Source organism: Zingiber officinale, chromosome 8B (genome assembly GCF_018446385.1).
Source record: "Zingiber officinale cultivar Zhangliang chromosome 8B, Zo_v1.1, whole genome shotgun sequence".
Taxonomy (NCBI): Eukaryota; Viridiplantae; Streptophyta; class Magnoliopsida; order Zingiberales; family Zingiberaceae; genus Zingiber; species Zingiber officinale.
The window spans coordinates 34,999,141-35,071,229 of record NC_056001.1 but is presented as its reverse complement, the minus strand read 5'-3'; the positions used below and the strand labels follow the sequence as shown (position 1 = coordinate 35,071,229).

The 72,089-nt window shown below is 35.7% G+C and overlaps 2 protein-coding genes across 3 annotated transcripts in view; both read left to right on the top strand.

Moving 5' to 3' along the window:
* The window catches only part of LOC122014577 (conserved oligomeric Golgi complex subunit 2-like), a 43,808-nt gene extending 34,774 nt beyond the window's left edge, over positions 1–9,034 (top strand). For both annotated transcript variants that reach the window (XM_042570854.1, XM_042570853.1), the window contains one exon: positions 8,600–9,034. In XM_042570854.1, the coding sequence (XP_042426788.1) occupies positions 8,600–8,713 (114 nt within the window). In that variant the 3' untranslated portion in view covers positions 8,714–9,034. The remainder of the gene's footprint in view (positions 1–8,599) is intronic.
* Positions 9,035–25,742: 16,708 nt separating this feature from the next.
* LOC122015814 (uridine kinase-like protein 2, chloroplastic) lies at positions 25,743–67,240 on the top strand. The gene is made up of 14 exons (XM_042572869.1): positions 25,743–26,043; positions 26,166–26,257; positions 27,651–27,720; positions 27,877–27,995; positions 28,612–28,708; positions 30,387–30,466; positions 51,410–51,604; positions 51,729–51,812; positions 51,922–51,982; positions 57,307–57,367; positions 57,885–57,978; positions 58,151–58,223; positions 66,729–66,811; positions 66,912–67,240. The coding sequence occupies exons 1-14, from the start codon at positions 25,836–25,838 to the stop codon at positions 67,056–67,058; spliced, it is 1,464 nt and encodes a 487-aa protein (XP_042428803.1). The 5' UTR covers positions 25,743–25,835; the 3' UTR covers positions 67,059–67,240.
* Positions 67,241–72,089: the final 4,849 nt, after the last annotated feature.

Genomic DNA, 72,089 nt, shown 5'->3' with positions numbered 1-72,089 from the left:
ACATGCACCACGGTACTGTGTCTTTAATCGTCTGCAAACAATATACACAACGGTACTGTGTCTTTAATGTGTGCAGTGAGTTCGTCCATAATTAGTGTAAAAAGATAGAGACTTAGAGTTGATCCTTGATGTAACCTTATCTTTATTGAAAATGCTTCAATTATTTCACCTGAAGTATTTACTCTGGTCGTTACATCCTTGTACATATCATTAATTAGTTCAATGTATGTTACGTTAACAATTATCTTTTCTAGAATTCTCAATCTAATTTCTCTATCATAAGTTTTTTCTAAATCAATGAATACTAGATCTTGTTTTTACTCTCGATATTTTTCAATTAATTGTCTAAGAAGATGTATAGCTTATATTGTTGACTTTCCAGGCATGAACCCCAATTGATTTTCAGTCATCGAGGTCTCCTTAATCTTTTTTGTAATACTTTTTTCCAAAGTTTCATGGTATGACTCATTAGTTTAATACCCCTATAGTTTAGGTTGGTATAATTTGCACTAACGGTCTAATTCAGGTTTTGATGAATGACAATTGATTTAAGTTAGGTGTTATTGTGATCTAATGCATTTACCGAGTGTGCAAGATTAACAGGTCTAGGGACCTAACACTAGGATGAAATTCAACTAGGTTTGAGGACTCGATAGTTGGTGTGAAGCCCAGATAGGTCAAACGACCGATCTGATATCTGGTAGGATGTCCGGCTGGGTTCGCGGGCTTGACAGCTGGCGAAGTCTAGTTGGGTCTGCGGACCTGACATCTGGTGGGAAGACTTGTTGGGTTGAGAGGCTAGTCGATAGACTACAAGCTGGTAAGTGAAGGTAAGCCACTGGAGGAGAGTGACTTAGTGAGGACGCGTCTCGGTTAAGGGGACAGTAGGCGTTGGTCTGATTTAGGTCCATTTCGGAAACCTAAATTGAGATTCTGACTAGATCCTGGTCTAGAGGACAGGGTCTAAGTCATAAATTAATCATATTATTATTGTGCTAATCTTGTTTTGCAAGTTAAATATTTTTGTGTTGGAATAACACTTTTTGCAAGGCAAAAGGAGCACAAACAGCCTCGGGTGAATAGTAATCGAGGCACCTTCTAGATTATGGAAGGTGTCTTGAGCACTGTTCATGGAAGTTGCCTTCGAAGGCTTGGAAGGCGCCTTCCATCGGATAAAATTATACTTCATCAACGATAAGGAGTGTATGTCGGGATAGACTTTTGCCAATGGAAGGCACCTTCCATGCTCAATAAAAGAGCATCTTGACCAAGGCTTCTATCACATCATTTTTTCAAGCTTCTACGCTTCCTTTTGGCATTCCGACTACTCTGGCTTCTTGATGCTGCCCTGCTATGACCTTGCTACGTCCGACTGCCACTGAGAAACTGTCCAACCCCGAACACGATTTGATCATCTTCAAAAGTGTTGGGTAACAAAGTTTAATTTTGTATTTAAATTTTGCTAAAGAAAAAGTGTTGCATGTTACACTTTCCTACTCTTTTTCTACTCGATCCCCTATTCCGGCAGTTCCAGAAGAAGTCATTAGTGAATTATCCGTCAATAGATCCGCAGGACTTGGGTATTGAAGTAGGAGTCGCCAAAGGCTCCAAACCAGGTAAAACTACTTGTGTTCTTGTGAATTCTCGTTTCTTTCTTTTCCATTGCGCATACTTTGTTTTTAAAGAAGTAAAAAATAAGTTTTTGAAAACCACGTGATTCATCCCCCCTCATGTGCGTCTTGATCCAACAGTTTGCACAATTTTGTACGTCTCCATTGTTCTTGTATGAGGGAATTAGAGTATTTATCCTCCATTGATCATGTTTTTTTTTGTTTTGAATATCATGTTAAATAATTTTGTAAATCATTTAATACCTTGTTTCCTTAGGCACTTCCATACCTCTATCGGAATATCATTTGGTTCAACGACTTTTCCATTGTGCATCTTATTTAAAGTTTGTTTTACTTCTAAAGTTTGAATTTTACGATAAAAATTTAAATTTCTATGCTCATTTGACCAACTGAAATTACCCAAGTTAAGTTGGTCACCTAAACTTTCATTAAAAAGTTGATGAAAATACCTCTTCCATCACTTTTTATTTCTCCATCATTTATTAGTACCATATTACATTCATCTTTAATACATTTTACTTGGATAAGATCTCTTGTCTTTCTTTCTCTTACTTTAGCTATTCTATAAATGACTCTTTTCCCTTCTTTTGTATCCAATTTTTGATATAATCGTTCAAAAGTTTTATTCTTTGCTTCATTACTACTTTCTTAGCCTCTTTCTTGACTATTGTATACTTTTTTAAATTTTCCTCATTCTTATAAATATATAATTTCTTATAAGTTATTCATTTTTCTTTCACTCTCTTGTACTTTCTCATTCCACCACCAAAATTTCTTACTTAGTGGTGCATATTCCTTTGACTCACTGAGTACACTCTTAGCTACTATTTTTAACTTTGATACCATCTTATCTCATGTCATATTAGAATCATCGTATATTTCACCTAATCTTGTACTCTTACATTCTCCTTAAATATATTTTGCTTCCCATCCTTTAACTTCCACTACTTAATTTTAGAAGTCATATATATATATATATACAGAATTGCTATGCTGCGGACAAAGCCGTGCGGACCGCTGCGGACATGCTTACTGATCGGTCACCAGTCCGATCAGGGAACCTCCTGATCGGTCTCTGGACCGATCAGGGACTCTTGATCATTTTCTGATTGGTCTACAGACCGATCAAGGTTCCCTGATCGGTCCAAAGACCGATCAGGAGTCCCTGATCGGTCCAGAGATCTGTATATATATATATATACATATATATACAGTTGATATCCTGCGCGCCCGCACAGTGCGCGACTGTGCGCGCGCGTAGGATTCAACTAGTTTTAGTTTTTTTTTTATTTGTGTTTTAATTTTTTTTAATTAATTTTTTTAATTTAAAATATTAAAATAATTAATTGTTTGTTTTTTTAATTATTTGTTTTTAATTTTTGAATTAAAAAAATAATTAAAATATTTTTTTTAAAATTTTATTTTTAGGGTTCAGGCTTTGGTTTATAGTATCGAAGCTATTTTTTTTTTATTTTACCTCTAGGGTTCAGGTTTTGGGTTATAGTATCAAAGCTATTTAGGGTTCAGGCTTTGGGTAATAGTATTAAAGTCATTTTTTTTTAGATTTTACCTCTAGGGTTCAGGCTTTGGGTTATAGTATCAAAGCAATTTTGTTTTTTAGATTTTACCTCTGGGGTTCAGATTTTTCAATTAAATTATAGTGTTTGGTTTTAAAAAAAATTTAAAATAAAATTAATTTAAGTATTTATTGAGTATTGTAATATGTTATGGGGATATATTAATGTATTAGAAATTTATATAAAGAAATGTTAATTTTTTTAATTGATTTTTTTAAATTTAAAATATTAAAAAATAAAAAAATTTAAAAAACAAAGCTTGATCTCCTGCGCGACGCGCATAGTCGCGCACTGTGCACGTCGCGCAGGAGATCAAGATTCTATATATATATATATATATATTTATTGATACTATGTTTGAAGCGTATATCCAACACTACTAACCTATGTTGGGTAGTTAGGTGGCGTTTGGTTTATGGGTTTGGGAATGAGGGAATGGATTCATTCCCAAACCTTGTGTTTGGTTAATGGGAATGGAATCAAGATTTTGGAATGAAACCCAAAAATTTGGGTATGGATGAAACCCACCCCCTCCCTTGGGTTTTGATGGAATAGGATTGTGAATTAAATTTTAGACAAAAATACCCTTAGTATATTTGTTCAATTTTTTTTTAATTTCACACACTCTCTCTCATCATATTTTCTCTCTCAAGATACTTTCTCTCTCCTCATTCTCTCTCTATATTCTATCCCATCATATACTCTCTCTCCTTATTTTCTCTCTCTTCATTCTCTTCTATCACACTTTCTCTCCCATTACACACTTTCGATTTACTTTTTCATCATACTTTCTCTCTCATCAATCTCTCTCAGCATACTCTCTCTCCTCATTTTCTCTCATCACATTTTCTCTCTCTTTATTCTCTCTCATCACACACTCTTTCTTTATTTTCTCTAATCACACTTTTTCTCTAAGCACACTTTCTCTCTCATCATATTTTCTCTCTCCTAGTCTCGCATTTTCTCTCATCACACTTTCTCTCTCTTCATTTTTTCCCATCATTCTTTCTCTCTCAACCCACTTTCTCTCTCATCATACTTTCTCTCTCTTCACTTTTTCATTTTCTCTCATAATACTTTCTCTCTCTTCATTTTTTCCATCACTCTTTCTCTCTCAGCATATTTTCTCTCTCCTCAGTCTCTCATTTTCTCTAATCATACTTTTTCTCTCTTCATTTTTTCCATCACTCTTTCTCTCTCAACCCACTTTCTCTCTCATCATACTTTCTCTCTCCTCACTCTTTCATTTTCTCTCATAATACTTTCTCTCTCTTCATTTTTTCCCATCACTCTTTCTCTCTCATCATACTCTCTCTCATCATACCTTTTCTCTTCTCAATCTCTCCTATCATGCACTCTCTCCTCATTTTCTCTGATCATACTCTCTTTCTCTTCATTTTTTCCTAACACACTTTCTCTCTCATCATTTTCTCTCATCATATGTTTCTCTCACATTCAACTTTCTCTCCCATCTAATTTTTTCTCTTATTTTCCTTTAAGGGTAAAAAAGGAAATTTAGGTTCATTCTGATTGAAAATATTTAACTAACCAAACATCATTTTTAAGAATGATACCCAAGCTCATACCCATTTCCATTCCATAATACTATGATACCCATTCCCATTCCGATTCCTAGGAGAGAACCAAACGCCCCCTTAAACTTTCTCTTTCTCCGGGGATGACCTTACAATCTTTACAAATCTTTCTATCATTCTTTCTAACTATAAGAAAGTCAATTTGTGATTTATTATTTCCACGTTTGAACGTGACTAAATATTTCTCTTTTCTTAAAAAATGTATTAGCTAATATAAGGTTATATAAAAAAGGCAGCCCGGTGCACGAAGCTCCCGTCATGTGGGGCCCCGGGGAAGGATCCATTGTACGCAGCATTATCTTGCTTTTTTGCAAGAGGTCGTTTCCAGGATTCGAACCCGTGACCTTTTGGTCACATGACAACAACTTTACCGTTGCGCCAAGACTCCCCTTCTAATATAAGGTTATATGCTATCGCAAAATCTAATATAGCTTCCATGCCTCATTTCTCGTTCCAAACTGATAACCCTCGTGTACCCTCTCATATTTATTATTTTTTACTTCGACATGCCCATTTAGATTATCTCCTAATAAAATTATTTCATTTGGCGGAATGTTTGTAATATTTCATCTAAGTTGTCCTAAAACCATGATTTGGTAGCTTCATCTACTCCTACTTGTGGTGCATATATACTAATTATGTTTATAGTTTCTTTCGCCACTTTTATCTTAAGGGTTATAATCGCTATAATTCTATCCTTTTTTCTAACTGCTCAACAACTTCATTCTTTAACGAACTATCTACAACAATACCTGTTCCATTTCTTGTTTTACTCTTTCTTGTGTACCATAACTTAAAACCTGAGTTCTCTATCATATTTGCCTTCTTGCCTACTCATTTTATCTCTTGTACACATAAAATACTAATTCTGGTAATCATTGTATTTACTACCTCCATTGATTTACTAGTTCTATGTTTCAAATATTAGATTATTAGTTTTTCTATCATATTTGTTCTTATCCAACCTATGATGTGAGAACTTTTGTTTATTTAACATTACACCCAAGTTCTTCTAGAGATGTAGCGGTCCTTGCCGATACGTTACAGTCGGATTTTGCAACACGAACTTTTACATATTTAGCACTACATCCAAGTTCTGGAGATGTAGCGGTCATTGTCGAGACGTTATAGTTGGACCCTGCAATGCGTTCCTTCCGGGCAACAATCTAGCATTAGCACAATAATTTAATAGATCCATTCATTGAATCAAGGTTGATGCTAAAGAATCAAGGTTAGGGTTTTATCGTAGGTAGCTTCATCTCTCATCATTAGAGATGAGAAGGGGGTGTTATGCGACTTCAATCTAATGAGGTGGGAGGCAATAAATAGAGTCATTGGCAATGTTGGGGATCAACATTGGTGGAGAATCAATGGGGCATGTGAACATCGCTGTTTGGTCAATAATGATTATAGAAAGGAGGTAGCCTCCTCTTGCAACGGGGGAAGAGGTTGGGGGTTCTCTAAAGCTGCGTATGCAATAAGAACTTCTTGTTTATTGGGCAAAAGGCGATTACGCTCGCCCCCAACACCCTTGTCAGTAAATCACGATGACTGAGAGGTAAGATGGATGGGAGGGTGAGTTGTGTCGGGGTGTAGGGATTTACGACCCGCCAGTCTCAGGATTCGACCCTTCGCGCATTGGGTAAATATACTATCCAGTTACCATCTTAGCTAAGCCCGTGGGGGCAAGAGCTTGTTTATGGACTTACAATAGGTGGATGCGAAAGATGCTTTAGCTAGTGGGAGCAAAGTGGTGGAATATGACAATAGCAAAGGAAATCAAGGGTGGATGGATCAACAATGTCTAGGGCGTGGAGATGGTGAATAGTGATGCATGATGAGGAATTAGAGGAGATGATGATAATGCGTATCATATATGAAATAAAAATTTTTGCTAGATACCAATTGATACAACATGAAAATTGAACTCATGAATCACATAGAAATTTGGGACTAAATTGATGAAGCAAAAAAAATAATTATTTTAGATAAAGGTAAAATTTAACATAGAGAATTGAAAGATAATTTGACACAAGTTGGTTAACCTAAAATTACTAATTACTCAAGCTCCAATAATTCTCTAATCCATTAATTTGTCTTAATAAAAGTGAGGTACATAACACCTTCCTTTGAATGTGATTTTGCTATAGGAAACATGGCCTTAGGCACCCTTCATTCTAAGGAATGAGTGAACATTGGTAGATGCATGAATTTTGTTTAAGCCATCCTTCCATTTGTTTGCTCTTAAGGATACCAAAAACATAAAGGGATGAATGACCTATTCATTTTCCCTAATTGGTCCATCTAACCCACTCAGCTTGATTAGCCAATTAGGCCCACTTAGATGGATTAGTACACTTTGGCTAACCAAACTGGACAGTCATGTTTAGCCTGCTTGACCTATTAGGCCGTTCACCTCATCTGATTAGACAAGTTCACTCGCCCATCCAAACCCGTCACCTCGGCCATCCTAATTACCTAGCCCTATTTGTCCATGTTGACCAAGCCTACTCACCTATCTAACTAGCCTAGGTTAATCGACCTAGACCAACCCTATCTTAATATCTAGCTTACCTAGAGTGTTTGGACCATCTGGTTCTATTTCACCACTTGAATTGTCCAACCCTTTGAATGGCCCGGACCGACTGGATTGATTGGGTTGCCCATTTGATTCCTTTGTTTTCCTGACCTAAGCAACCTGATTGGCCTGCTTGGGCTGATCAACCTATCGAACCCTTTTGGTTTCACAAGTTCAATGCTCATGAGATCAATGTTGGTGTTTGAGGATGAGGTTTAGTGTTTTCTTGTTCTGTGCTCATAGGAGGCTAGAGCTTTGGTTAGTGTGTATTGATTCACAAATGAGTTATATATGTATTGATTTGCAAAAAATCATGGGTGCCTTCTTGGCAAGGAATACTTTTATTTTCACTTGATCTCATCAATTAATTATTTTTTCTCTCTCAGATATCTATTTGTCTAAACTGTACGAAGAATGGAAAATTTTGCAAATCCATCCCCTCTGTTATTCATCTTTCAATTTTTTTTTTTTATCCAATTAACCATGCCCTAGAAGGAAAGCAGGATTTTGGTCAAAATATCTAAATGTTTACTAGATCCATAATGATAAAGTATTAATGATATCATATCAATGGCAGTTGCAGGAGGATGATTAACATAACTCTGTATTTGAGTTTCTTAGACCAAAATTGAATTTTTACCAAGAAAGATTAATTTAAGATGGCAACAAGAAGCCATGTCTCATCCATTTGGTATCAACCTTTCATCTCCTTTTATGAGGACTACATTGTTGGTAATATCCAACTTGGTCAGAAATCATTTTTTTTAGGACATTTTTTTTTCCTATGATTTTATCTTGTACAGATTTAACACTTGTCTATCTAGCATAGTTTCTTTTGTTTAACATTTATTGAAGCTGGTGGATGCTATATTAGGCTATGGATCTTGTATTATCTTCTCTCTCTCACACACACACACTTTAAGTAGTCTTGTTTTCAACAAATTGATCTATGCGTTCTGCAACTCGAATATAGTTACTAGATAATGCAATCTTTAAAGTTACTAGATTAAAAAAAACAACCTTCCATAAGACATTGAACCAGTCACAACTAAAGCTTCCATAACTCTGTATTGTTACAAACCTGAACTGAAGTACAGACAATTCACATCATCACGTTATAATTGTATCACACCCTTTTCTCTTCACAGAACTTGTTTAAGGTTCAGAGCAGTTGTTTATCCCCCCACTCTGAAGTGCTCACTACATCTCTTTTTTCAGGAGTATGGTCGCAACCTTTCTGCTATGGGAGTCGAAGCAACCGAGATATCAGCATTCCGTTCCTTGTGGCAGTGTGTTGCTCCTGAAGACCGGCAATCGCAAATCACATTTTGAAGAGTTCCATTCCCGCAATAAAGGGTCCATTCGATTGCATCAGGAGATAAAGTAGAATCTGTGCCTGTAATATTATACACTTCACAACTTTTAAAAGCTAAATTTACTATTGCTTAGAAGTTTTGTGAGATGGCCCGATTGAACAGAACTTGAGCTGTTGTGATATGCTTTTAGAGAGCTCATGGAAACATTCTTTTATTTTCTAAAGATAGGGAACAAAAACTGTCGACACGAGGCCATGAAAAAGGAATTCTCTCTACAAACCGTATAGTTCGTTGCATTTTATATTATATGAAATATCATTTTGATTCCTTCATTCAACCTCATAGCTGAGATTCACAATCTGTTGTCCGTATATGATAGTGATCTCTCTTTACAAGTATAACATTTTTATTTACTAAAGCAACTTAAATCTGACGTTTGGAAGGTTCAATCTGCGAGACCGGCTGTGTTTTAGTTTCTCATATGGCGTGTGCACTTTTTTCTTTCTGCAAGTGCCCACACATTAAGTAATGTAACCAAATATTTAAAAAGGCCCTAAAATTAATCTTTATCTTGCCAAAGCTCTTTCATTTAATGCCTTATTCCATTTCTCTTTTTAAAAATAATGTCAATTCTTGCAAAAAAAAAAAAACTTAAAAAAATAATGTTTTTTTTTAAACAAAAAATGCTCTTTTGATTATTAAAAGCTCCTAGTACTACTTTTATTATGATAAGAACGTTAAGAAAAAAAATTAAAAAATGATTCCCAAATTCATACTAGGAGATATAAATAGATACATTGCAAATTGAAAAAGTAATATAAAAAAAAATTGACCAATTTTTATCATTAAAAATATAATTTAGATGTTTTCTATTAGCACATGTAATACGGTAAATTAGAGAAAAATCTCTAAATAAAATTTCAACTTTACATGTAGTCTCCATTTAAAAAAAAAAATATTTTCACTCCTTGCATGTAAAGTTTTGTTTGTTTCAATTTCTTTATACAAACATTGTTACTTAATTGTCCCTCATATTCTTTAGTATAAAATGTTCAAAAATGAATATAATTTCTCTAAAATTTAGTACTTTAAATTAGAATCAAGTATATTTTCTATCAAATTGAGTATGATTTTTTTCCCCGCTTAATATAATTCCTTCTAAATTTAGTATCTAAAGATAATCTAGTATATTTTTCATCCAATTAAATACTATTTATAAAAAATCTAGTATAATTTTTATAGAATTGAGGTAGAAAAAGAGTCGTGCTCAATTTGATAAAAAATATGTTATATTCTAATTTAATGGGCTGAATTTAAGAGAAAGTATACTCATTTTGCACTTTCTATACTAAAAAAATGAGAGGTAATTAGGTAAATTGATATCCATTATGTTTAATTAGGGAGTGAAAAACTGTGTATAATTTTTTTCTCGCTTAATATAATTTCTTTTAAATTTAACATCATTTAAAGAGAATTTAGTATATTTTCCATCCAATTGAGTACTATTTAAAGAGAATCTGATATATTTTTTATCCAATTGAGGTGGAAAAAGAGTCATACTCAATTTGATAGAAAATATTCTAGATTCTAATTTAATGTGTTGAATTTAAGAGGAATTATACTAATTTTTGGAAACACATTAAGAGGAATTATACTCATTTTTGGACTTTTAGATCTAAAAAATATAAAGGGTAATTCGGTAGATTAATATCCATTATGTTTGATTAGGGAGTGGAAAGAAAATTTTTTGACAATGGGGACTGCATGTAAAATTTTATTTATGATTAGGGACTGCAAGTAAATTTTCCTATATAATAATGTTTCAGAAAAATTATTAGTTACCATGGCTAACTCCATTGAAGAACTCTGCCATGGGTTGCATTAGGTTGCTATTGCCTCTGTGGGATAACCGAGTTAGTATTGGGGTATAGCTTGTCATTAGTGAAGTATGATTCAATTTTTAACAGGTGTAAATATTATTTCAGATCATTTTGTGCTTCTTGTTTAGAAAGGTCGCTTGACTAAGACTGAATAAATTCCTATGATTTATCCTATTCTAGAATATGAGATCGTCCTAGAGGAATGTTAAAGTGGCAATTTCACATTTTGCCATCAACGTTAAGTTGTTATTCAATATAAAATATAGATAAATATTATGTATAAATTTGTCAAATTATCATATTAATGTTAGATTGTTCTACTAAAGGAATACATTGTAAAGTCCGATTATAATGTATGGAGAACGAATGTTATATCTCTATAAAAAATTAGATGAAGTGTTAAATTGTATCTCTATAAAAAATTTAGATATAGTGTTAAATTGAATTCCTGCTTTATTATACCTAACATCATGTTTAAAAATTTAATACCACTAGTGAATTTTTTCAAAGCAACTTTTATGATCATTAACTAAATTTTTATAATAGAGTTTTCATTAACTAATTTATCATATTTGTTGGAAATACCATAGTAAATTTTATTTGTATGGAATTGATTTATTTCTACCCTAATTTCCTTCCATTTTTTTTAGAAAGAACCTTATTCCTATATCTCTCTTAGTTTTTTTTGATAATTCAAGTATGCAAGTCTTATAATCCAATTAATTCTGAAGATGACCGGTCTAGTCCGATAAAAATTTTTTACTGACTACTAGGATAAATTCAGAAGCGCAAACGATAGTTCACACAATACCCCAGTGGTCTTAGTAGTTTAAACGAGGGAGACTAATTTCTTATGCTCCCTGGGTTTTGAATCGTGAGTGCATGGGGAGCTCCAAAGTGTGCTTACCACTGCACCATAGCATGAGGGGCACCTTATTCGTATCTTTTTTTTTTTTTTTTTTTTTTGATAATCTAGGTATCCAGTTCTTCAAATCGACTAATTCTAAAGGTGATCAACCCGGCTCTAAGATAAATTTGGGATGCATCAAGTGGCCCTACAATTATAGACGGACTTTTTGAAATTAATCACGCTAATGCCTTGTTGGGAATTGCCCCCAGATGCTCCTGTTGGTACCACTATTACCTTGCCACTCATTATGCCCCGAGGGCCATCTTATTCCTATCTCTCTTTTTTTTTAAAAGTTGACACAGGTACCTAGTTCTTCCTATTGACTAATCCTAGGGGCAATCGGTTTGACCTCATGAAAATTTTCTACCATCCATTAAGATAAATCGGGAGACGATCGTGGTGGTCTATCCAGACAACCCACTTTCTCAAGTCCGCTTCCCATTGGAGGAAAAATCTCTTGTTGTTTGTCATAGTTGAGTCTTGACCCTGAAATTACTAGGATCCGCACTTAAAGGTCTAACAACTGCATCATATCCCCGGTGGGACACCTTATTTCTATCGTTAGACTTAAGCAAGAGTAGAATTTGCCTCATTATTATTGCTTAATGATTCTTTATTGGATGATGCTGAAGGATTAAGTCTACAAAGGTAGACTCAATCCGATTAAGTCCACATGAGTGGACTTAATCTCTATAAGATGAGCTTATACTTGATTAACACATACCTAACTAATTACCATCAAGGAACTAAATCCTAATTAAATGATCTAATGCTTGTAGTAGAAAGGTTTGGATTATTAGATGTGGATTCAATGTGTAGATCCGTTAATCTGGTTCATTAACATTAATGGAGCTATTAATGATGTATGAGCTTTATTTGGATGGTCCTTATAGGATGATAACTTGATATATAAGGGAAGAAACTTCCCCAATTAGGGCATCTTCTTGAATCAAGCAGGTTTGAGCTTCTTCTCTCCCTTGAACTCTTCTCCATTGAGACCAAGATAAGGTTGCCATTCATTCCTATAGAAGTTCATTCTGCGCTCGCAGGAATTCCAGTGACAAGTAAGATCAATGGCTAATGCGATGGATTCAAGTTAGACCATTCATTTGCCATTATTTCAGTTTCTATCCAATGCAGCCTTATGGATGATGATAACTAGATCTTTAGATGCATTGTTTAGATTATTTTATTTGATATATCTACATTGCTTACAATTGATATCAGAGCTAAGGATTAACTTATCATCTTCTTTTAAGGCGTAAGGAGTATTTTCGACGATTTGGTATGTATGCATCGATTTTACATTTGATTCCTTTTGGATAAGCAAATCGATGCATATACATCAAATATAACATTGGAAAAAGTAGGATTATAACATAGAAATTGAGTTTTTCATATTATCCATGAAGAACGCAATTGACGACATTGTTTTAGATTTTTTCCATGTTGAAAAAATCGCATACAGAAATGCAAATTTCAATAATCAGTCAACTGTTCAGTGTTAGAAATACATATTTTAAACATCAATCGACTGGTGTGGATTACTAGTTGACTTATCAGTGTCAAAAATGTAGATTTCAGTAATCAATTGACTAGTGTGGATTACCAGTTGACTTATCAGTGTCAAAAATGTAGATTTCAGTAATCAATTGACTAGTGTGGATTACCAGTTGACTTATCAGTGTCAGAAATGTAGATTTTAGTAATCAATCAACTGGTGTGGATCACCAGCCGACTGATCAGTATGAATTTGGGCACATAAGCGTATCTAACTCGATTGAAGCATTCGACTAATTCCATTAGTCGATTGATATGGACAAATTAGCGAACAGAAGCATATCAGACTTGATTGGAGCATTCAACGGATTCCATCAATCGACTACTATAGGATCCCAGTTGACTGATGGTCATAAGGTTATGAACAAAATCGGGTCAAACTCGACTAGGGCATTCGACTAATTACCATCAGTTGATTGTCATAATGTACCAGTCGACTGAACGTCGATAAATTGAGCACAAAAGTTTATTTGATTCGACTATGAGACTCAACTACTGTAGTTAGTCGACTGCGATATCTATCAATCGACTAGTGTGATCGGAAATGGGCATATACAGAGTGCCAGTTGATTGATGAATGTAGGAACTCGACTGTTGACATTATCAGTCGATTGATATCTGATATAGTCGGCTGACAACTATTTAGCTCAGTTTTCAATAGTTTTTTCTTATATTCTTCCTCGCTCTTGCTACTTAGTCAAACCTATACTACCACCAAAGCATGAAATATTGGGGAGGCTAGGAGTATTAGTGTACAGGGATGTATATCTATGCTAAAGGTGATTGACCCAAAAGAAAATCATTCTTGTACCGGATATATGTTTAAGGAAACTCACAAATTAAGTTAAACTTGTTGATCATGCTCATAGTGTGTTGGTCCAAAGGAAGGGGCACTATATGGCTGGTTAAGGGTATTGTGAGTGATGATAGAAAACATAAACTAAGGAAGCTTATCATAAAGTTAATCATGCGCATGACATGTCAGCCCAAAGGAAGGTGCGTTGTGTGACAGATGAAGGTAGTTAGGAGTTGTTTGGAGAGTACCACTAGTAAATTACAGTTTAGTCCAAAGATTTAATAAAATATTGCACAGGGTATCTCAATTAATGCACTTTCAATTAATGCACATAAAGTTGCATATTTTGTTTGTTACATTTTGTTATTGCACAACTATAAAAAATACATGCCTTGTTTAGTTAAATTGAGCTATGTTCTTTACTTTTTTGTATGTAGTGCTCTCAGTGTCTGCTAATTTAAACATCATCCCGGTGCTTACAAGTGTAAACTTTGGATAATGAAAAGAGCATATAATAGTACTGTTAGGCTGCATGGATCTAGAATTTACATTTAGGCATGCTCGCCTTGCACCTTTGACTAGTGATTTCACTACAGATCAAAAGGTGATCTTTTACCAGTGACAACGATCAAATCACATAAAGATGTATATTCCTAAATCACTTAGAGGTTCAATTACTGAGAATGAAGATGCTAAGACCTTTATTAGGGAGTTAGTAGACTGATTCGTTTCAAATGAAAAAGTCGAGACAACTACGTTTCTTACGAAGTTAGTATCCATGCGATATAACGGAAAAGATAGTGTAGCATCCAAAACCAGTTCACGTAAAACCCCAATGCATAATTAAAATAAGTTAAAAACATTTAATTAAAATATTAATTAAATGTAAAGTTATTTAATGCCTTTATTTAATTAATAACTTAAACTTAATAACCAATAAATTCAACTTAATTTTTAACGTAAATAAATAATATTAATGCAAACTAAATCTTAATTAATAATTTAATCTTAACTAATAATTTTAATCTAAATATAATCGAATAATTCATAAACTTACCTTCAATAGATAAACAAATTTGATAATAAATTATTTAATTATCGGACCTATCTTTACTAATATGTATTGGTAAGTCTTTATTAATTACATGTATAGAATTTTATATATTTGGTATTTAATCATTGGACCTAGTTTTGAGCCATAATTAAATAAACTTGTGTAATAATTTTTTTTTAATTATTGAACCAAATCCTTGGGCAACCAATAAATAAGACCTAGGGATTTTCTTGGGGAGGGAGAGAAATCGACGTCCTCTATCCGAAGAGGAAGAAGAAGTCGTGCTTGATCGGACCCCTTATTTCCTCGCATCGATTATGGATTCTATGGATGTTTAAGACGTAAAGACACGTTCTAAACCTTTCTTTAGGCATACATTATGATCCTGTCCGAGCGCTGAGTCGATGAACACTGGGGACGTGACACTCTCCGTTGTCTTCGACTGGTGATGTGGATCTCCGGCGAACCTGCAAAGAAGCCGAGCCGGGAAGGGTTCCCGGCGATGACCCTCCGACGCTCAAGTCAGGCAGTGAAGAAGAAGAAGAGCAAGACAACGCTACTGTGGCTACAGTGATGAGAATCACATACCTCAGTCGAAGTCTGGGGGTCCTTATATAGGACACCGGGGAGGCGTGGACACGCTTCTCGATGTGTACACGCTTCCCCAAACATACCTTAGTAGGGGTGTGTCAGAAAAGCATGTCTGACGCCATCCCACAATCGTCCGAGCATATCCCAGTCGTGACAGTGGAAACTTCCATCGTACGATACTCTGTCCTCTCCGGCTGCCGACCATGTTGTTTGTCGGCGGCAGGTGTCTCGAGAATGATGTTACTAGCTGTCCCTTTGCGCCTCTTGCCTGTTCCCGGTCCGAGCGGATCGATCGCTCGTCACTCAAAGCCTCCGGGAATGCGCATACCTCGAACGGGGCGGGGAAACTCTGTTCATGTGCTCGGATGTGATTGCTCCTTATTGTCTTGTGGCTCGGCCGAGCGGTATGTCCGCTCGGCCCAGAGACTCTTTTACCTTGAGCATCGGAGACCCGACCCCTGGTCAGGCTGTCTTTCGTCCGGCCTGGGAGCCCCCTGGCCGGATGCTCGGTCAGCCCGCCAGTCTGCTCGGCATGACCTCTGTCCGCCCGAAACGACCTTGGGGTTGACCCTCTTGACCATTGACCTCCACGTGTCGTTGACCTCCCGCCAACGAAGGTCCCCATCCTTACCAGTGGATCACATTAGATCCTATGTTATGAGAATATTATGTCATATGCGAAGTACGTTCTCCGCACCAATCTTTCGTATGTTGTAAGGAGCTTTCTCGTTGGTTTCCCTAACGACCTTGTGCTTGGTTAAGCCTACCTCGCTGATCATCCGAATATTTGATAATTTATTGTTCTTTAGTGGGACGCCGAAACTGTAAACTTGAACACTTTGGATTTTTTTATACGTACTTTTGCTCATTATTTTGGTGGTGGTGGACTTGGGGTACCGTGCCCATGTTAATTAAACTTTGCCGAATATTGATGTATCAATCTTCCCATATGAGGGGCTATAGTGTCATCATAGAATATTCAAGTTGTCACCCAGATATTGTAGGGACCTTTGGTCGCCAATTATCGGAGGGTTGAATAGCCCTGTACAATATAAAAACAAATATTCTTCTCGGACTTTTAAAAGAACACTCGCGTAAATTAAATAAAGAAAGAAACTAAAAAGATGAGGTTCACGGATTTAACTTGGTTACAATCGGAGAAGTTGTTAATCCAAGGAATGGATCGCACTAAGTATCTCCTTCAGGCGGAGAAACCTCTTACAATAGTGAAAACACAAAAATGAGAAGCTTAGACTAAAAGAAGAGCTCACAAGTGTTGTAATGCTAATTGTTTGTTGATTTAAAAGCTTTTGGACCAAAGTTGTATTTATAGTTTTGGTCGGGGCGTCTGGAGGGTTCCAGACGCTTGGAAGGGGATAAAGCTTAGCTTTATCCCCTTCATAACGGATCACAGTCAAACGTGATCTGATCAAAGTCGGGTTCCAGGCATCCGAAATCGCTCTGGGCGGCCGAACCACTAAAGTCAACATGGTTGACTTTTTTCGGTCCGGCCCTTCTGCTCCGGTTTAGCTCGCCTTGGTCTGGGTCTTCCGCTTTGGCTCCGCTCGCTTGGGTGATTTCGGCCAACCGAAATAAGGCTCACCCGAACTCAATTTCGACCTTCTCGAGCAACCTTCTACTCCGGCTTCTTGTTCTTCGAAAACGCCGCGCGCTTTCTTCTCGTCCGCCCGCGTACTCTTCTGCAGCACCTCGTCCCTTAGACGCACCATGCCCGTCGACTCTCTCCCGTGCCGCCATTCTCGCTAGTTGTGTCTTTTGCTCGATTTCTTGTGATCCTAAGCTTCTGCACACTTAGACACAAGATTAAAATACCACAGGACCTAACCTAGCTTGGTTGATCACATTAAAATAACATTGGGGTTCCAACAGACACCAGCGGTTTGATCCCTAACTATAACATATTTGTAAGAATTTTTCTTCCAAATGAGGCCCGTAACCAAAGGATACTGAGTTCTTGGACTACCCACTGTGTGCACTTCTTGATTTAGCTTGGTGACTGATAGAAAAATTTTATAGGACTGGATCGATTACTCAGGATATATAATCAATAAGGCTAATCAAATTTATCATTTTTTACTTAAATTACTCTAGAGAACCTTGCGTACCATTGTATAACTCCTTGAAGATTAATGTGTCTAAGGTGAAAATATTATGTAAATTTGAAAGGCGATCAAATATAAACTATAACACATAGGGTTAAGCCATACATTAATTCATTTCTACGCGACATGTGATAATATTTAATTTCCACTACGGAACCTTGTGTATATGACATAAGTACTCCTTAAAGATTAAATGTATCTACTGTGATAATATCATGCAAATTGGGAATGAGATCAATGCTAAGTTATATCATGTTGATTTCAGCCATGTTTTATGTTAGTAAATATGTATGTTAGAGATTTATGAGAATTATGCATGTATGTATGATGTTATTAAAAAAAAAAAAGTATGTTTTTCATATGAGGAATGTGATTTATTTATGGCCCATCTATATTTTTGTATGGGTGGAGTTATGAATCGGAGACTTATGTCTGAAGAGCCTACCTAATGATGTATAAGTTGAGTTATGAACTAAGGACCTACACCCGGGGAGCTTACCCAATTATGCATGGATTGAGTTATGAATCAGGAACTTATGCCGAGGGAGCTTGCCAAATTATGTATGGATAATGGGTTCGTTTTGAGGTTCAGATCCCTATCAACCTAACGCTAAGATAAATATTTAATCAAATATTTATGTTACGGGGTCACTATCATTGAACTGAACTCTATTAAAAATATTTATATTTATGTCATGCACATATTTATGATAACCCGTTAATAATATGACATACCTTATGCTTATAATTTTTAGTATGGCTTACTTTAACGCATGTGATTTTATCTCTACTTTTTTTTTACATCGTGATTTAAATATGTTGAGTCTCTAACTCATTAAATTTGATTAATGTAAGAGGTGAGACATATGAGATGGGAGGTCGTGATAATTAAGTAAACTCGAAACAATGCAGTGCAATCCGAAGACCCTTTAGTTTATGTTTCCGTATTTATTTAGTTGGCTCTTCTTTTTTTTTGTAAAAGATTAATTCTAAAATTTATGACAAGTATTCGAGAATTACTAGATGTTTTATGATTTGAAAATTAATTAGTTTGCGCAATCGAGTACAAATTATAATATCAGCAAATTGGTATGGGAATCATGGTTGGTTTATTGCATTAAATTCTAAGTTATTATTTTTAAAATTAGTGTATTCACTTTTAGGGTTCCGAGTTATGCACATTTCTCATTTTTAGACTAATTATATATATATTTTTTTGTTGGAGGTGTTATTTAATGAGATTTTGAAATTTGTGATTGGATTTTTTTTAAGGTTTTGAAACGTCAGTTGTTGTATGGTAATTGATGGGAAATAAATAAATAAGTAAATAATAATAATAATACTTTTTTTAAGGATAGATTTAGGGATGTTTTAGGTAATATAAGGAAGTAAATCATGGAGATATCAAATCTGGTTACAAGGCTAAAGACACTAAAGTTATACATATATAAAAATGTCCTTTTGAACCTAATCCTAATCTCTCTACATACACAGTTCATTGCCTTTAAGATAAGTTACAACACACAAAAGGAGAAGTGGATACTAAATGAGCTAATAGCTCATTGTGTACAAGAATAAAAGAGATTAAGGCATGTCACTCATAGTGCTCACTTTGCATTCTCATCTCAGTATTTGAACAAGAAGAGGAAAAAAGGTAATGGTAAGAGTAAGGATAAACAACTTGTAGTAACTGGGGATTTAGGGCATAAGGTGCAAAAGTAATATCTGGACCCAACTTGTTTCTTTTGTAAAAGGAAAGACCATCTGAAGAAGGATGTCCCCAGATACGTCAACTGGTGTGTCAAGAAAGATACATTTATCAATTTTGTCAGTTCAAAAGTCAACCTAACTACTGTACCTAATAATACTTAGTGAATATATATTGATGCAACTATTCACATAATTGTAATTATGTAGGGTTGCCTCACGAGCCGAATGTCAATTGATGTTGAAAAATTCATCTATACGGGCACTGACAAGAAGACAAAAGAAAAGACGATAGGTTTCTTTAGAGTTTATTTAGGGAACAATGCACTTTTGAATTTGGAAAATATATTTACAATGTCTTCTTTTAAATGGAACTTAATTTCCATTTCATGTTTGGACAAATCTGGATACACTTGTTTATTTAAAAATGAAAAGTTTAGTATTTTTTAAAATTCTATCTTGTGTGGTACTAGTTCTTTGATTGATAGACTATACAGATTAGATACTATAACCTATACAGTTAATATTGTGATGCATAGTATAGGTGTGAAGCATGTTGTGACAAATAAAAATTCATCCATGTTGTGACATATGCATTTAAGGTACATCTCTAAACAATGCCTAGAAAGGTTAATGTCACTAGAAATTCTCGATTCTCTTGATATGTCATATTTTAGAATTTTCATTAAGTGTATTAAGGGGAAAACAACTAACAAGAGTAATAAGGGTTCAAGGCGGAGCAATGGTGTCTTAGAGCTTATACATATGAATATATGTGGATCATTCCCTAAAGGTTCTTGGAATTGTCAAGCATATTTTATAAGCTTTATAGATGACTATTCCTGATACAAATATTTATACCTTATTCATGAGAGTAGTAATCCCTAGACACGTTCAAAACTTTCAAAATCAAAATTGAAAATAAACTTTGTAAGAAAATTAAGGCGTTAAGATCATACCTTAGTTATGAATACTATGGTAGATCTGATCGATCAGGTGAACAACATCCCGGACCATTTATGAATTATCTTGCGGAGTGTGGAATCATGGCACAATACACTATGCTTGGGGCCCTCAGTAGAATGGTGTAGCAGAGCGATGAAATTGAACTCTAAAAGACATGGTGAGAAGTATGATTGTATTTTCTTCTCTACTAGAGTCTTTATGGGGTAAGACACTCAAGACTATGTTTTACTTACTTAATATAGTTCATAGTAAGGTGGTAGCTAAAACTCCATATGAGTTGTGGACAGGTAGAGTACCTAGTCTTAGACATCTACATGTCTGGGGTTGTCTAGCCGAGGCTAGGCCCTATAGGCATAATGAAAGGAAACTAGACTCGAGAACTGTTAGCTGTCATTTTGTAGGATACTCTGAAAACTCAAGAGATTTCAAGTTTTACAACCCCTTAAGTAGATCCTTTTTTGAGACGGGAAATATTAAATTTATTGAGGATGGTAGGAGTGTTAAAGTTAGGAAATATCATTTGACAAGAATATTAGTGATCCTAATATGGTCATTACTGATGCAGCTGATTGTGAAATGATTATCATTTCACATACAGTTGAAACTGCAGAACTAGAAGGGGTAGTTGGCCATGATATTCCCATATATCCCCTCCTATTCAATTGGAAGGTATATCATCTCAAATTGAGGAATTCCCTCTTATGGTTGAGAATAACTCCCAACCACCTCAAGATCAAGTGCCAATAAGGAGATCCATTAGAGAGAGAAAATCAACGATGTCTTGTGATTATGTATATCTCTAAGAGCATGAGTTTTACATAGGGTTTGGAAGATGATCCTACATCATTTCAAGAAGTCAAACAATACTCTCATTCAAAAAAAATGGATCGATGTCGGAAGAGATGAAGTTTATGGAGGACAATGACGTTAGAGAACTTATCGAATTTCTTGAAGGTGTGAAATCTGCTGGTTGTAAATGTATATTTAAAATAAAACGAGATTCACATGGCAATGTCAAAAATATAAGATACACCTAATCGTCAAAGGATTTACTTAGAAAGAGAACATTGATTATAAGGAGACTTTTTCATCGATTTTGATGAAAGACTCCCTTAGGGTAATTATGACATTTGTAGCTCATTGTGACCTAGAGCTACACCAAATGAATGTTAAAACTGTGATTTGCAATGGAAATATTAAGCAAATGATATACATGGTACAACTAGAGAATTTTGAGTTTGGAGATTTAAAACACCTAGTATGTAAACTAAGGAAGTTCATTTATGGTTTAAAATAGACATCTCGTCAATGGTATTGGAAGTTTGATTAAGTGGTTTCTTCATATAATTTTAAGGAGAATATAGTTGATAAATATTTGTATATCAAGTTGAGTGGAAGAAAGTTTATTATACTTATTTTGTATATGAATGATATATTGCTTGTAAGCAATGATAAGAGTTTGTTACTAGAAACCAAGTCATTTCTATCCAATGAATTTTAAATGAAGGATCTTGATGATGCATCCTTTGTCTTAGACAAATAGATTACACGTGATTGTTCAAGGTACATACTTGGACTATCACAATATATATATATATATATATATATATATATATATATATATATATATATATATATAGACTTAGCTTGCAATAATGTCCACATCATGAACTTGAGATTAAGGAAATGCAGTAATTCCCCTGTGCATCAGTAGTAGGAAGTTTGATGTATGCTCAGTATATACACATCCAAATCTTGCATATATTATGAAAATGTTGGATAGATATTTCAGTAATCCTGGACCATATATTAGAAAGTTGTAAAGAGGGTTATGCAGTATTTGTAAAGAACAAAGGATTACATGTTCACATATCAGAGATACAACATTGGGGGTAGGATACTTAGATAGCAGGAGGTCCACCTTAAGTTATGTCTTCATATTGATAGGAGGGACTATATCATGAAAAAATGTCAAACAGATGCTAATAGTACTTCCACTATGGAGGCAGAATTTATAGCCTAATATGAAGCTTCCAACCATGGGATATAGATGTGGAACTTTATCACAGGATTACAGATCATCGGGGGCTTTGACAAGCTATTGATGATCAACTATGATAATAAAGATATTTTAAGAATAATTACAGTTCGTTAAAGTCTAAACATATCGACATAAAATTTTTGACAGTTAAAGAAATAGTTTAGAGCGGTTAAATTATGATAGAGCATATAAAGATAAATTCTATATTAACGGATCCTCTCACTAAGGGCTTGCCACCCAAGGTGTTTTATGAGCATGTGTGAAGTATGGAGATTCTTCCTTTTGATAAAGTTTCCATTATGTATGAATTTGTATTTTGTGTAATGCTCTATATTAATGAACACATGTATTTTTAGCTTATTATACGTACTAAACTTTTACATGTGTATATGACCTTGACTCTCTGAACATATGGACATCATGATTTACTATTGTGGTTTTGCATATGGTTTTGTAAATATGATGTGAGATTCTATTTACTATTATAGTTTTACATATGATTTTGTAAATATGAGTCATAAGGATGATTCATGATTTACCATTGTGGTTTAACATAAGGTTTTGGTAAATATGATTTGAACCTAATTTAGATTTGGTAAATATGATTTGAACCCAGTTTGGATCATAAGGAGGACTTATTGAGACTTATCACTTATTGATCACATTTCATCCCATTCTTATACTGCACATCCACATTTGATTTATGTCATTAATGATATTAGTACTGTGATTACCGTTGAGTCTTGTTACAATTATAGTAGTTATAACTTCTTTATTCTTGTACTAATTAATTTAATGGACTAGATTATTTAAAGGGGTATTTAATCCGATTAAGTCTACATGGGTAATCAGATTGAATCCACCTATATATACTTAATCTTTCAATCTCCCACTGTGACTATACTTGATCCCTTATACATCACACAATCTCTTAGTTGAGCTCAACATGTAAAAACAATGTGTTAAATATTCCATTAAACAATCTAGTCTATTAAGTTAATTAATACAGGACTAAAGAAGTCATAATTACTATAACTGTAACAAGACCCAACAGTAATCACAGTACTAATATCATTAACAACATAGATCAAATGTAGATGTGCAATATAAGAATGACACAAAATGTGATCAATAAGTGCTCATTCTCAATAAATTCTTTTTATGATGTGAGACTCTATTTACTATTGTGGTTTTGCATACGGTTTTATAAACATGAGTCATAATGATGAATCATGATTTATCACTGCGGTTTTGCATAAGATTTTAGTAGACTCAATCCGATTAAGTCCATATGGTTGAGCTTAATCGCTATAAGATGAGCTTATACTTGATTAACACACATACATAACTAACTGCCATTAAGGAGCTAAACCCCAATTAAATGATCTAATGCTTGTAGCACGAAGGGGATTTGGATTATTGGATATGGATTCAATGTGTAGATTTGTTAACCTGGTTCATTAACATTAATGGGCTGTTAATAAAGTATAGACTTTATGTGGATGATCTCTATAGGATGAGCTTGGTATATAAGTGAAGAAACTTTCTCAATTAGGACATCTTCTTGAATCAAGAGGGTTTAAGTTGCTTCTTCTTCCTTGGACTCTTTCCTATTGAGATCAAGATAAGGTTGTCGTCCATTCTTATAGAAGATCATTCCATACTTGTAGGAATTCCGATGACAAGTAAGATCAATGGCTAATGCGATGGAATCAAGTTAGACCATTTATTTACCGTTGTTTCAGTCCTTATATGTATCATTTAGTTTTTTTTTTTTTTTTTTAATGCGTCCACATTTTCAGATGCAACTTCATCACTTGAGTTTTCATCCATCAAATTCATCAAATGCTATTAATGTAACATTCTTGGTTCTTTTTATTGACTTTTGATCTTCATACGATAAAGAAGATATGCCCCAACTTTTTGTTGATGTTCCTTTTCTGCTTTTTATCCTTTTGACTTTTGAGTTCCGGACACTCTTATTTGTGGTGTCCTTCTATATTACGTCCAAAGCAAATAATAGAAGACAGTCTAGATTTACCTATTGTTTTGATTCCTTCATCGGATCCTTTGAAAATTTTTTTGGTATCCTTTTCTGAATTCGGATATCAAAAGATATTTTTGTAGAAGAGTCATCAATTTTCTGAATTTTGATGAACTTTCATTAGATTCAGTCATTCAGATGAGGATGTAGGCTTCCTTTTTTTTTTTTTTAAATTTATTTTTCTCCGCTACAAATGCTACTCTTTTTTCTTAATAAAATGGTTAGCTTGATGTTCATGAAGTTCAAAAATTTGAAAAAATAATTCACCAAACTTCACATTATTGATTATCATTAGAAACTTTTATTTATCAGCCAAAGATGATCATAATTGAATTCTAAGAAATGATTTTAACACACTTATATTATCTCTATTTTCTATTCTTTCGTCACCTAGGGTCATGATGTCATAGTAGGATATTCAGATTGTCATTCAAACATCCACGATTTAATTCTTTGTAGGAATTTTTTCTCTAAATGGAGGATGTAATCAAAGGATGTTGAATTTCTATCCTAATAATTGAGATTATCATTTTCTTTATTTTTTATTTTTTTATTTTATTTTCTATTCTTCCTCCTAGAATTCGGAGGTAACTTAGAAACTTTTTACATCTTTCATGTATTTGACATATTGATTCACTAAATATTACCAAAATAATTTTAATTTATTACATCATTTAATGTCCCACTTTGCTCTCCATGCAATCTAATTCTCCCTTCAACCCTTATTATAAAATGCATGTTCATCAGTGTCTGCAGTGTCTTATTTTATTCATTATGATATTTCTTACCGGGTCAAATAAAAAAAATATTTTTAAATTATAAAATATTATTCTCCATCCTGTGTGTTTTTTTTCTAACCTAGTATTTAGCTCTTCAAATGAAAATGGTCAGTTCGACTATCAGAATAAATTTAAAAATATAAATATCTCATCATCCAATTATAAAAAATGGGGTCCGAAATTTTATATTAAGGGCATGCCTATGTCCATAATTCCATTGCCTCTTGGTTTCGTCTATGTCAACAATCAATATTTTAAAATTTTCATCTTATTAGAAGAAATCATCCTGTAATACTCTATAAGTTGAGATTCAAATTATGGATGTAAGCTAAAAAAAGTAATTAATTAAGTTTTTTAAAATAAATTTATATAACAAATTTTTTAAGTCAATTTTTGCCATCAACAATTAAAATGCCCAAATAAATTTTGCAATGGAGTTCCAATTGATTTTTAAAATCAATATATGCAATTAATAATTACTATTTTCCACCAAAAAAAAACATAGTGTTTCCAAATGAATTTTGTCGCTTTTCTAAGCTGCTTTAAAAAGTTTGAAGTTCCACTGTATTCCACCGTTGCAACCGATCGCTCCCATCGCACTTGAGCTATAAATAATCAACACGCCGTCATCTCCCATCGGGCACATTGTTGAGAGAAGCACTAGCGTGGAATCAAGGAAGGGCATCGATGCCGGAGAAGTCCAGGGACGAACTGATGCCTTCTGTCGCTCACTTCATAGGCCTCCGCCTCTCCTCCACCTCCTCCTCCTCCTCCACCGCTCCTTCTTCCCCGTCCTTCGCCATGACCTCCCAGATTCAGTCCTCCGATTACTCTTCCTCTTCCCCCGTCACCACCACCGACGAGGCCGACAGCCCGGGACAGCCCTTCGTTATCGGTAAACAGGGAAAGCCCCAATTCTCTCTTGTTTTTGGCTGTTTGATTCTTGATTGAGTTTATTGAAGAAGTTTCCGTCTTTGATCGGTCCCTCGGTGGCTGATTTTGAGGGCTTTTGTTTAGGGGTTTCGGGTGGTACGGCCTCGGGAAAGACCACAGTCTGCGACATGATTATCCAGCAGCTTCATGATCACCGGGTCGTTTGCGTTAATCAAGTATGAAATTTTTACCCCTCAGCAAAGTTCGCTCCTTATTATTATTATTATTGTTGTTGTTGTTCCTCTGACTAGCTTGCTTCATAGCTTACTGAAAAAAATACTGCATAGAACACTGGGGAAATATTGTACAATTTCAGAAGATAGTTAGATCCCTGCTCTCTTCCTGGTGTCTTTCACTAGAAGTTCGTTCCAGAGCATGGAACTTCTAGGGGGGAGAAATAGCCGGTTGATATGGTTATGAGTTTGTTTTTGTTATTTAACTTGGTGTATTTTGCAGTCTATCAAGTCACCCCTCTCTGCTTTCTAAATGATGTAGTTTTCTGAAAGCTTGCTTGGAACTAATAACCTCTTCTGAACATTCTTCTTTGGAGCTTGCAGCTTAATCAACTTTGGGTTATTTAACTATGAAACTTTCATACTTGTTTTTTGATGAGAATATTTCGGCTGATCAATGTGTATGAGAACAAATAATCTAATGCCCTAAGATCTAGAAGATTCGAGGTCATGAAGTAACTGATGACTGTGATTTTTTTGTTTCTTTGTTTTTGCATATTTTATGGGAAAAGTTAGGAAGTATTCACACTGGTGTAAACATACTTAAAAACGGGATGACCATCAATTTGGTAGATGTTTTAATCTTTCTAACTTTTTCAATATGAAGCTGAGAGTTTTATTTTTGGTTCTTTATTTAACTTTTTCTCTTTCTTTCTAGTTGTCTGATTATGTAACATATGTAGCTTGATTGATCCTTATTGGCAGCTTCACTGAGATACTTTCTTATGTTGATGGTTATAAATCTCTTCCATTCAATGGCGGTTTATTTAACTTGGCCATTAAGAGAAAACATTGTGATACTATAATGTTAAGTTTGTTTATCTGAAAATCTCTTATATGGTGTGTTGAACACATTTTGAACAATCTACTTTGGACACTTATTTTATTTTCAATAATTACAGGAATAGATAGACAAATTGATCATTATCTGACTGGAGTTCATACGCCCTTTCGCTTTTGACTACATTGAGATTTATAAACTAGTTTCGACGAGCTTTCAATTGCAATGGAAACTCTATGAACTTTTTATATTCATATGTAAATATTTTGAGTTGGATGGTTTCCTCTAAAATACTAGGAATCTTTTGCCTCGAAACAACTAGTTGTTTTTGATGAATTAACCCAACTATGCGACCAATAGAATTGGTAATTATCTGAGAAGGAAATTAATTGAATTTAACATTAATTAATGAAGAATAAATCTCTCTTAATCCCTTTACTATTTCATTACAAAGAGTAGATGTTGTGCCATTGTACCTATTTGAATAGGGATTATGTGAAAAGCATGTAGCAGTTCATTAATCCTAGAAATTCATTTACTCTTGATATGTATTAGGACTCATTTTACCGTGGGTTAACTGTTGAAGAAGCACAGCATGTCCAAGACTACAATTTTGATCATCCTGGTAATCATTTTATTGTTTATTGTTCACTGTATATGCAAATATCATAAAAAAGATCCTGTTTTATAAGTAGAAAACTGAGATTTTCTGCTTCTTTGCTCGTATTATTAAATTTCATTTTCATTTCAGTTTTGTATATGATAATCTTTTTTTTGTCAGATGCCTTTGATACTGAACAACTTTTGGACTGCATGGGGAAGCTCAAAAGTGGGCTTTCTGTTAATGTACCAATATACGATTTTAAGAAGCATCAACGTTCCTCTGAAGAATTCAGGAAGGTGCTCATGATTCCTTTAAGAAAACATTCTATCTATACGGCTTATTCTCTATATAGTAAACTCCAGCTAATTCTATTCTATTCAGTTTTACCAAAAATCTCTTTATTTTCAGGAATTAGTTTTCTTATCTTATATATGGCTACAGTTTGTGTTCCTTTTGATTGCTACTAAATCTAAAATTCTAGGGGCTAGGATTGGTTGAGCTAATTGCTTGTATCTACATTTCTAAATAAGATAATTTAATGTTGTTGAAACTTGAAAGGCACATAATATGGTTCCCAATTTGTTAAGAAACTGTCACACCATTAACCTAGGTTTGTCATTTCCTAGAAGCTAGCCCTTTGGCATAATTGATCCCTACTCAAATCATATTATTGTCAAATCTGTAAGTCTGAGCTCCCCCTCTAATCTTGTTTGTGCGTAGGCCATGTGTCTTTGGCTTGATCTCTATTGCCTTTTGGTCCATGTCAATCTTAACCCAGCTTGATTTTGAAGGGGTGTTAAATAATAAATCTTTAAATTTGAATTAGATTTATTTGTTGAAGATTTTCAAGATGTGCTGAATTGTTTTTTTGCTTAAAAAACTAATATCTTATAACTTATATTCATTGCCTAGGTAAATGCAGCTGATGTTATTATTTTAGAGGGCATCCTAGTTTTCCATGATGCTCAAGTCCGTGACTTGATGGACATGAAGATTTTCGTTGATACAGGTTTCAATTTGTCTTTAATTTTTTCTTCTAAAATGCTCATCATTCTTATCATATCCATTGTGTTCTTTGAGAAGTCCTAATCCAATCAACCAATCAAATACCATATTGGCCCAAGCTATACATCCAGTTCAACCAGCTGATCCAGTTTTGTAACTATGATTCATAAATTTCTAAATTTAATAGTAATTATTATTTATCATTTGAAGCTTATTCTAAGTTTGCTTCAAACCAATTTTGAAATAAACCTCTAAGTTTCTATGTTTGATGTCTACTATGGTGAACCAACATAAACAAAAACAAATCTCACACAAAGATAAAACTCAAAATGTAAACCAAAATATAATTTACAAGGGAGAAGGGGGGGGGGGGGGTGTACATCCTTTTTATAGAATAATTTAAAGCGATGGTCTTCTCAACTAATTATCAAGTCTGATGTACCCATTAATATAACAAACTTTTTAAAATAACAACACTAACAACCAAGCCTTTATCTCACTAAGTGGGTCTGCTATATGGATCCTCTTACACAATTAGGCTCAATCCTCTGTTATATCATCATCTATATTAAAATAAAAATTTTCCTGTGGCAAACTAAGTCATCTTTGGTCTTCCTCTTCCTCAATTAATGTATGTATTTGTCTTGGCCTCACATCACCAACTAGGGTGTTTATTGGTTGTCTAAGTGCATGTCCATACTTTCTTAAATGTGTCTCTTGGAGTTTTCCTTCAATAAGTGCCATCTTTACTTTCTTCGTAATATTCTCATTTTTATTTCATCTATCTTTGTATGCCCCCACATCCACCTTAACATCCTTATTTCTATGACTCTCATCTTCCTCTTATGTGCTTGATTTATAGTCCAACATTCAGCTCCATATAACAAAACAAGTCTACCTCCCATTTTGTTATATCCTACGATCACAAAGAACACCTGATGCCCTCTATTTCAACCACTTGCTTGCATCCTATGGAAAACAGCGCTATCGATCTTTCTATACTTTTGTAATGAAACGAACCTAGATATTTAAAGCTCTAATTATAAGTAACTCGTTATCTCCTATTTTAGCAGTTGTCTTGCTACATCTATTACTAAACTTAAATTCCATATATTTTATCTTTACTTATTAAGCCTAAAACCTTTTGCTTCCAAACTTTTTAAAAGATTTTTTTTTAAAAAATGTATAACTTGGAACTAGACTAACACTAGAACTTAATCTTAATTCGTCTACGACATTATCTGGTTCATACTAAACTTTTAATTGAGAACTTGTCTTCTTAAAATTTTAATTGCAAGTAAGGCATATTTTTCCTGCTGACTTAAACCTACTAAAACATGATCTCTTGATAAAACACAAATGAGTGCAAGTCACTAGTGACTTAAACCTACCAAAAATGATCTCATTATAAAACACAAATGAGTTCAAGTGACTTAATCTAGGTAAGTTCATGTACATTAACGCAGGTATTGCATCATATAAAAGAAAGCTCTTAGTTATCTTGAAGTTAGAGCTACAATATCAAAGTTTATATTCTTTAATTTTGTGCAGTTTAGTTCACAAAGTCAAGCCTCAGATAACTAGGATTAGAGCATTTGAATTAATGGTTATACACCATATAAATGTCTTTCTTATTTTTTCTTTAGGCTTTTCATTGTTCTTTTATCTTTCATGTTTTCTAGATGCTGATTTAAGGCTTGCACGACGAATAAGGCGTGATACAGTTGAGAGAGGTAGAGACTTAAACTCGGTTCTTGAGCAGGTAACACATTCCATTATTTGAATTTGATTTTTGTTGTTTTTCGATTTAGACATTTGTCATAATTTTTTATTTAATTGATTTCCATGTCTTCAATTAGCATCTTAGAATTTCAAATAGGATTGATTAGTAAATATTTTGGCTCCATCTCTAATTAAAGTGAATACAATTCTATCCACTTGTATTACACATTTGGTTAATGTACGGGGTTTATTCCTAGTAGTTTAATCATAAGAGTGAAGAGACAAGACAAATATGAATCTCACATAGGGAAATATTACACATGTAAGGAAAAGTAAAATCCTTATTAGTCAAAGCTAGCTTTTACATGAGATACTAGGACATACAATAATACCATTAATTGACTATTAAAATAGATGAATTACTAAATACCCAGATTAACTACTAAACAATTCAAAATTTAAATATTATTTTCCAATCTGCATCATTTTTTTCTCAACAAGAACTTGACTTTATCAAGTGGGGAGATCGAGATTTGCAAGGTGGGGCTGCCTTTGTAGATGGATTAGATGACTATTGCTCTATTTCTTCAAGTAACTCGAGAGCAATGTGTTGAAACTCATCATCATTAATTAAAGTGTCATCAGTGTGTGCAAGTCCTTTTCAATAAACTAGGTACCTTAGATACTCTAGTGAGGAACTAACATTTTATGGTATCGATATACAAATTGATAAACAAGAAAGAAGACTCAAATGCTTTTAGGTATGACAGAAAGTTTTTAACATTGGAAAGTTGATAATGTTTAAATTAGCATGTAAGACAATAACATATGCATCACAACCAATTTTCCTCACATTTTTAACGGGGCTAAAGAAATGAATATAAAACTTTTTGAAGGTGTTTGGGATAACACACACAAATACATAGTCCCCTATATTGTACTCCTTAAATTCATGATATGTATTAACTTGAATTGTTTAAGCTTTATTAATCGGTGCAATCTTTCTCTCTCACATCAATATGAACCTTTGGAATAAAGTCACTAAATCTCTCAACTGTACCACCGTCGGCGTCTGCCCTCAGATCCTCCCGGCGCAAGCAAGAGATCCGTCTATCGTAGATGTGCTCTTTTCTGTTGTTGCGTTTATACTTGTACGATTTGCTATGCTTTCTTCTTGTTGCTGCGTTTTGTCTTTCCGGCGCAAGCTACAGATCTGTGCATCGAGGCTCCATTTCTTGTTGCGATGTTCCGTGAGATAAAATCTTATCGCCGAGAAAAAGTCTCATCTTGTGATGGATGTAGTACCCGTGATGTCTAAGAACACCGACCATAAGTAAAATGGTTTAAACTATTTGGATTGGAGTGAGACTGTTCGTCTTTATCTAAGTATTGATAAAGATGATCATTTGACTGATGATCCTCCTAAAGATGATTCCGAACAAACATGGCTAAGAGAGGATGTTCACTTGTTCCTTCAGATTCAGAATTGTATTGATAGTCAGGTAATTAGTTGAATGTGAATTTGTTAAAGAATTAATGGATTATTTGGAATTTTTATACTCTGAAAAGGGAATCTCTCCCGCATGTATGAGGTTTGCAAAGTCTTTTACCATATGGAAAAACAAGATAACCTCTGATCAATTATTTTATGGCGTTCAAAGACATATGAGGAGCTTAATATGTTGCTTCTCTTTAGCCCTGATGTGAAGATTCCTTGCTGGTCTATCTCTTGACTTGGAGTCTGCTAAGTCACAAGTTCCCTCTGGTTTTGAGGTCTCTTCTCTATAAGATGTATTTAGTTGTATTCTCCATACAGACATTACTACACTCGGTCCGCTTAGTGGTACTCTAGTAAGTCGCAATACTAATTATGTGCTTAGAAGATCAACTAGTCACAATGGAAATAAAGGAGGTGGTTCCCTGGACTTTCAAACTTGAACTCCTAATTCTGGTGGTATTGTGTACAATTACTGTTGTAAGCCCGACCATACAAAATTTAAGTGTAGAAACCTTCAATTAAAAAATCAGCAAAAACACTTAGCCCATATTGCATCCACTAATGATGCTCTGATAAATCAGTCCTTATTTCTGTAGATGAATTTACCAAATTCTTAAAATATAAGGAATCATTCAAGTTATCATCTCCCTATATCTATTGCTAATTCAGGTAAACAAAACGTATGTCTTCTTTACTTATCCTCCAAATGAGTCATTGATTCTGGTGCCATGAATCATATGACGGGTAATTCTAGTGTATTTTCTACTTTTCAGTCCAAAGCCAACACTTATATTGTTGCTTTAGCTGATGGTCTCCATCTTGTGTTCGTGGGTCTGACAATATCAATCCTACCCCTTTGCTTCCTCTGTCCTCTTACATTTACCTAATTTATCCTTTAATTTGCTCTCTATCAGTCAACTAATTCGTAATTTTAATTATTGCATCTCATTTTTTCCTATTCATTGCTTGTTTGAGGATCTTTTGACGAAGACGATTATTGGAAAAGGACATGAGTTTGGAGGCCTTTACATTCTTGACACACCATCCAAAATTATTTTACTTGCTCAAGTTTAGGAATGGAAATGGGGTGGGTTGAAACCCGAACCCGTAACAAACCCGTCCCAGCGGGGCGGGTTTAAACCCGCATAAACGGGTCTCAGGCGGGTCCGGGGCGGGTCCTGGGTTTAACCGGACTTGCACCATACCCGCCCCGTATAATTTTTTTTTATTAATTATTAATTAAATAAAAATTGATAATTAATTTTTACTTGAATCAAAATTGATAAATTTTAATTTGTGATAATATTTTTTGGTTACAAAATATTATTAATATAAATGTTGAAAATAAATTTAATGTTTAATTAATTTTTAAAATTTTTTATTTTGTATTTAAAAAAAAATAAAAAATAAATATGGCGGGTCTAGCGGGTCTAACCCGGACCCGCCCCGCCGGGTTCGCGAGGCAGGGCGAGTCACGGGTTTGGCCAAACCCGCCCCAACCCGAACCCGAACCCGTTGCCATCCCACTCAAGTGTCACTTCTCCGTTCGATGTTTTTTGTAGGTTGGAACATCCATGTTTACCTTTGCTCAAAAAGTTGTCTATAATATGGTAAGGTGTCTTCATTAAATTGTGAGTTGTGTTAGTTTGCAAAACATTACCATCTTAGTTCGAGTCCTTGAGTAAATAAACATGCTACTATTCCTTTTGAATTAATTCATTCCGATATTTGGTGTCCTTGTCCGATTTTTTTTTTTATGGTTTTAGGTATTTTGTTATTTTTGTCGATGACTATCGTGTAACCTGGTTATATTTAATGAAAAATTATTCTGAGTTATTTTCTCTGTTTTGTGCCTTTCGTGTTGAGATTAAAACTCAGTTCAATACATCCATACTTTGCAAAGTGATAATGCTAAGGAGTATATGTTCAATGTATTCTAATCGTATATGGGTCAAAATGACATGCTTCATGAAACCTCTTGTGTTAACACTCCATCCCAAAATGGTGTAGTCGAATGTAAAAATATACATCTTGAAATTGCATAGGTCCTTTTATTTCAAATGAATGTTCTCAAACCTTTTTGGGTTGATGCAATTTCTACAACATATTTTCTCAATAACTACATGTCATCCTCTGTTCTTTATAGTGAGATCATTTACAAAATCCTTTTTTCCCAATATGTCGTTTCCTATTAACCCTAGGATATTTGGTAGCACTTGTTTTGTTTGGGATGTTCGTCCACATGTCACTAAATTAGATCCCAAGTTTTCAGAAAGGTTATAGGTGTTATTGTCCTAGTATTAACAAATATCTTATCTCAATTGATGTTATCTTCATGGAAGACACCTTATTTCCCATCCTCACTTATTCCGACTCATCAAAGGGAGGATGATGATTTGTTGGTGTATTCTATCACACCCTCCACACCTGTTCTGGAATTGGCTCCGTCAAGACTCTTATTATTCAAGTCTACTCCAAGCGTCACTCTCTAGATTCATGTCCTACACCCACTATTTAGTCATCAGATCTAGTTCCAAGCGATGATCTTCCTATTGCGTTATGCAAAGGTAAACGACTGTGTAATTATCCTACTTTTTTTGTTTCTTATAATAGTTGTTTGTCTACTTTTTGTTCTTTTATTGCTTCACTTGATTCTATCTTTATTCCTAAGACTATGCATGAGGTCATATCTCATCTTGGTTGAAAAGATGCAATGACAGAGGAGATGAATTCTTTAGATGACAATGACACTTGGGACTTGGTCGATCTACCTTTAGGGAAATGGGCTATTGGATGTATATGGAGATTCACAGTTAAAGTCAATCCAGATAGGTCCGTTGCTAGATTAAAAATCCGTCTTGTTGCTAAATGCTATACTCAGATCTATAGGGTGGATTATTCCCACACTTTTTCTCCTATTGCAAAGTTGACATCTATTCGATTGTTTATTTCAATAGCTACTACTCATCATTGGTTTTTACATCAACTTGATATCAAGAATGCTTTTCTTTATAGTGATCTTCAGGAGGTGTATATGGAGAAACCTCGTGGTTTTATTGCTCAGGGGAGTCAGGGCATGCTTGTTGTCTTCAAAAATCTTTGTATGGTTTGAAATATAGTCCTCGTGCTTGGTTTGGAAAATTTAGTCAGATTGTTGAAAAATTTGGTATGATGAAAAGCAAGTCTGATCATTCTGTGCTCTACAAGTAGTTAGGAGCTGGTATCATTCTATTAGTTATATATGTAGATGATATTGTTATCACTGAAAGTGATACTATGGGAATCTCATCTCTTAAATCTTTCATTCATACTTAGTTTCATATGAAAGACTTGGGGTGCTATGAGGAGTAAAAAGGGTATATTTTTATCTCAGAGAAGATATGCCCACGACATATTAACTAAGAAAAATTGGAAGAAAAGCCTTGTAGTGCTCCAATGACTCAGAACATGCATTTCATCTCCACTATTTAAACATTCTGAGAGATATTGAAGGTTGGTTGGGAAGTTGAATTACCTTATCGTGACTTGTCTAGATATTACATATTCGATTAGTATTGTTAGTCAGTTTGTGTCATCTTCGACCATTTATCATTAGGCAGTGTTAGAGCAAATTTTGTAGTACTTGAAGAGAGCAATGGGGTATCATATATAAAAATCACGGGCACACTCATATTGAATGTTTTTCATATGCAGATTGGGCAAGTTCTAAAGTGGATAGAAGAACTACTTTAAATTATTGTATCATTACTTGAGGAAATTTAGTCTCATGGAAGAGTAAGAAGTAAAACGTTGTGGCATAAGATCTAGTGCAGAGTCAGAATATAAGGCTATGACACAGTCTGTGTGCGAGATAATATGAATATATCAACTCTTGATTGAAGTAGGACTTAAAATTTCAGTACCTACTAAACTGTGGTGTGATAACCAAGCTGCTCTTCATATTACATTGAATCCTGTGTATCATGAGTGAATTAAGCACATTGAAATTGATTATCATTTTATTCGTGAGAAAATTCAACAAAACTTGATTTTTACCGGATATGTGTAGATCGGAGAACAACTTGAGGGCATTTTCATAAAAGCTTTAAATGAGGTTCGAGTTGATTATCTTTGTAACAAGTTGGGTATGATTAATATCTATGTGGCAAAAGACGATTCGCTCGCCCCAGCATCCCTACCAACCTGTCCATAGGCCAACACGGAGAAGGTAAATCACGGGTGACTACTAGCCATTAGTGCAGGAGGTAAGGTATAGGGGGAGGCATACTCGGACACACCGAGCTTTGACCCCAAGATCTCATGTGGCAACATCCTATAGCTTAACCACGGCACTGTCCCAAGGGGATAATGTATTAGTTACCATATCTATATATATTAATTACCATATTATTGGTATAAATTAGTTAATAGATATGTGTCAATTAGGTTAATTGTTAATTAGTCTAATTATAGTTTTCCTAAAAATAGATCCTTAGTTTATATATAAATATGTCCCACTCTTTATCTCAAATTACAGGATCAAATGATATATGAGAAAATGGGTAAGGCATAGAGATTATCAAAACCAACTAAATTAAAAAAAAATTCTTGTAATTAGGGAATGAAATTTCTTAGTTGATTAAAGCCATTTTGCATTGCACTTCCATTCACAAAGTCCTTGTGTGAAATCAAATCTTGATCCAAATTGTGTAAATTAAAACCTTATAAATCAAGATTAGTTACTACAATAACTTCTTTGCTACTATTGGTTTTTTCTAGATATAATTCAGATTTGAATTTTAGATTCCTATAGGGACAAAGTCATGTAGACGATTTAAAGGGTGTAGTTGTGGTTGTCAGTTGCTAAAGTCACCGGAATAAGAGGCAACATCTGGGTCGCAGGTGGAAGGTCATTAGAGGGGATGTGAGAGGAGTCACTATGGTTTGTAGGAGGTGTTAGGGACAGGTTTATGGTGGGCAGATACCTTGACTATGACTTTAGGTAGGCTTAATGTGATCCATGGTTTGAAGTGCCATCCCGAGACGGTCGAAATAAGTGAAACATCTCGTTCCGCCCCGCGATCGGCACAGGCACGACCCCGACACTAGATCCACCGATGTGTTGCGCGACCCCGTGGCCGCAGCGGTGGGATCGCTCGACCCCGCAACAACATCAGAGGGATCGTATAACCCTTCCGTTGCCGTCACGGAGGCGTCGCGTGACCCTGTGGCAACTGCAAAGGGGTCGCATGACCACCGAAGTCGTGTCGGAGGAGTCATGCGATCCCCCAGCCATGGCTGAGGAGTTGCGCAACCCCGTGGTAGCACTGAAGTCGCGTAAGCTCGCGAGTGGTGTCGGATTTCATTTTTTTAAAATTAAACTTAGGTTCATTATTTTAATCAACTCCTAGCTATGATGGAGATAATCTAAAGAGACTTTATTAAATCCTAATAAAATCATCTAATAAATTTTATATTTTATTTATTTTAATTTAAAAATTATAATTGAATTTTTAGTTATTTATTTATCTATTTTCATATCTTTTCCTTTTTCAAAGATTATTTTTTATATTTTTTATTTTGTTTATTTTTTAAATATTTATGTTAAATATTTTATTTTTAATTAATATATTTTATATTTAAAAAATATTGAAACTATATCGACACGGCACAATATGGTACCGAAACTATATCATTCTGGTCAAGACCGAAACCTCAGCATGGTCGAAATTTTAAACTTTGATGTGATTAGAGTAGGCATAAACGCGGGAAATAGGAAGAAATATGAAGGCAATGGTTGGAGTTTAGGCTAATGCAGGATGATGGCATGAGATATGACCGATGCATGAGTGGTGGATGAGGGATGTAGGGTGTGTCATGCTCTAGGTTCACTAGCATCAAGTATCAACAAAGGGCAAAACAAGGGTAGATCAAGACACGACCATGCTCGCAGAATGATTGTTGTTACATGCAATCACTATATTGTTAAGAAGGTTGGTGGAACAACAACAATGAAGTGGTTGGGAATATGAACGATGATATGAGTAGGGAAAGTAACTATTGAGCTGAATCAAGTTTCAAACTTTGATATTGATTGATGCAACATTAAGATGAATACAAAGCTCTCATAGAGAAAAGTAATTTTTTTAATAAAGCTGACTTTTACATGGGATAGTGAGATACTTTTATACACTTGATCTACGAAAAACTAAAAAACAAATAAATAATTTAGGAGATTCTACTTTTCTCTATGAGAGCTTTGTATTCATTTTAATGTTGCATCAATCAGTATCAAAGTTTGAAACTTGATTCAGCTCGATACTTCCTTACCCTATTCATATCATCGTTCATATTCCCAACTACTCCATTGTTGTTGTTCCACCAACCTTCCCAACAATATAGTGATTGCATGTAACAACAACCATTCTGATCAAGCATGGTCGCGTCTCCATCTACCTGTGTTTTTCTGTTTGTTGATACTTGATGCTAGTGAACCTAAAGCACGACACACCCTGTATCCTTCATCCACCACTCATGCATGAGACACGACCATGCTCAATCAAAACTATTGTTGTTAAATGCAATCACTATATTTGTTGGGAAGGTTGGTGGAACAACAACAATCGAGTGGTTGGGAATATGAACGATGATATGACTAGGGAAAGGAAGTATCAAGCTGTATCAAGTTTCAAACTTTGATATTGATTGATGCAACATTAAGGGGGCGTTTGGTTTAGGGGAATAGAAGTGGGGAATGAGAATGATAATCATTGATTGTCATTGTTAATGTTTGGATTATAGGAATAGGAATGCAAATAAGGGAATGAATTCTTGAAATTGGGTAATAACTCATTCCCATGTATCTCCCCTTCAATGAGCCATTACCCTATTTTCATCAATCAAAATATTCCCTTATTCGAAAAGTACCCTTGACCTAAAATTAAAATTTTCTCCCTTAATACCAAATATCAAAATATATTTATTTATTTTTTCTTTCATATCACTTCTCTCTCCTTGTTCTCTCTCATCATTTTATCACATACTTTCTCTCTCCTTAATCTCTCCTATCACACTTTCTTTCATATTTTTTCTCTCATCATACTTTCTCTCTCATCATACTTTCTCTCTCCTCAATCTCTTCCATCGCACTCTCTTCCTTCTTTTTCTCTCATTATACTTTCTCTCTCATCATATTTTCTCTCTCATCATACTTTCTCTCTCATCAATCTCTCCCATCACACTATCTTTTCTCTTTTTTTCTTATCACACTTTCGTTCTCATCACACTTTCTCTCTCCTCAATCTCTCTTGTCACACTCCCTCTTTTTTTCCTCAACACACTTTCTCTCTCATCATACTTTCTCTCTCCTCAATCTCTCCCATCACACCACTGCTCTCTTTTTTCCTCATCACACTTTCTCTCTCATCACACTTTCTCTCTCCTCAATCTCTCTCATCACACTCTCTCCCCTCATTTTTCTCATTACATTTTCTCTCTGTTCATCCTCTCCCATCATACTTTCTCTCACATCATATTTTCTCTCTCATCATGATCTCTCCTATCACACTCTCTTTTCTCATTTTCTCTCATCACACTTTTTCTCTCTTCATTCTTTCTCATCACACTTTCTCTCTCATCAGACTTTCTCCCTCATCATTTTCTTTCATCATATTTTTCTCTTACATTCATCTTTCTTTCACATCTAATTTTTTCTCTTATTTTCCTTTAAGGGTAAAAAGAGAAATTTTGATTTATTCCGATAGAAAATATGCAACTAACCAAACATTGCTTTTAAGAGTGATATTCATGCTCATACCCATTCCCATTCCACAATACAATGATTTCTATTCCGATTCCTATTCCTAGGAAAGAACCAAACGCCCCCTAAGATGAATACAAAGCTCTCATAAAGAAAAGTAAAGTTTTTTTTAATAAAACTGACTTTTACATGGGATAGTGAGATACTTTTATACGCTTGATCTACGAAAAACTAAAAAAAAAAATTAGGAGATATTATATCACCATTGATTGACTACTAAAAATGGATGAATTACAAAAAATCTTGTCTAATTTACAATTTTGAATATTGTTTTTCAAACTACATCATTAGAAAAAATAATATAATTTGTTGAAATATTTGGTGGTTGGTAATCACAAAGAAACCCTTAAACACAATTTTTTTTGTCCACTTAGTTGATGATGTTATTCACCTTAGCTATAGATGTTACTAAGATGGATAATTTATACAAATGTATTTATCATCTTGTCATCAAGTTGTGTTTGCCCGAACTATTTAGAGTCAACTACATGCTATATCACTAATAGTATTCATATGAATCTAATGATTTTGTATTACATTGACCAATATTTTCTTTGTTATTCATTACTCTTTACACCTTTCAGTCTAATAGATTCAACTATCCAAACTATATAATTTATTAGTTGCTTTTCAACATAGCAAACCATCTTAGTATATTGTCTCCCACATTATCTTCTAATAGAGTTGTGAACTAAAAATGTAGATTGAAGGAGAAAATGATCTAAAACTGAAGCTGTTGTAATTCTTTTTTACTTTTGCTGAAGTTGGCCTCTTCATTTTCATGTCTCTTGGAATCAACAATCTCTTTGAGAATTTTGCAATTCTTGCATCATAATACAATCCTTGGAGTTTCGTGATGTGGACGCCTTTGTTGGACGCCACTATAATCGGAAGCAAATTACTAGCTTAGAATAAATCTGTTACTACCTAATTTGACAATTTGAAATGAATCTGCTACTACCTAATTAGCTACTGAATAAATCTGCTACTGCCTATTTGGTTACTATCCAAATTCTGCTACTGTCCAAATTTGCTACTGTTATAAGTAGAAATAAATAAAGGGCATTTATTTATTTGATTCCCTGTTTGCTTTAGGGATTGTCTTTTCCTTTTCTCTTTGAATAGTCCATGTAATTAACTCCTTATAAAAGGAGTGTTATTATCAATGAAGAGAGGGAAAAAAATTGAGTAATTGAGACTCTGTCTAGGACGAGTCTTCCTCCTCCCTTTCCCCCTTACGTGTTGCATTACCAAGTACGAATCCGGATCTCGACCTGTGACTTGATCCTATACTCGGGACCATATCAACTTGGTATCAGAGCCGATCATGGGTGACACGGATCCAATCGCATCCAAACTCGATGACTTCATGGAGAAATTGACCTCGCATCAACAAGTTTTTATGGAGCAAATCACCTCCTGCCAGCAAGGACTAGAGGGGCAGATTGCCGAGATTTCCCGTACTGTTCAAGATGCTAGACGACGACCTTTGCCCACTGTAGACAACCCTACCAGCGTAGAGTATGGCCTTTCTAGAGGCTCGGGGGTCAGACCTGAACTGCCAACTAGCGGCACCATAGCTCCATGATACTCAAAGATGGAGTTTTCCACCTATTCTGGAGAAGGGGATCCGCTGAGCTGGGTTAAAAGGTGCGAAAAATTCTTTACCAACCAAAGGACCACAGAGGCTGACAAGGTTGACCTTGCTGCCTTTCACTTTATAGGGGAAGCCCAACTTTGGTTTGATCAGGTAGAGCAAGAAGGGCCAGAGATGACTTGGAAGCAGTTCAGAGACCACTGTCATATCCGCTTTGGCCTGCCTCTAAGCAACAACCCTCTGGGAGAGCTAGCATATCTGAAGCAGACAGGCTCAGTAGGAGACTACCAGCGTCAATTTCAATCTCTCCTCGCCCAAACCTCGGACCTTCGACCCGACAATAGGTTGACTTGTTCACAGCAGGGCTAGTTGAAGATCTTTGTATCGACATTGAGCTACAGAAGCCCGTAAACCTGGGCATTGCAATGAATATGGCCATGGCATTAGAACGGAAGCAATGCTTCCATCGAGGCGGGCGCTCACTGCGTACAAATTGGGGCGGAATCACATCCAAGTTCAACCCTAGCAGTGGAGGCCCTCCTGTAGCAAAGACAAAGGCCATGGGGGACAACAATAAAGGGACTCCACCTACCTCATTCTTCAAGCGTCTATCCCGCGCGGAGATGGCAGAACAAAGAGCTAAAGGTCTCTGTTTTAATTGCGACGAGTCCTACTCCACGGGTCACAAGTGTAAGCGCCTATTCTGGATTGAAGTACCGGATGATGACAGTGAAGGTGAGGAAGAGGGGGAGACACACCCAGAAATTTCCCTCCATGCTATCAGTAGGGTTAGAAACTCACAAACAATGCAGCTGTTGGCCGTATCACACAGGATACCAGTTTCGGTATTGGTGGATTCAGGAAGCACACACAACTTCGTGCGTGAAGGGCTAGTGCCGGACCTGAAGGTGGAGATTCAAATCGACCGAGCCTGAAGGTATGTGTTGCCAACGGAGAGCGCATGCGAAGCTTAGGCCTCTGCAAGTCGGTACCCCTACAGGTGGGCAAAGATACCTTCTCTGTTGATCTCTATATGCTTCCGTTGGAGGGGTTTGACATAGTTTTGGGAGTTAAATGGCTGCGCACCCTAGGCCCCATTATATGGGACTTCCGTTCCCTGATGGTGAAGTTTGTCCTGGCGGGCAAGGAGGTCCTCTGGCGTGGTCACCCGTTGGAATCGAAGCCAGGTACAACCATGATACGCAATGAGGAATTCATGGGAAACAAACTGTAGTCATTGCTTGAGGATTATGATGACTTATTTCAAGAACCTGTAGGCCTCCCTCCACCTTGAAACTGTGATCACCGTATCACGCTCTTGCCAGGATCCACCCCCGTGGTGGTCCGCCCTTACCGCTACCCGCAGCTACAGAAGGATGAGATCGAGCGACAATGCACCTAGATGCTCATCCAGGGTATCATCCGTCCTAGTAAGTCACCTTTTTCGTCATCAGTTCTTCTGGTAAAAAAACAGGATGGCTCGTGATGTTTCTGTATCGATTATCGTGAGCTCAACAACCGTACGATTAAGGACAAGTTTCCCATTCCAATAGAGGAATTACTTGACAAGCTCTATGGGGCGCAGTACTTCACCAAACTAGACTTGCGCTCCAGATACCACCAGATTCGGATGGACCCGAGGGATATTGAGAAGACAACCTTCCGTACCCACCATGGACACTTTGAGTTCCTGGTCATGTCGTTCGGCCTCACCAACGCCCCGTTAACCTTTCAAACACTAATGAATGAAGTCTTCTAACCATATCTACGTAAGTTCGTTTTGGTTTCCTTTGATGACATCTTGATCTACAACCCCACGAGGGATACTCACTTGGGACATTGTCGGATTGTCTTTGAATTGTTAAAGGCTAACCTTTTATTTCTAAAAAAAAATCCAAGTGTTCCTTTAGTCAGTCCCAAGTATCCTACTTGGGTCATGTTATCCATTCCCGAGGGGTCGAGGTGGATCGCAACAAAATCCAGGCGATTGAGGAGTGACCCAGACCTCAAACTTGCAAAGCTCTCAGGGGATTTCTCGGACTAACAGGCTACTACCGCAAATTCATCCATGCTTACGGGCAAATCACAACCCCTCTCACGAGTCTTCTTAGGAAGAATGCATTCCAATGGTCCCAAGAGGTTGAAGAGACATTTGGGCAATTAAAGAAGTCCCTATCAGAAGCATCAGTGCTTAGTTTGCCTAATTTTTTCGAAGAATTTGTAATGGAGTGTGACGCTTCAGGGAGTGTATTTGGAGCAGTTCTTCAACAATTAGGGCACCCCATTGCTTTCTTCAGTCGAAAAATAGCAGAGCATCATCTCAAATTAGCAGCATATGAACGAGAACTCATTGGTTTGGCTAAAGCCGTTATCCATTGGAGGTCGTACCTGTCGGGTCGCCACTTTCTGATACGAACGGACCATTATAGTTTGAAGTACTTATTGGAGCAGCGCATCACCACATCACCCCAACAACATTGGATTAGCAAGCCGATGGGCTTCGACTTCCCGGTGGAATTTAAGGCGGGTCATTTGAATCGTGCCGCAGACGCCCTCTCCTACTGTCATGAGGAGGAACCTATTATAATGGCTCTGTCTACTTGGGAACCGGCCGGGAAGTTTCTCTCCGTCTACCCAACCTTCGAGCTTGAGGACAAGCTCAACATCGAGAAGGGGAGTGATGAGCGGACGCCTTTGTTGGACACCACTATAATCGGAAGCAAATACTAGCTTGGAATAAATCTGCTACTACCTAATTTGACAATTTGAAATAAATTTGCTACTACCTAATTAGCTACTGAATAAATCTGCTACTGCCTATTTGGTTACTGTCCAAATTCTACTACTGCCCAAATTTGCTACTGTTATAAGTAGAAATAAATAAAGGGTATTTATTTATTTGATTCCCTGTTTCCTTTAGGGATTGTCTTTTCCTTTTCTCTTTGAATAGTCCATGTAATTAACTCCTTATAAAAGGAGACTTATTATCGATGAAGAGGGAGAAAAATTGAGTAATTGAGACTCTGTCTAGGACGAGTCTTTCCTCCTCCCTTTTCCCCTTACGTGTTGCACGACCAAGTACGGTTCCAGATCTCGACCTGTGACTCGATCCTATACTCGGGACCATATCATTGCGGTTGTTTCTTTTTCAAACTCGCTAATTGAATTGTTTTTTGATGCAGGAGGATTTGAATATTTTAATTATTATTTTTGGTAATTTTTGTTTTTTTAGTATTTTAGGTATTTTTGATAATTTCTATCTTTTTGGATTTTTGGATTTTGAGTTCGTTTAGAGGTTTTAGGATGATGAGTCTTTTTCCTTTTCATTAGGATTTCTTTCCTTTCTTTACAAGATAGAAATTGAGGTCTATATGTTAGAATGTTTGTCCTTTTTTTGTGCCTTGGGATTAGTCTATATAAACATGTGTTTAGTTATTTAAGGAGTAATCCTCGGTTATTAAATAAAATTTTCTTTTTTCGAAAAAAATCTAGAGGACGGCGGTTTTCTCTTTTTGTCTTCTCCTCAATTTCCACTTATCATCCTACCCGACGTCCGTTAGTATTAAAGCTGGAAGGTTTCAATTGAGGAAGTCGAGCGTGAGATCCAATGGAAGGTCGTCGTGTTCGTGGTCGTGTAAGGAAAGTTCCGGCTGCCTCATGGTCGTAGCACCAAGACGAGATTGAGGATTTAGAGTTTAGAGACAAGTTGCAGATGTAACCTAGTGTCTAGCGACGCGAAATCTTGAAGATTGTGAGATCTCAGATTAGAGATTTCAGTGTTTCTTCGAGAATCCTTATCAGCAGGCTACATACCATGAACGTCGTGGTCGGGAGGAGTCTTATGGAGACCTTGGTTTTAGGGTAGATCTGCCTGAATTTTTTGGTACGTTACAAGCAAAGTGCTTCGTTGATTGGATCAACGAAGTGGAGTGGATTTTCGACTATAAGGAAGTTCCGGATCGGATGAAGGTTAAGCTGATTGCCATCAGACTTAAGGGTAGAGCATCGGTGTGGTGGGAGCACTTGCGACGTTCACAAGACCTACAAGGCAAAGCCAAGATCAAGGATTGGGAGAAGAAGAAAAAGAAGCTGAAAAGTTAATTTCGTACCTTTGGTTACACTCAAACTTCATTCCAGGGAGATTAGGCTTCGCCATGGAGGACGATGGCTTCGACGCCCGAGATTATCTGGACGGGTCTGAAGATGATTTAGAGGAGGAATTTGATCCATAAGAAATTGAAGAGGAATCTCGATCTCAAATTGGAGACGAGACTGAGGCGACCAGCGAGTTAGTATATGATGAGGTTGTCACGCCCCGGGGGAGTCCCTGTCCGAAGAAATTTCGGCAGCACCTCCCCTGTACGGCTGACAATCTGAAGCATTTCTACAGACACAATATACATCAGCCACATGCGGCTGGAATATATACACAACCACGCAGTTAATAATCTTAGCCTACATGGCTGGACAAATATAACAACAACCACGCAGTTATATATATTTTTATCAGCCCACTCGGCTGAAATCAAAACCAACACAGCGGAAAAACAGAAAGACAAGTCCATACAAAACAAAACAAAACACTGCTAGCCGGCTAGGCTTACACCACACAACAACATAACACTCCGGAAACAAAACCGGAACACAAAGCCAAATACACACATTCATCTACCAAAATACAAATAAACAAAAATGGAGACAGGTCTTCTGATATGACGTGGGGACCAGCAGACAGGATACTCCAAGCGACTCCATAAACAACCTGGGACCTGGAAAAAATAGTGTCTACGGGGGTGAGTTCAACAACTCAGCGAATACCAATAGACATGTCTAGTAAGATATATCTAACAGCAATAAACATGGAATACAACTTCCTAATCATATATATAGGAAAAATGCAAAATTGAAAGGTAACTAAGGAAGCTGTACTCACCAGGAACTCCTATCCAGAACAAAAGGGTCGTCAAACTGAGAGTGTCATAAATCCTGTATGCATGTCAAACATATGCATCCAACCAAATGCAGCAATGACAAGCAATAAATGCATCAACGTAATGACATGTCCTGGTCACCCCTACTCTCCAGTCAGCCGTCTCACACATGATGGTGAGATCGAGTGGGTAGGGCTGTGACAACCGTGCACTCTGACGTCACTGCTCTTGATGAGTGACCGAGTGGACGGGATGCTGTCGGAGTACACCTATCCTCCTACCCCAAATCATAAATGGGGGAGCTCAATGTTCTCATCTCCCTGACACAACCGGCTACCTCGCTGCAATCGCACTAACCCATGAGTGGACCAGCGGAGCCCTTGACAGAGCACCTGCTGCAATATAACCCATGAGTGATCGTGTGTGCAGATACATGTAACTGGCGATGCGCTCAACAATAATGGAGCTGACAATCGCACAGCATGCAATCATGCGAATGGTACATGACACTAAGCATGGCAATATCCTGAACCAAATCCATATATATATAAAAATGTGTACCCTAGTACCAGTAAGTCAAATCCACAGATCTAGGGTATACATGTCCTCTATGGCATAACAACCTAGGTCCTGAACATATCCACCTCCATAAAATATGTACCAACAATATACATGGATCAAAGCAAAAGGGTCTAGGTACACAGATCAGATATGATATAAAAATATAGGTACACATGCCAGATAATAAAAATCCAGAATCTAGTCCTAAACTCAGTAAAGTATGGTATGTCACTTACTCTAGGAACTAAGGTACTCATGGCAATAATCACGAGGTATAAACATGGATACATAACAAGCGACAAAACAGAACATGCTATGGGTATCAAACCGTGACATACCAAAGACAAACATGATCATTGCTTGTAGCTATAAAATACTATACATATCCAATTGACAATATCATAAAAGATAAGTCAAGAGGTACCGGCCTCCAATATAAGGATCATATCCAGTCCAAATCCGACGTCAAGACGCTCGTCTCGAATCAGTCCTGTAATACATGGTATCGAGATTTAGCTAATTACATAAATGTAACAAACTAAACTAAATTCCTAATTTCATTAGGAACCTCCATTTGGATTGTCCTACACAATCCACTCAAATTAACTAACCCAAATTGGATCCAACTTACTCATTTATCAATCTAATACAAACTAATCATCAATTAACTCATCTGTTAATTACCTTAACTTATAATAAATTTAATTCCCTATTATTCACATAACAGAAATGGACTGAGTTACAATGATCAAACAAATAACTAACCTCAATATCTCAACCAGCAAACTGAAATCAGATCGATGCTACATCTACTACCCAACATTTCGTACCCAAATTTGATGTCTCAGCTGCTGAACCAAGAAACACCCTGCAGAACGCAATCTCATTGGATACTTCACTGACCAGAATCAAAAGAAGCAAATCCACAATCAACAAAACAACCTAATTCCATAAACAACCCTCAAACCTTCAACCGAAACCTTACAGCAACAAGAAGTGAAGGGGCAATGATATGCTCACGAAGAATCCACCAAGAAGCTGATCCGATGCCTCCCACAAACCCAGCATTAGGAAGAACATCACAAACAAAAACCAATTACACAAGAATCCTTTAAATTCACATAATTTCCCAATAATACATTACCTCAATCCGTCGCCTACCGCTGGTATCGCGTGATCCACCTCAGCTGGTGCCGACTCCAGTATATAGATCAAGGAGGAGAGCCAAAAGGCCACGATCAGTGGGGAACAACGCAAATCAACCCCCTCCCCCACTGAACCCTAGCCCCGCCGAGCCCTAGCCGCTAAGTCACTGCCATGCGCAAGCACATCCAAAGGGGCGATCGCTCCATCAAAGATAGCTGGTACCCTCGAGATCCAACGCCAATTTCTCTCCGACAACGCGTGAAGGCGAGATCACGGTGGAAGAGACCCCCCCTCTGTCGGCGATCCAGGGCAGAGGCATGAGAGAGAGGAAAGGGGGAGAGGGCGTCGGTGGAGCATGCAGAGGGAAGGACTGCTGTTGGCGGTGAACTCATGGTGGCCGGCGGTGAAGAAGATGAAGACAGGGGAGAAGATGGAACCGTTGCCGGGTGGTTTTGGCAAGGAGTCGGCTCGGGAGAAAAGGGGGAAGAGGAGAAGAGTCGAGCGAGTAAAGAAGAAAAGAAAAAGGAAAAAGAAAAAGAAAATAGAACTTTTCCTCGCTTAAATAAGGTAGCCTAAACAGGCTTTCCCCGAGCCCCGTTTTTATCCCCGTAAACTCGTCCATACGATTTCCGAAAAATTCCAGAAAAATGTCGTAAAATTCCGAAAAATTCCCTTATCATTATTTGCCATTTTTTCGGTATTTTACAGAGGTACTTTATGATGATGACCCTGAGACTAAAGTCGTTCGCAAGAGTCTGTTGATTTTCAAGGATGAATAGAAAATATAATGGATATAGCCTTTCAAAAATAAATGAGGTGAACACATCAAACAGAATGGATGCTATCTTCCGTACATTGAGGAATGGACAACATGGACATCTCTTTAGTATGTGGTTGGATGATATTCATCAACATGGTGCATCTAATGCTCCTGAAGTGCATGAAGGGATTGAAGAACTGCTTGTTTCCCAATTGCGACAGCCTACACCTACACCAAACCAAACTATACATCTGGAAGGAAAACATGAACCAAGCCCGTTGCAAACATCAGAGGTTGAAGTTAGGGATGAAATAGAAGCAAGAGGTACTGAGAATCATGAGAATATTGTTATCCCTTCACAAGCAATAGATGTCTCTCCTAATACTAGTATTGTAGCCACCCATGGTGATTTTATTCAAGACAATGAAGTATCTAGTGCATGCTGATGCTGTTGTCAGAGATGTTGAAGCAGTGAGCCAAGCAAGCAGTTGCAGTGGGGCGACAATAGGTGACAACCTTTGTAGTTTGGAAGTTGAAATAGGAAGTGATGTCATTTGTGAACTGCTTGAGACAATAACTATAGATTATTTTGATGCATTCATGGAAAGTGTGATATTGTTTGTGATAGTCTGATTGATCATAAGGAACTTTCTGGTTATCAAGATCTATTTGTCTTGAAACAGTTAGAATATCGTAAGAAACGACACCTCAAAGACTTGATCAAGAAGCACTCTAAGTTCATCGGCTTCTACCCCACGATCACCCGAGCTCGATTTGAGGAGCTCAACATGGACCCATTCAAGAAGTGCATGGAGCTGATGGAGAAGTGTTTGAGGGATGCAAAGATGGACAAGAGCAGTACCCACGATGTCGTGCTCGTTGACGGATCGACGAAGATTCCCAAAGTCCAGTAACTGCTAGTAAATTTTATGGATTTAGTACCCAATGATTTTCCTTTTGGGCTACCACCTGAAATTACTGTAAACTCGAGAACGAGTTCTTTCAACCCAGGGTGACTGATGCAGGAAGATCCGAAGATTTTCATTATGATTTTTGGTAATTTTTATTTTTTTGTATGTTTTTTTGATATTTTAGATATTTTTGGTAATTTCTATCTTTTATATTTTTAGATTTTGAATCCGTTTGGAGATTTTAGGATTATGAGTCTTTTTCCTTTCCGTTAGTGTCTTAGGATTAGTCTATATAAACACGTGTTTAACTGTTTGAGGAATAATCCTCGATTACTAAATAAAATTCTCTTTTTTTGGAAAAATTTGGAGGACGGCGGTTTTTTCTTCTTGTCTTCTCCTCAATTTTCACTTTTTATTAGCCTGTAGGAAAATCACTATCCTACTTGACATCATTGTTGGTTTACTTCTTGGTTGTAGCTTCTTTCTTTTCTCTTGAATATACCACTTTTGTTCTTCTGTTTGAGCTTCTATTCTCAGATTTTTTGCGCTTTGTTTGGAATGCTTGCAAGTCTACTCACAATGTGCCAACTTGCCTTTTTTCCAAGTCTACTCACAATGTGCCAACTTGCCTTTATGAAGGTTGTAAAAGTGTGTCAGCATGCATAATTATGTTTTATTTTAAGATTGGAATTAGATCGTGATGCTTTACGATCCTAAACGAAAGGTTTCTCAAAATATGTAATATTCCACATACTTCAGTTCTCACTGTATACATGTTGTCCATTTGGATGATCATGTAATCATTGCAAGCTTGTCCATGGAAAAGGGCCCTTGTTCAAGTCACCGTCAGAAACTATAATCACACTGTTCAGATTTTGGCCACTTTATTATTTGCAAGTCATTTTTGGTGCACCCAAGCTGATTTATCTTTGTTTTTTGGTTCAAGTAACACCATATACTTAAGAAAAATGGAAATGCCTCATTTTAGTCATGGTTTTAGATCTTATTTCCTGTGGATCGTCACAGATGAAATGTGTCATTCCATTGGTGGACCAAAATGAAAGTCAAGTTTGCATGAAAACCCAAAGCTAGGTCAATATGGTAACAATTTATGTGAGCTAGCATGGCTCGACACTGGGATGGTATTGTTCCATGCTAATACCAAAATTGGTATCCAAGTTGAAATTCTAAACCTTTTATCAGTATCATCACAACTTTTTTAGGTTTTCTCTTGCTGCAGGAGTAACATTAGTTGTGTTTATTCTGTCCAGTATCTTACTATACTGAAAAACTTTACGCTTAATTTTGTATTGCCAGTAAGAACTTCAGTAAAGTGACTCATTAGATATTCTTTGACAGGAAAGGGGGAAACTCTACCTATATATTCATTAAAAAAGTAATCACATGAGAATTTAATTACGAGAAAATTGAGTCCATTTGAATTGTTCCTGCCGCCTTGAGGATTTACTAGTTCTATCCTTTTTCCTAATAAAGAAATCTTCACTCTTTCATATATGAACTTTTGTAATTTGCCACTGTACTAAGGTTTATATATGGGAACTGAACTCAAGTCTGAGCCATATCTACCAAATAGCATAGTAAGTTGGCTCACTACAACATTGTACTAAAAAGGCTATGTAGTACACTGCTGTTGATTGACATGATTAGTACTTGTGTATTGACACACAAATAGACTGGTAAAAGAATATAGTTGTTGCTGTTTAATGTTTCACTGTGACTGAAACCTTGATGCTTGTTTATATATGTTTTGGTTTCTGTAGTATGGACGGTTTGTGAAACCCGCATTTGATGATTTTGTTCTCCCATCAAAGAAATATGCTGATGTGATCATACCACATGGAGGTGATAACCATGTAGCAATTGATCTCATTGTACAACACATCAGGACAAAGCTTGGTCAGCATGATTTATGTAAAATCTATCCCAATGTGTTTGTCATTCAGTCAACATTTCAGGTGACTATCTTTCTTCATCTGCTTTACCCAAATATTTGTTGCATTGAGCAGATGTCGTGACTTTCTCTTTTAGCCTGTCATGACATTATAATATATACAATGCTTCCTAAGCTTATTTTAACAGATACGAGGAATGCATACACTTATTCGTGATAGGGAAATAACGACACCTGATTTTGTCTTCTATTCTGATCGCGTCATACGTCTGGTAAACTTTGCATACTTTCCATTTTAAGCTATTTCAATGAATCCAGTGTTATGTTGAGTTCATAGCAGGAAACATTAGCACTCTTATAATACAAAAGAATATTTGTCAGGTTGTGGAGCATGGTCTTGGCCATTTGCCATTCACTGAGAAGCAGGTGGTCACACCAACAGGTACTTTAGAACTCTACAAGAATAGCTGCTTTATTGTTTTGAACCTGTTCAATCTGATTAAACATTCTAGAACATTTGACCCAGTTTACTTAATTACTTATCCTAGGTGATTTTGTATGATATATAAGTGAATTCATTGAAAAGTCACTAAACCATATATACAATGCCATGCTTACAAGTGTCACTTAGGATCAACCGACAAAGTCGAAACGTATGATTTTGGTAGTTGATTGATATTGAGAATATGTTGCCATGGGTGAATGTCATTATCCCACCCATGCTGATATAGTTGCAGTGATACCAATTGTGATAGGCTTGTGGTACAATCTTTAAGTTAGGAGACTTAATTTCCTTATTGATAAAAATTTGAGAAGAATGTGGGTTTAAGTTAAGAAAATTTCCTTCTTGTTTAGGGGGAGAAGGATTTTTGAATTTAAAATTCCTAGCTAGAGGGAGCACAAGGGCAAGGGACGCTAGCTTAGCTCCTATATTTTCATGCATTATTTACCTAACTCAAACATATTGCCAAACAATGAAAAGGATTTGAAAAATGGTGTAATCGTTCCTTAAGTGATCACGTTTAACCTTAGGTTTTGATGTTTAGGTGGAGTTTAAGCCGGGACTTGTGGTTGTGCTTAATGTGTAGTTTGAGTTATGTTGAACTTGGACATGGACACTACTTGGCACAATCAAAGTCTTGGTTACCCAGTGGCTTGAGGTTTGTGGAGATCAAAGAAGGGTCGCATATGATATTTGAGGGTGTCACAACCCGAAGGCTTCCATCCCTATATAAGGAATAACATCCCTACTCGGATAGTATCCATTACTGTATTAAAACCACAAGTAATACGCCTAAGGTTGCACCAAGTTATAATACACATGAAGACTTAACAATTTATTAATAATATAAAAAACAAAATAATGACCCTCCTATACTCACGAGTGACAAAAGTAGACTCATGCTTACAATGAAACAAATACACCAAAGTACCAAAACATCAAAATGGATAAAGTAAAAAATCCGTGCATTAAATATCAAAGAAAATAAATTGATTGGGCTATAATAGAAACCATTTTCAATACTATCGCTAGGCATCTCAGAGTAAGACCAGCCTGTAATAGTGTCTAACCTCGGATATTGCCTCAAGTTTGCAAATCTAAAGGCCAAAGGAAAAGGGGGAGTGAGCACATAGTACAAAGTGGAAAAAAAAAGTACATGAAATAAAATTATATAAGGCAACAACAAATTATAGCTTCTATTTTTCTTGTTCTTAAGCAGCATTTAATTATTACTCTTTTATCGTTATTATTTGTCCATTTGCTTCTTAATTAATTTCATCGATTCTACTTTATTCGAGAATCAACGTAATTTATTAAGTGGGTGAATGACCTACAATCAAAAGATGTGTCGTATATGAATAAGTGAATGACTTGCAATCCATCTTAATGGAGAACACATCATGCATAAATGTGAGATAAGGATGAATGATCCATTATTCACCCGAAAAGGATGCATCATATATAAAATTAAATGATCCACAATCGACTTATAATGAAATGCATCATGTGTATGCATATATACACACATATATACCACTGAAATGCACCTCAAATAAGTAAATGATCTGCAATCCACCCACTGAGTAAAGCATCCCATAAAATATGGATGAAGCCTATGGATGAGCAAAAATATTTAAGTCTTTTTTTTAGCGCAAAGCTAAAGATTTACAATTTAGTTATTTTTTTTTATTTTATTAATTCACTATATACATTCACGCAACTCCTTCAGAGCATGGAGTCAATGTTATACAATTTTGAAAATTTATTAAATTTTCATTTTAACTTGAGGAATTTGCAACTCTTATAAATTATAGAATTGTAGATCTCTAGTACAGGAATTACATCCATTTCCTTGTTAATTTAATTGAGAAATTACAGAACTTCTTATGAGTGCAGAGTTGAAGTTCTCTCGCATTATTCAGTTGTATGTGACTAGTTCGATATAATTAATTATATGATTTGTTCATTTATATTTCTCATGATGGTTCAAATTTCTTTAAAGGGACTCCTCTAAGTTTCCCTATGTTCTAAATTTTAAGTTGTCTATTGGAAATTAATTAATAAAATTTTAAAAAGACAATAATAATTAGATAGACAATTATAATATAAAAGCAAGCAAACGTAAAAGACATTATCAAGCAATAGAAGTAAATATGAGTTTGCAATAATTTTTTTTTAACAAAGGTATAATTTAAAGTTCAAAGAATTTATCCTTAGTGTTCTCCTAATATAGGCATAATTTTAAAACTAGGATTTTTTTTTTTTAGCAAAGGTATAATTTAAAGTTCAAAGAATTTATCCTTAGTGTTCTCCTAATATAGGCATAATTTTAAAACTAGGATTTTTTTATATCAATCATGCACTAAATTAATTTTTTAGAGACGAAAGAACACACACTACAATTTATTTATCTATTCCCTATTTCATGATCAAACAATTTGTAAAGGGTTTCCCTTTTTTTGTTTTAAATTATTGCGATTATATAATATCATTCATGTTGTATATTTAGTCATGCACAAGTTGGTTATAGGGGAAACAAGCAAGAAGAACCTCCACCTAAATCAGTCAAAGGGTCCAAGTCGTGCCCTTTGCGCTCTCTCTCTCTCTCTCCTTGAAAAATTCAATCAAGAGCTAATGTGAGGTGGCAGTAATGCGAGGTAGTAGTGCGGCCGGATGAGGAGTTTTACTTATTGCTCCCTTTGCTGGAAGATTTTATGATAAAAGGCAGTACAAGTGGCAGTATCGTAAGGCGGGATGATGGCGTCGCAAAGGTGCACAATGGTGTCATGAGGCGGAACGACAACCTTGGGAGGTAGGATGGCAGCGTCGACTTGGGATGATAACTGTGGTGTCAGGTGTGAGAGAAGTTTTAGGATTTGGGTGGGGAAGGAAGTTGGAGTTAGGGAAATGAAAAAAAAACTCACATGCACCGGAAGGGGGGAGGGTTCTTACTTTTGCGTTTTTGCAAAAAGGTCTAAATACTTTTTGAAATTGTATTTGGCCCTTTGAAATTTTCAATAATATAATAGAGGAACCATAAGATGAGGAATATGGTGCAATTGCGCTTAGGAAGCGGACTACATAAGCAAAACGTGAAGGATGACAGGAGGAGTGAAAATAGCTTTTTGGTCGACACAATTGTATAGTGAGCTAGGAGTTGAGAGTACATGCACGGATGCACTCAAGTGAGGGTAGTTCTAAACCTAGGAGAGACTCGATCATTAGAATCATCATAATCGAAAATATAGACGAGGAAGCAAATCCAATTGACTAGTGAGTGCGTCAACTAATGGAAACTCAACTCTAAAGTTTATTTAAGGATTGTGGTTTTGGTTCAATCAACTGATATAGAAGTTGACTAGGTAGTTGACTCTAGTCATGGAGCAAACAAACAAAATGTTACTATTCAGGTGTTAGCTGATGGAGTAGTCCACTGACGCCTATGACTAGTTGACTGATGCTACGCCAAACAAATTCAAATAGAGACATTATTAGAAGGCGGAACAAGAAGTTTTGATAACGACTCACAACAATTCAATTCATTAATGGTGAATAACTTTCGTTTGATTGATGCTAGCCCAACAAGTCTAGAAAACTTGGGAGGGATGCAAAATGAAAAGAAAGTGTTGTGGTCAAGGGTTGTGACATCATGGGACTAAGGTTGCTTGTTTCTCATCTTTTATTTGTTTTTTTGGGTAGAGGCCTACCTATGGGCCATGCAACAAGTGATCCTCGCGAAAATTCAATTGATTGAAGGCATGTTTCAATCAACTAAATAGTTGAGTTGACTATATATATTATACTCATTAACAAAAGGGTTTTGTTTCAGCTTGAGTGGACTAAAAGCAAGGTTAGTTGACTAAAGTGACTTGTGTTGAGTGGATAGTTGATTGCTGAAAATAGTGTGCTCTCTATTTGAATTGAGTTAATAGAAAAGGTCTTGAATCAACTTATGGAAATATTTTTTTGATGGATAGCTTGATGTCAAGTGAGGCTTACATGATCAATATTTCAATTGACTAGAGAACATTTGAGTCAACAAATAGTTGTGTGAAGCTCAATTTGAAGGCTATAAATAGAATAGCTAAGGGGATCTTGAGAAAAAACACTCTTACCTCTTAGAATACTCATTCTCTAGTCATTCCACCCCCAGAATACTCACCTCTCAAGATACTCATTCTCTAGTCATTTTTATAGTTTCTAAGTGCTTTATTTGAAACCCCAAGAGTCTAATATCTTTATCTTTAAGCTCTTTCCATGTTTCTCCTTCATTTAATTTCTTTCGTGTTTTTAATTGCATATGTCTTTTAAAAAAGAAAGATTCCTGTATAAGGAGTACTCACCTAATGAGTTGGTAGGTGGTGTAGTAGGCAAGGCACATTAAATATATTGTTTGCGTTTTCATTATTTTATTTCTGTGGAGCTAAGTTTGTTTGAACCTTGTTTTGCAAAAGTAGTCAATTTTGTATTTTTAAACTTCCGGCTATTTGCCCATCTAGTTGTGCCACTAATCCCTCTATTTAGGGATTCGCATGAGAGGTAGATTGATCCTTAGACTGACTAAATGCAAAGGAGAAATGGTTGTTGTGAGATTTAGCCAAAGTGGAAGAGGCATGGAGACGAGCAATTGAATTGATATTGACTCCAGATCTAGAGAGCATGCGCTAGTAGTGGAGAACAACTCAACTATGTCAGTTGTGGCAGAAGGCACAAACTGCTAGCAAGAAAATGTGAGAAACAAAAAGCAGCTCCCATTCCGAATGTTGAGTCATTCATTGTATCGCGTAAGACTTCGGAAGATGAGCATGCTGCTAAATTTCTGATTAGGAGCGAGTATGAGTTGGAAAGTCATGATTCTTGAGCCACTCATCAAGTGGACGCACTCGGAAGAGGTAAGACAGATGGTGGGATGAAAGGGAGAAATCAATTGTGAACAGGAGTTGTCTGTAATATAATGCTAGCAGGGAAATTATTCTAGGTCAACCTAGGTAGTCCCTCTCTACTTAAATGTATATATGCTCATTACAATTTTATAGTTACACCCTTATATGTTTACAATAGGACAACTAGATCCTCAACAACAGTTATATTAACTATAGAATCTCTATAAGATAATAGAGTTATCAAAAGAACTATAGAAACCTTGTATGCAATATTTTTCTTTTTATGCATGCTATATTACTTGCATGGATTTCAATTTTGTTGTATATGCATATGGATATTTGTGTTTGTTATTTTATAATCTCACTATATTGTTTCTCTAGGATCTGTGTATATGGGAGTTGACTTTTGCAAGAAACTATGTGGAGTGTCAATTGTCCGAAGGTGAGACATGAATCAAGTATGTCTAGTTAACAATATCATGGAATAAACATTTAGGTAACACTTTTTTTTCCTTGGGAGCCTGTCTTTGCTAGCCCATTTCCTATTAATCCTTTGAACTTTGTATCATTAGTTATTTTGTCATTCTTTAATCACATTGGTTGAAGGGGAGCCTTGGTGCAATAGTAAAGTTGTTGCCATGTGACCAAAAGGTCACGGGTTCGAATCCTGGAAACAGCCTCTTGCAAAAAGTAGGGTAAGGTTGCGTACAATGGATCCTTCCCCGGGACCTCGCATGGCGGAGGCTTCGTATACCGGGCTGCCTTTTTTTAATCACATTGGTTATCTTATTTTCTACTGTCCTTTTGTCATCATACCTAATCTTATCATGTATCTCCTACATGATTCTCAACTTCCCAAGAAATAAAATATTTTGACTGAATGCAAGACACGATTTTGAAGTTTTTAGGAGCGAGCAGTTCTATATTGTTTAGCTAAGACTGTTTTTCATTGGATGCAGTGGTGAAAGTATGGAAAATGCATTAAGGGCGTGTTGCAAGGGGATAAAAATTGGCAAGATTCTCATTCACCGGGTTGGAGATGATGGTAAACAGGTTGGTTTTGGGAATGTGCTCTATTTAGTTAAACACTTGCGTAAATAAATACTTTAGCTATGAGCTTTTTACAGGTTTGGTTGAAACATTATTCTTTTAATAATACTTGTGGAGCAACATCTTATTAACTGGTATTGTTTTATCTGTATCTTCTATGCTTCATTATACTCAGCTCATTTATGAGAAGCTACCCAAGGATATCTCAGAACGTCATGTTCTACTTTTGGATCCTGTTCTTGGCACAGGTCAGTGTTAGTTGGTACAAATAAACCTTCCAGTACACTTTTAAGATTCTCATTTATTTACCAGGCTCTTTTTTTCCTGTATGTTATCAATTGCTTTTTTGATTAGGTTCTATAATCTTTGTTGTCCTTGGACATACTTTATTTTGAATTATTGAGAAACAATTGGAATCCAGCTGTTGCCTTTTTTAACCTTATTGGATTATACTTGTTAGGACTCTCATTCCTTGTCTTGAAGGTTTTGATGATATTGATAAAGGGTTTAGGTTAGTTTTTGTGGTGATCTAATGTGTTTGCTAAGTTGTACAGTGTACACAGGTGTTGAAGACTCTAATGGCTCAAGGTCCATAAGATCGGAGAAAGATGGTGCATCCGAGAGACCACTGGAGAAGTAGCATTGGAGCATGGTCAGTCGAGGAGAAAACATATGCAATCAAAGGCAAAAAGGATGACTAAGGTGGAGCCACATGCTCAAAGCATCCGAGGGACGCATCTTGGCGATAGAAGGTCTCACGGCTAGAAGGTACTCCATGTCAGATGAGTGAGTGCACTGTACACTTGGGTCAAAAGATAGACAAGTGTATTAGGTGGAGCCGACCTTAAAACTAGTCGAAGTGGGTCAAATAATGGGTAAGCCGGTGGTTTATACCTCAAGCTTTGTCTAGTTGGGGTATTAAGGGTGTATTAGTTGACTGATGGATAAGTTCCAGTCAACTGGTAATACCCCAAGTTAAGTTCAAGCTGATTAGGGTATTAAGTTTGTGACAGTCTATTGAAGGAGTCGACTACATATGACAAGATTATAACAAATTGGATAGAATGTTCAATTGTTGGCTATCGCAGACGATTGGTGTCCATTGAAGAAGCACAATAAGTTTAGGAATTGATTGCAGCAGTCAATTGGATAAAGAGCAGTCGACTAATGGGTCAGTCCAGTCGACTGTGGCTACCGCGACCATAGTCTAGTTGACTGTCGCTACCGTTTGAAATGGAGCCGAAGATGGAAAAATCAACAACACAATGTAGATAAAATTTGAAGATCAATCGACTAGTGGTGACAGACAATTGACTGATGGTCACCAGATTAGCCAACGAACATATTCGAGTTGAAGGCTATAAAAGGGGCTTTGCGAGAAGGATAAGTCTTGATCAGAAAAATCACGCCCAAGCTCTATTGTTTTAACTTTCACTACTCTTCTATTGTTGTATCCACTTAACTGATTATAAGAGGTTTCTCCACTTTCTGTGATTTACTGAAGAGGAGAAAAGTAGTGGACCAAGGGTGCATAGGTGATGGACATAATAATCTTTGGGGGTTGTGAACCAAGTAAATCGAGAGTCTTCCACCAGTGTGCCGGCTTCAATCTTCTTGATTTTCGCTGCTATTTATATTCTTCTTGTAAACTAATACAGCATGCAATATGAAATTGAGCCATAACATCATAAGTGTCTTGGGATTTATCATTAGTTTTAAAAAAATCATCTATTTCTTATATCTCTATTTCATGTATGTAACAACCATAGATTTCCAAAGCAGCGTTTTGGAAAAACTTTTACATGCTCATTTTGCCTCAATTGTTGACATGCTCACCTATTGCATGGAGCCATGTTTGTAAAATCACGATCTTGGATCGTAGGATAGTACGATCCTTCGATCCAGAAGCACAAATCGATCTAGGATCGTGTAGAATCGATTTTTGCAGTAGGATCACAGCAAGATCGGTAGGATCGGAACAGAATCGGTAGGATCGTAACAGGATCAAAGCAGAATCGGAGCAGGATCGGTGGAGACTTTGAGAGGTCATAACTTTTGACTTGGATTGAACCACGGAGCCTATAATATATCAAATCAAAGCTCATTCATATATCTTTAATAAAGTTCAAAGTTTATCTTTAACCATCCTATTTCAAACCCAAAAAATATCATTTAAATTATTTTCGAAGGCCCAGAAGATTTTATCTTTTTTTATTATCTTTTTTTTTTATCTTGTTAGGGTTTTAAATTATTTAAACATATGTTTAATTATTTTTGAGTTAGTTTTTTGTCATTTCTTTTCCCTAAAATGATGAGTTTTTGGATGTCTATTGTCTAGTATTGTGGCATTAACCAGAAGATTATTTCCGACATTCATATTTGAATCAAAGGATTCAATAGCTTCTGTTATGTACGTTGTTGGCCTTTAAATTGGATCATTTTATAAACCAAGGAAATATTTTTGAGATTGAATGTGTTATTATTATTGTGTTAATAAAAATTTTATATTCTTTTATTTTATGATATGAAAATATAAATATTATTTGTGTGCGAGAATGGTAGTTAAATTACTAGTTAATTTAAATTTATACATGTAGCAATGTCATATGAGGTGTTGAGTGTAATGATTGCATATATATGCAAAATTAGTTATCTATTTATATGTCAATCAGTTTTTAAGTTATTTTTTCTAATTATTAATTATGTATGATAAGATTTTAAGGGCTTTTGGTAGGATTGTACGATTTTACGATCCGATCTCGACCGATCTGATCTTGACCCTAAATTGATTCTGCGTAGGATCGCGATTCTACAAACTATGGCATGGTGTCCTTTGATGATTCCCTTAAATGGGTCATGTATTTGGTTGACTGGTTCTTTGTACTTGATCTAGAATCCTTGTAATTGACCCATTAAAAGATCCTGCTTGGCTATATGAGAGTCTGACAAACATTTATGATGCTTGGGTATTTATCACTAATTTCTTTACACTTGAGAAGGGATCGACCTTGCTTAGTTGATCTGGCAATATACCACATTGCAAGATTATGGTCGTCTTTGTATTTTCTTGAACCACCTCTTTAACTTGGTTGTTCCACAACTTGTAACATAGGGGTTCTCCAAGTTTATCAATTAGAATTTCCAAATCATTGTTGACATTGATCTAGTTCTTGAGCTTTGTCATGAGAAAATATTCAAAAAAAAGGTGGTCATGTTGTTTCCTTCTTATAGTGCCATCTCAATTTTGAACAACTTAAAAGAGTAGTTTGCTCTGCTGCTACTTTTGTTAGGACCAATGCGGCTAAAGGGGGTAAATAGCAACAACCTAAAATTTGAAAATCTTTTATTTTTGCTCTTGCAATTGAGAGGTGTAATCAAATGTTAGCAATCAATATTAACAATTATATGATGGAAAAATAAAGACAATTAATTAATGCTAACATGATATTTTAACATCGTTGGACCACGACCTATGACTTAAAGTGAGTCACCCCTCAAAATTCCCTGCACAAAATAATTTCTCCTTCTAAGAGGTGGAGAAGCCTTGTACAAAAAATTACTTTTCTTTTTTACAAAATGATAGAAAATGAAAGAACAAAAGATAAATACTATTTTAAATAATAAAAGTAAACCTTTTAGATTATCCTCTTTAAGGTAGTTGAGAGCACTTTTGAACTCTAAGAATAGAGAGAGGAATGCTAGTCAAGAGCTGTGAATTGAATTTTTTTTCAAAGTCACATTCCTTAGTCTGTAGGGATTCAATTGACTTAAATTTACATGTTAGTCAATTGAAATGCCAATTTTAAACCTTATCCCTAATGACTTCCTTATCCTATCCAGTTGGCTCAATCTTCCTTAGTCAATTTAAAATGTCATCTACTTAATTAGATAATTATCACCTTTAAGTTCAATGACTTTGTCTTCAGTCGACTCATACTTTTCACCAGTCTAATTATTAAACCGTAACCTTTATCACTTAATTCAACTCTTTATTAGTCAACTCTAATTTTTGTTAGTCGATTTATTTGTATAATTATTTGACCTTTTCTCATAATGATTCTAACTTAGTCGGTTCAATCTCTAGTCAATATCGATATGACCTTTTCACTGTTGACACAGTTTAGTCAACTCTGATCATCCCAATCAACTCAGATTTTGTAGCCACAAATACTATCCCATGAAGATAAAGTCTTGATTCGACTTACTACCATTCTGGTTAACTTAGCACAAAAACGTAACACAATCAACTAGGCAGCCAATTCAAGCTATTTCAATTATTGAATTAAGTACAATTAACTCAAAGAGTGTTCCTATTTGCAAACAACCAATTTACAGTTGATTACCGAGAGCTGTCAGTGGATCAAATTTGCTAAATTTTGAACTTATTCATCAACATTAACCTAGAAACACTATTCTCTGGTTGAATGCATGCTAAAGTAGAAAAATTCTATCTAAAATACCCAAAATAATATTCACTCATCATTACTCATCTCATGAGTCTTCATATTAACTCCTCCCTCGAGTCGATCCCGATCTTTGAATCATAAAACTAATTATGGTTTGAAATTTCGTACCATACTAGGGGTGGTATGTTCGAAAGGAGAATCATTCTAATAAATTGCCGAAACTTGATGGTACTCAGTACAGGTAACCCATCTTGTGCCATTGTGTTAATCATGTTCGTTGAATATAATGTTGTATTGACGTTTGATACCCTTGAACATGCAATAAAATATGTCAAAATAAATTGAAATAGTGTTTGTTATGTTTTGTAACTTGTTCCTCTACAATACAAAAACTGTACTATTTTAAATGGTAGACAAAATCCAAGCTTAGGTATATAGTTGTTTCCTCATCTTGCCCTTTTTCATCTCCTTTTTCCTTCCCCCTCTAATTCTCCACCCACACCATTGCTTGAAAGATTGGCACGGTACTGAAACAATATTGTTCCAGTCAAAATATGAAACTTTGGCATGATTCAAATGTAAAACCTTGGAACCAACATCTTCATAGGCATTCATATCTTTTTCGACAATTGTTGAATCAAGAGCTAACTCCTCCACCATCAACATGCCAAGAGTTCACTTCAAGTTGACTCCTTTGAGACTTCTTTATCTACCAAACACCTCTTGGATTTCTGTCAACTCCTTTTGAACTTCTCTCATATATACCAACCACGTCTTTGACTTTTTCTTTGCTAAATTTTCTTCTACTTTGACTCACTTGGAGTTTTTCGATCTCTTACTATAGTTCTTGTCAAGTTCTTGCACCTTCATACTTGACACTCTTTAATATAGTATAGATTAAGTCTAACTTAAATTTTTGGTTAACTATATCAAAACCACCAATACTTTGATTATGACTGTACCAATAATCTCCCCCTTAAGTTATAAGATAAGTCTCTTAGGATATGATTACACCAACCCTCATTATGTCTCCTTTGAAATAAAAGCACAAGGGAGAGAAAAGGTTACTAAAGAGCTTGAAAGAATTGAAGCTTAGAAAGTTGCATGCCTACCACAGCAACCACAATCAAGTCTTATCCTGCTAGGTGGGATTTGTTATATGGATCCTTATACGCCATCGGGCTCTATCTCCTACTATATCATCATTTATATTTAAATAAATTTTATCTAATTTAATTATTGCTAATCAAATCTTTTTTGGTATTCCTCTTCCTCGTTTGATATGCATGCCTAAGCTCTTAAAATGCTTGAGGCACTTGACCTTATATAGTACAATAAATGAGTGTTTAATGTTCAGTCCTAGTTTTCAAAATAACTTTAAAGGCTTATATAAGTCTTGGTCTAATATTCACCTTGGAAAAGATAAAAAAAAAAATATAAAAAGACATCTCCAGTCAATTGAAAATCCGGTCCATCTATTGACAACCTAGTCCATTGATTGAATGACTAAAGTATGGATGTTAGAACTAACAAAACATTTTTAATTGACTAAATACTCTTTCAGTCGATTGGAATATGTCCTAGTCAACTAAAAACATTCCAACAATCCTATTATTCATGTTATACCCTATTGTGAGCTGACATTAATTCTGCAGTATTTGAATCATTGACAAACACGATGTAACAACACCCTAAAATAGTAAGACTTCAACAAAATTAAGCTCTAGGTCGTCTGACCTCTAACTAGGTCATCACAACATTGATACAATCTACACTTAAAATTAAACCCAATATACAACATTACAATCAGTACAAAGGTTCACATGTCTTTAATTCCTTCTCCAAACTTGACCATCCACAAATTCTACACTCTTCATGGTTCCCTACTCGATCTCTGTATTATATGATACTTTGCACTCGATGAATATCATCGAATTCACACTTAAATTAAGTTATTGCCAAATTATTGAAGCATTGTGGTCAAATCTAAACATAAGGGAGAATCCATTGTCTAAATAAAAAGACTGCATTGATTCATATGGAGAGCTCAGAAGTGAAGGTGTGGCATTTGGTTCACAAGGTATATATTGGAGAATCTAGAACTTTTATTTGAGACTTCACCCACTAAACCTAATAAGCTCAGTAATTCTAGTACTCATAACACATATATCTTCCTTCTTGAAATAAAATTCATATATCAAAGTGACACTATTGTAGTTAATTCAACGTTTGAATCACTTAACCAATAGTGCATGTTCATTTACATATATGATTGCTTTTCTAGAGACCGCTAGTTTTTGTTGATAGAATATCGTACAACAACCACACCACTGGCAATCTTAAGATGCTCAGATAAAAATAGATGGAGGGATGCACCGAAGGCGAACTATGTCAACCCAGATGAATCATGACCATATTTGTTTTACGAGGTTAGGTTGAGAATATTCAATGACTTCAAAGAAAATCTGTCAATTAATTTCATACTTCTACAAATGAATAAGTGAAAGTGTATGAGTAATATTTAACACCAAAAACATAAATAAATACAAAACGACAAAGAAATAGAAAAGTCATAAATTGAGCTTTTTATGAGTTATGTCTTTAAAAATCCTATTAAACACAAATTACAATGATATCATTGTTAAATAATGTTGCTCTCAGGGAAAAACATCATTGAATATTGCCAACTATCAGTTACAATACAAAACCAAAATTTAATCATAATATTAGCTTCTACGGTAAAAAGGTTGCAACTTTAGATTTCTCATTTCATAGAACACGAAGGACGTAGTGTAAATAAGGTAACTATTAAGAAATTTTGGAAGAAAAAAATATTATTAATTTTATTCATTAATCTCATACATATATACTGACATATAGAGAGAGTATCTAGATTTAATTAAATCCATACAATTAAGATAAATCATATCCCTATAATTAAGGTAAATCATATCCCTATATTTTCTATTTATATTTATATAATCTGTAACACTCCCCCTCAAACTGGTTCATAAATATTGATCAAGCCAGCTTGTTACAAAGTTAATTAACTCGAACCCCATTTAAAGCTTTTGTGAAACTATTTTCCAACTGTTCTCTTGTCTTCACATACTTTGTAGAGATCAAACCTTGATGAATCTTTTCACGAACATTAGGTTAGTGCTGAAGTTTTAAGACCTACTTTAGTCAAAAGATGATGTATCCACGTTATCTCACGCACAATATTTGTCATAGTTCTATATTCTGATTCCGCACTAGAACGTGAGACAACATTCTACTTCTTACTTTTTCATAAAACTCAATTTCCCCCAACACAGACATAGTAATCCGATATGGATCTTCGATCATCCTTGGATCCTACCGGTTAATATCTAAAAAACATTAACCTTAGTATGTCCATGATTATTATTCAAGATACCTCGTCTAGGTGCTCTTTTCAAATAGCACAAAATTTATTCTACAGCTGCCCAATGATTAATTGTTGGAGAAGTTATATACTAACTCACAATATTGATTGAATATGCAATATCTAGACGAGTTAAGATAATTTAAATTTTCAACCAACTTCCTTCTATACCTCAAGATTCTCAAATAATTCATCATCTTTTGTGAGTTGCAAATAAGGAGCCATTGAAGTACTACATGGTTCAACACCTATTTTTTTTGTCTCGAACAATAAGTCAATAAGTCAAGTATATATTTCCTATGAGATGATAAGATTCCTTTCTTCTTGTTACTCAACTCTCAAGAAATATTTTAAAATTCTTAAATTCTTTGTATAAAACTGATTGTGAAGAAAGGATTTAAGAGACAAAATACCTGCAATATCATTCCTAGTAATAACAATATTTTTTGAAGAACCAAATGGGGGCAAGAAGAAAGGATTTAAGAGACAAAATACCTGCAATATCATTCCTAGTAATAACAATATTATAAGTTACTTTATAATGCAGATTACGAATTTATGTTTTTAAAAAAAATTATTTTGGTTGTTCACTTTTATTTAGGAGAATAAATTAATTATTGTAGTTTTTGATTTATAATTGTTTTATTTAAAGAGTGGGAAATTTGTTCCAAGACTGAGCTTAAGCCTTTTAGGTGTATAGAAATTATTTATTTCTTAGCATATATTTTTTTATTTTTTATTTTGTTGGAATTTAAAAGAAACATCAAACCTCAATGTTAATCATTTTTCAATGTTAATCATTTTTCAATTTAATAATATTTCTCTTGGATTTTGTTTACTGTGTGAGATTAGATTGTTACTCTAGTTCTGCTCTAACCTCCATGTTGTATCACTCTACCTTTTCACTAAATTAATGAGATTTCTATCTTTGATGTGCACAGGAAACTCAGCTAACCATGCTATTGATCTGCTCATTCAAAAAGGAGTTCCTGAGAACCGAATAATTTTCCTCAATCTCATCTCAGTGAGCGTTTCCCTCTGTTCATGTAGTCATGGATGGCTTCGCTCGCCAACGTGCTACTATCCTAATCAAATCATATTTGGGTTTATCTTAAATGATGTAGGCACCCGAGGGGATTCACTGTGTTTGTAAAAGGTTTCCTTCCGTGAAGATAGTGACCTCAGAGATTGATGCAGCTCTGAATGAGGAGTTCCGAGTGATTCCAGGGTTGGGGGAATTCGGTGATCGTTATTTTGGTACTGACAACTAACCATCTGCCGTTAGCCACTTCTGGTGAATGATCAAGTGAGTATATATTTGACAATAAATGCTAGTAACATGTCCAAATTGTTGAGATTCCTATCTGATGTTTGATGTTGCGAGATTGAACTGTAATTCCTTGGGTGTCAAAAACATGCTCTTCAATTGATTTGTTGGGCCTGTTTTAGAAAACTCAAATTTTCCTTATCTCAAATAAGTGTTCTTGATGCTATGTTTACTTGGGAGCCCTGCAATCAGAGGGAAAAGAAGTAATGAATGGAAGGGAAGGGAAGGGAATAGGTGGTGAGAAGAGAGAATAGATGTATTCTTGGATTGAAGAGCTGAAAGAAATGAGGTGAAATGGCTAAATGCTCCAACTACCATAGTCAATTACCGAATTCAGCAATCGTAGCATAGAACCAATTAAACCATCCTCGTTGCCTACCCTAGCTTCGAGATTGTTTGTGTTCTATGCTAGCGAGTACAAAAACCAACAATTTTTGGCCTCAACTCTCTAGGTAGGTAGACGTGTCGACCAAGAAAGAAAATGATGCAATCAGGACTTTGAGTTCCTCAACAAAGAAGACTATGAAGGTGAAGAATATGATGTGCATTGGGTACTCCTGTGCAAGAGAAGACAGGACAAGGACAAGAGCATTTTAATGTCTTTTTGTCAGTAAGTTCTACATGTCCAATGTGCTTGCGGACACTTAATCCCACTTTGGTGTCGATAAACACATTTGTGAGTTTATTGGGTATTGTCTTTGTATTGTCATTATATTGTATTAGTGTACGAGCATTGCATAAAGCAAACTATCTATCGAACCCAAAAATGAAGTAATTTTACATTTATACTTTTCAAAATGAGGTTGGAATCGAATGCCAGCCAATTGATATGCACTAAATTTTGCCCTTGGACAAGTTATTTTCATTGCCATACGAGTCTGGCAGTGGATCCTAAACATGGGCACTATACCAAATCTAATATGTAGTGCCAATGCAATATTCTGGATCAAGTACTCTATTCCATAATTTTTTTGAGAGGGGATTTTAAGAGGAATCGATAAATAAAAAGTTATGTTAATTTATTATTAATGTGTATTTACTTACTATAATAAATGGCGTGACAATTAAGAATTATTAGAATTATATATTTAATAAGTTCGTACCCCTAAAAGGTTACCTCCCTCCCTTTGTGATTTACTTTAATAAATTTCTAATTCTTAAAAAGAAATATTTCTCCTTCTGATAATGAGTTTCCTCCCCTTAAAAAATCAAATTCAACACTCCTGTTTGTGGAGTTTTCTTCCTTTATTTAAATGTTTCACTTCACAAAGCACATACCATGATTCTTGGAGTACTAAACTCATCTTTGGGAAGGGATTTAATGAATATGTTGGCAAGGTTTACCTTGAAGTCTACATAATCAAGTGTCTTCATTTGCCATATATCCCCAAATGAAGTGATGTTTAACTTCCAATGTGTTTTGTTGTTGAGTGATGCACTAAATTATGTCATATCCCCTATAGCCATATACTCAACTCCATGGTGGATAACATAAGACACTTATTTTTTTGCTACTCCAACTAAAGAAGACCTAAGGAATTGATATACTCCATTAGTAGTACTATTCCTATCCAATTTGCATGCTGCAAAATCAAAAGGCCTACACTAAGAGTTCGTTTGAGATTTCTCAAGATTCTCTTAATAGCATTCGAATAGGACTCTTTGGCACATGATTTATACTTTGCACACATGTCAACAATAGATACAACAAGCTACTTATGACACTTTAGGATCCACTAGTCTACCTTCTGGATCATGATCTATCTTAACATTTGTGACCATTGGAGTGAATTACTCTTTAGTACCTTCCACGCCAAACTTCTTAATAAGTTCCTTGGCATATTCTATTTGATGGGTGCTCCCTCTTAGTTTATTTGATTTGATGTCCCAAGAAGATTTAACTTTCCTATTAGACTCATTTCAAAGACACTCTTCATCTTAGCGATAAATTCATTGAGGGACCTCTCTTATGTAAAGGATGGTTGTGATAGGACAAAATGTCTCCCATGATTTACCTGTCTATATTTTATCATTGAAATGACGATACTAAATCACTTAGGATGAATGATATCACCTTTTACTTTAATAAATTCATTAAGGGCCTCCTATTAGTAGACCAACCTGCATACACTTGGGTAATAAAGAAAATCATTTCCATTTGACTTTATGAACAAGGTAGCATCTATTTGTCCTCTTCTAAAATCTTTAGAAATGAATAAGGATGAGAACCTCTCGTACTGTACTCAGGATGCTTGTTTTATCTCATACAAGAACTTCTCATGCTTGTATATATGATTTGGTAATTTCAAATTTTCAAATCCAAGTAGTTGTTGTATATGGACTTATTCTCTAATAAACTCGTTTAGGACTAGTGACTTCACATCATGTAATATAATTTAGATCATTGGTGAGCAACAAATGCTAAAAGAACCTAGACGGATTCAAGATGAGCTATGGGAGTATAAGTCTCATTATAATCTAATCCTTCTAGATAAATCCACAAGCAACAAGTCTAGTCTTTTTTCTTTCCACGATTTTCTTACCATCCAATTTGTTCCAAAAAACTCATCTAGTATCAATAATTAGTTTTACTTGGGGTAAAGGAATCAAAGTATCAATAATTAGTTTTACTTGGGGTAAAGGAATCAAAGTCCAAACTTGATTCCTCTCAAATTAGATCAATTCTTCTATCTTAAACTCAACTTGAATATCAAGGTAAATTAATTTCCCAAATTCCTAAAGTAGGACCAAGTCCTTACCCCTTGAGATATGTCTCTAGTGACTTATTCAATGGGGTGGTTATATGCTACACATCCTTTAATCTCTTACCCTTGTTATGATGTTTTGAATGTCATGCATTGTTATGCATATTTGTGGATCCATGCCATGCTAGTATAAGCTTTATGCTTTTGTTACATGTCATGAAGCATTTGCATTATTCATGTTATATGACTTGTATACATTTTGGCTTTTGTCATGGTTAGTTACAAGTTCTCATCCATGTTTATTACATGCAATTAAGGATAAGTGACATAAATTATCATTAAGTTTGGAGGGTCAATTGGGATTGTCTAGATAGAATTGCATGGTCACCTAATTGTAGGATATACCTTGAAACATCTAATAAGAACCATAGGGTTAACTTATTTGTGTATTGAGACACATACAAAACAAGTGAGGCGTTGAGATAATGAACTAAATTCAGGAAGTTGATGTTGTGCATCTAGATGACCTAAGTGTCATTAATAAACATGAATTAAGTATTGGCTAATCATTGGGAAAGCTCAGGATCAAGTAATGAGCATGCAACCCCAAAATCATGATTGGAAATTATTTTGAAAAAACATTTAAAAATAGTTTTTTTTTTTTTTAATTTTGGTATTGTCTACAACGTGGTAGAAATTATCATTGATTATATTAATATAAAGTTGAGGTGAAACATTGAAGGCTTTAATAATTTCTAACTTTGTGTCAATTTTTCATAATATAGGTTATTTTTATAGAAAATTATTTTTTCTTGATAATGTTTATTGCTGGTGCAATCAACATTAATAATCAAACTCAGCTTTTGATGTATGATAAATGGTTAAAGTTAGATTATATGTGATCTAATGTATTTACTAAGTGTGTAGAGTACAAGATTTGACAAGTCTAGAGAACCTGCCACTAAACTAAAGTCCAGTTAGGTTAGGAGTGTTGGACCGTGTTGGCCGGCTAGAAGAGGGGTTGAATAGCCCTGTAAAAATAAAACACAATCCTTTTCGATCTTTCAAATAAACACTTGCGTAAATAAAGTAAACAAATAAAACAGGAAAGTAGAGGCAAAGGAGTTTTACTTTGTTACAACCGGGGAGGTTGTTAATCCAAGGAAGTTGAAGCGCACTAACTATCTCCTTCAGGCGGAGAAGCCTCTTACAACATTTAAGCACAGAAAATAAAGAAGCTAAACTACAAATGAAGCGCACAAGTGTTGGGAATGCTAATTGCTTGTCTGTTATCTAGCTTCTGGGCCAAAACTGTATTTATAGTCTTGGTTGGGCGCCTGAAAGGGTTCCAGGTGCCTGGGAGGGGATAAAACTTTATCCTCGACGCAACGGTTAGCGTCCACGTCATTCTGGATAGAATCAGCATTCCGGGCGCCCGGAATGGCTCCGGGCGCCCCGGACTGTTCTGGGCACCCCGGGTGGGGAAAGTCAACCTTGTTGACTTTTTCAGCCCGGGTCTTATGCTCTGGCTCCGTTCACCTCGGTCCGGGCCTTCTGTTCGCTTGGGTGATCTCAGCCATCCAGAATAGGGCTCACCCGAACCCAACTTCCGGCCTTCTCGAGCAGGCTTCCACTCCGGCTTCTCGTCTCTCGGAATCATCGCGTGCTTCCTTCTCGTCCACCAGCGTACTCATCCACAGCTATTCGTCCCTCGGACGCACAGAGCCCATCGACTCTCTCTCGTGCCTACCTTTTCGCTAGCTGCGTTTCTTGCTCCTCGAGCAGTCTTCCGCTCCGTTTTCTCATCCCTCGGAAACACCGCACGCTTCCTTATCGTCCACCGGTATACTCTTCCACAGCGCTTCGTCCTTCAGACGCATTCTCCCGTGTCGTCCTTCTCGCTAGCTGAGTCTTCCGCTCGACTTCCTATGCTCCTACACACTTAGACACAAGGTTAAAATACCACAGGACCTAACTTAACTTGTTGATCACATCAAAACAACTTTGGGATTCCAACAATCTTCCCCTTTTTGATGTGAGCAATTCAAGTTAAGCTAGGGTAACTAGCATAAATTAAAAGTAATTAAATTTTGCAATGAAAGTGCAAAAAGATAAAATTTTTAATTTTGATGCTACTTCCTCCTAGACTTAATATTACCTTCTCCCCCTTTAATCACATAAAAAAATAGGATTCCCAGAAAAAATCTAAGGGTTAATCCTTTGAAATAAGCAAAGTATATTTATATGAAATACTTTGAAAGATAGAAACC

What these genes read in the sequence shown, in the direction of transcription:
- LOC122015814 (XM_042572869.1), top strand. Translation starts at nt 25,836, where the DNA reads ATGCCGGAGAAGTCCAGGGACGAACTGATGCCTTCTGTCGCTCACTTC. An exon ending in TCATTCAGTCAACATTTCAG is followed by an intron (nt 51,605 to 51,728) that starts GTGACTATCTTT and finishes TTATTTTAACAG; the next exon opens with ATACGAGGAATGCATACACT. An exon ending in TTTTCCTCAATCTCATCTCA is followed by an intron (nt 66,812 to 66,911) that starts GTGAGCGTTTCC and finishes TAAATGATGTAG; the next exon opens with GCACCCGAGGGGATTCACTG.